We start from the raw sequence: 72,089 nt of genomic DNA on the forward strand, positions 1-72,089 counted from the left end.
CGTCTCCCAGGTTATGTTCTGACTGTACCCTGACTGTGAATGTGTCCCAAGGGATGTTCTGACTGTGAACATTTCCCAGGTGTTGTTTAGGCTGTACCCTGACTGTGAACATCTCCCAGGGGATGTTCTAACTCTACCTTGGCTGTGAATGTCTCCAGGTGTCATTTTGATTGACTGTGAACCTCCCAAGGGATGTTCTGACTGTACTTTGGCTGTGAATGTCTCCAGGTGTTGTTCTGACTGTACCCTGACTGAACGTCTCCCAGGTGGTGTTCTGACTGTGAACATTTCCCAGGTAATGTCCAGACTGCACCCTGACTATTAACATCTCCCAGGGGATGTTCTGACTATAATCTGACTGTGATCATCTGCTAAGTGATCTTCTGACTGTGACCATTTCCTAGGTGATGTTCTAACTATAGTTTAATTGTGAATGTCTCCCAGGTGTTGTTCTGACTGTGAACATCTTCCAGGTGTTGTTCTGATTGTGACTATCTCCCAGGTGATATTCTGACTGTGAACACGCCCAGGTGTTGTTCTGACTGTACTCTGACTGTGAACACCTTCCAGGTGTTGTTCTGATTGTGACTATCTCCCAGGTGATATTCTGACTGTGAACACGCCCAGGTGTTGTTCTGACTGTACCTTGACTGTGAACTTCTTCCAGGGGATGTTCTGATTTTGACTATCTCCCAGGTGATATTCTGACTGTGAACACGCCCAGGTGTTGTTCTGACTGTACCTTGACTGTGAACTTGTTCCAGGGGATGTTCTGACTGTATTCTAGCAAATGTCTCCCAGGTGTTGTTCTGACTGTACTGTGACTGAATATCTCCCACGTGATGCTCTAACTGTACCTTAACTGTTAACGTCTCCCAGGGGATGTTCTGACTGTGACCATGTCCTAGATGATGTTGTAACTATAATCTGACTGTGACCATCTCCTAGGTGATGTTTTGTCTGTACCCTGACTGTGAACGTCTCCCAGATGTTGTTATCCTAGTCTCCTGATCTCTCTGAACCCTTCCAGCCCAACACCCCTCTCGATCTCTGTGAAACCCTCAGGCCCCTACAACACCTCCCCTGTCTTGATCATCACTTCCTTCCCCGACACTGAGTGAGTCATCTCCGATCCCTACTAGCCGTTGTCTCTGATATCACCCAGGGCTTTGCTGACACAGGGTTCCACCTGTCGTTTGGGATCGGAGCGTTCCCATTTGGGTTCTTCACCACAGTCTTCAACTCCACCCACAGCCCACACAACGCAGGTGTGTGAGTGGCCAGAGGGAAGATAGGGAGGGGGTTTGGGGAGGCAATTGCAGATGGGAAGGGGGTTTGGGGAGGGATTGTTGACAAGGAAGGGGGTTTGGGGGGGATTGTGGATGGGGAAGGGGGTTTGGGAAGGGATTGAAAACAGGGAAGGTGGTTTTGGGAGGGGATTGTGGATGAGGAAGGGTGTTTGGGGAGGGTATTGTGGACGGGGAATGGGGTTTGGGGAGGGGAAGGGAGTTTGGGGAGGGGATTGTGGATGGGGAAGTGGGTATGGGGAGGGGATTGTGGACGAGGAAGGGGGTTTGGGGAGGGGATTAGGGGAGGTGAAGGGGGTTTGGGGAGGGGATTGAAAACAGGGAAGGTGGTTTTGGGAGGGGATTGTGGACAGGATAGAGATTTGGAATGGGGATTTAGGAGGGTGTGATTTATGGTGGAGAGGGGGTTTGTGAAGGGGATGTGGTTTTGGGTCTGGCATTTGTGGGGGAGTGTTTTTTGGTGGACGGGGGTTTGTAAAATGGGATGTGGATATGAGATGGGCGTTCGGTAGGAGAAGGTTTAATGGTGGACGGGTTTGTGAGAGGGTTTAGGATGGGCATTCGGGGGAGACTGTTTTATGGTGGAGAGGGGGTCTGTGGAAGGGAATTTGGATTTGGGATGGGCATTAGGGTAGTCGGGAGCAAGCGTTCTCTGGGGCAGAGGTGGATTGTGGACGGGAGACAGATTTGGGCGGTCGTTCTGGGAATGGAGAGCGGAGTTTGTAGAAGGGAATGCAGATTTGGGACAAACATTTGGGGGATTGTTTTAAAATGGAGAGCGTTATTTCTGGAGGTGATGTGGATTTGGGACAGGTGTTTGGTAAAAATGTTTTGTAGTAGAGTGGGGGGATTGTGGAGGGGGAGGGAGATTTGGGACAGGTGTTCAGCGGAAGTGTTTTGTAGTAGAGAGGAGGGATTGTGGAGGGGGAGGGAGATTTGGGATGGGTGTTCAGGGGAAGTGTTTTCTAGTGGGGAGGGGGATTGTGGAGGGGGAGGGAGATTTGGGACGGGTGTTCAGGGGAAGTGTTTTGTAGTGGGGAGGGGGATTGTGGAGGGGAGGGAGATTTGGGATGGGTGTTCAGCGGAAGTGTTTTGTAGTGGGGAGGAGGGATTGTGGAGGGGGAGGGAGATTTGGGATGGGTGTTCAGGGGAAGTGTTTTCTAGTGGGGAGGAGGATTGTGGAGGGAGAGGGAGATTTGGGACGGGTGTTCAGGGGAAGTGTTTTGTAGTGGGGAGGGGGATTGTGGAGGGGGAGGGAGATTTGGGATGGGTGTTCAGCGGAAGTGTTTTGTAGTGGGGAGGGGGATTGTGGAGGGGGAGGGAGATTTGGGACGGGTGTTCAGGGGAAGTGTTTTGTAGTGGGGAGGGGGATTGTGGAGCGGGAGGGAGATTTGGGACGGGTGTTCAGGGGAAGTGTTTTGTAGTAGAGAGGGGGGATTGTAGAGGGGGAGGGAGATTTGGGACGGGTGTTCAGGGGAAGTGTTTTGTAGTGGAGAGTGGGGGATTGTGGAGGGGGAGGGAGATTTGGGACGGGTGTTCAGGGGAAGTGTTTTGTAGTAGAGAGGAGGGATTGTGGAGGGGGAGGGAGATTTGGGACGGGTGTTCAGGGGAAGTGTTTTGTAGAGAGGAGGGATTGTGGAGGGGGAGGGAGATTTGGGACGGGTGTTCAGGGGAAGTGTTTTGTAGTGGAGAGTGGGGGATTGTGGAGGGGGAGGGAGATTTGGGACGGGTGTTCAGGGTAAGTGTTTTGTAGTGGAGAGTGGGGGATTGTGGAGGGGGAGGGAGATTTGGGACGGGTGTTCAGGGGAAGTGTTTTGTAGTAGAGAGGGGGGATTGTAGAGGGGGAGGGAGATTTGGGACGGGTGTTCAGGGGAAGTGTTTTGTAGTGGAGAGTGGGGGATTGTGGAGGGGGAGGGAGATTTGGGACGGGTGTTCAGGGGAAGTGTTTTGTAGTGGAGAGTGGGGGATTGTGGAGGGGGAGGGAGATTTGGGACGGGTGTTCAGGGGAAGTGTTTTGTAGTAGAGAGGGGGGATTGTAGAGGGGGAGGGAGATTTGGGACGGGTGTTCAGGGGAAGTGTTTTGTAGTGGAGAGTGGGGGATTGTGGAGGGGGAGGGAGATTTGGGACGGGTGTTCAGGGGAAGTGTTTTGTAGTGGAGAGTGGGGGATTGTGGAGGGGGAGGGAGATTTGGGACGGGTGTTCAGGGGAAGTGTTTTGTAGTGGAGAGTGGGGGATTGTGGAGGGGGAGGGAGATTTGGGACGGGTGTTCAGGGTAAGTGTTTTGTAGTGGAGAGTGGGGGATTGTGGAGGGGGAGGGAGATTTGGGACGGGTGTTCAGGGGAAGTGTTTTGTAGTAGAGAGGGGGGATTGTAGAGGGGGAGGGAGATTTGGGACGGGTGTTCAGGGGAAGTGTTTTGTAGTGGAGAGTGGGGGATTGTGGAGGGGGAGGGAGATTTGGGACGGGTGTTCAGGGTAAGTGTTTTGTAGTGGAGAGTGGGGGATTGTGGAGGGGGAGGGAGATTTGGGACGGGTGTTCAGGGGAAGTGTTTTGTAGTAGAGAGGAGGGATTGTGGAGGGGGAGGGAGATTTGGGACGGGTGTTCAAGGGAATTGTTTTGTAGTGGGGAGGGGGATTGTGAAGGGGGAGGGAGATTTGGGATGGGTGTTCAGGCGAAGTGTTTTGTAGTAGAGGGGGATTGTGGAGGGGGAGGGAGAATTGGGATGGGTGTTCAGGGGAAGTGTTTTGTAGTAGAGTGGGGGGATTGTAGAGGGGGAGGGAGATTTGGGACGGGTGTTCAGGCGAAGTGTTTTGTAGTAGAGAGAGGGGGGATTGTGGAGGGGGAGGGAGATTTGGGACAGGTGTTCAGGCGAAGTATTTTGTAGTAGAGGGGGATTGTGGAGGGGGAGGGAGAATTGGGACGGGTGTTCAGGGGAAGTGTTTTGTAGTAGAGTGGGGGGATTGTAGAGGGGGAGGGAGATTTGGGACGGGTGTTCAGGGGAAGTGTTTTGTAGTAGAGTGGGGGGATTGTAGAGGGGGAGGGAGATTTGGGACGGGTGTTCAGGCGAAGTGTTTTGTAGTAGAGGGGGATTGTGGAGGGGGAGGGAGAATTGGGACAGGTGTTCAGGCGAAGTGTTTTGTAGTAGAGGGGGATTGTGGAGGGGGAGGGAGAATTGGGACAGGTGTTCAGGCGAAGTATTTTGTAGTAGAGGGGGAGGGAGAATTGGGACGGGTGTTCAGGGGAAGTGTTTTGTAGTAGAGTGGGGGGATTGTAGAGGGGGAGGGAGATTTGGGACGGGTGTTCAGGGGAAGTGTTTTGTAGTAGAGTGGGGGGATTGTAGAGGGGGAGGGAGATTTGGGACGGGTGTTCAGGGTAAGTGTTTTGTAGTGGAGAGTGGGGGATTGTAGAGGGGGAGGGAGATTTGGGACGGGTGTTCAGGGGAAGTGTTTTGTAGTAGAGTGGGGGGATTGTAGAGGGGGAGGGAGATTTGGGACGGGTGTTCAGGGGAAGTGTTTTGTAGTAGAGAGAGGGGATGTGGAGGGGGAGGGAGATTTGGGACGGGTGTTCAGGCGAAGTGTTTTGTAGTAGAGAGAGGGGGGATTGTGGAGGGGGAGGGAGATTTGGGACAGGTGTTCAGGCGAAGTGTTTTGTCGTTGAGAGGGGGGATTGAGAAGGGGGAGGGAGATTTGGGACAAGCATTCATGATATTTTTTTAGTGGTAGTTTGGGGTTTGTGGAGGTGGATGGCTTTTTGAAGTGGAGCAGTGTTTAGGTAAAATGGAGGAGTTCTGGGACAGGCTGTTTGGATGTTTTGCGACGGGCGTTGGTTACTGTGGGTGTGGGATTGGGGTTGCCTGATGCGGAGGGTTTGCGAAGTGAGTGGTTTTCAAGGTGCTTGGGGGATGGGATGGTTTTATAAGAGGGAGAGTGTTGGGAGGGGGAGTGGAGTTGTGTATGAGGGCAGGATGATTGGGGAGATGGTGGATCTTGTGGGTGTTTGGAGTTTTGGGAAAGGTTTGAGGAGGGTAATGGTGTGGGGAGTGGTTTGCTGTGGGATGTTTTGGGACAGATTTAGTGCGGGCTGGGAACGGACCCATGCCCGGCTGCTGACTCTGTGTTACCCTCACTGCCCCCGCAGAGCGTGGATATGATCACCCTGCCAATGACTGGGACTCCTTCCTCGGGGCCAATCGCGGAGCTGCCAGCAGCAATAACTGGGACTCCCTCTTCCTCTTCATTGCTATCTTCTTCTTCTTTTGGCTGCTCAGCGTCTGAGCCGCTTCCCCTGTTGCATTTGCCCCTGCTGTGGATCAATAAAGACTAGGCTTGTTCCTCAGCCTCCACCCACAGAGGTGGGAGATTCCACGTGCTGTCTTTCCTTCTGGTTCTTCCTGCCAAGACCGGGTCCTCTTGCCCCCCTCTCTCAGCTGCTGTCCTCGGGGTCAGTTTCCCCTCTGGTGGTCCGAGACCACCTTGGTTATAACTGCGATTTCTGTGCCCGGTCAGGGGGTGCAGACCCACCTTCAGGGCTGTTGGATCGCATTTGCCCAGTCTGTCAGAGTTGGCACGTCCCTCTCTCACCGAGGTATGTAAGAGGCCCTCCATCTGCCCTGGCCTGGTTTAACCCACCTGTCAAGGTGGTGTAGCGGGACAGGTGGGAGCTGAGTGCCCGGTCAGGGAGCTGGACATGAGAAGCCCTTCACCAGAGGAGCTGAAAGCCCTCCCTACAGCGCCACAGGAATTAGGCAATGTTCAGGCAGGAGCCGATAATCAGTAACGTCACACAAAAGAAAAGCCACCTATGACAAGCAAAAGTCAAACCAGCACATTGAATTTGGTAGGGATTCCCCTTCACAGTCCCTCCACCTGCATGTCCAGTGGCCTTCAGGATCTCAGCTCTGTCCCTTGGTTCTGGGATCTGCATTCACAGGTTATGAGGGGCACGTCCCCTCCGCAAGACCACTCTGAGCGGGCTGGGCTTTCCCAGCCAGGCCCTTCTCCCGTGATATCTGTGCTCAGATGTACCATCCTTGGGTGAGTTTTCCCGCTGCTGCCCCTCCCTCTCCCGTTCCCTGGCCACTGTCTCTCCGCTTCCACCCCAGATAACTGCAGCCCCCACCCCACCCCATCCTCAGCTCACCCGGTTCCCAGCCACTGCTCCCCTGCCCCCCTCTCCTCCCGCCTCCATTTTCCACCCTCTGTTTCCAACACCCATCCCTTCCCCCATTAACTACCCTCATATCATCCCCCCCACCACCATCCCTGGCCACTGTCTCACTCCTCTGCCCCCCTCTCCAGTTCCCAACTGTTGTATCCCCTTTTCCTCCCTGTTTTCTACCTTCCCCTGGACCCAGCCACTGTTTCCCACATCTCCACGTGTCAAAGGTTTCTGCAGCCTCTCCCCTAGGCATGCAGTGTCTGTGGAGCACTCCCCCGCCCCCACCCCAGACCCGTTTGAGGGGAGGCTGTTTCCTCCTGTCCGTCGGCAGGTGATGAAATCCCTGTGCCGTCCTGCATTTTGTCCCTTCACCCTCGCTGTAAAATAGGGCTTCAGACTTTGCCAAATCAGAGATGTGTACAAATGAAGGCCTGTGAACTGCCGTGTGACCCTGGGCCGACTGCCTGCGCTCGGTGTGCGAAGCACACTCTGCTGGCGATTGCGAATGGACTGACGGGCGTCTGTGGAAATCGTCTTCCTCCTGCCCGACCATCGGCACTGTTGCCCGCACGCTGTGTAACCTGGAGAACAGGCTTTAATGTTGTGTGTGCGTGTGTGTGAGTTATGACCATAAAACATAAAGAGTACATTTCGCCATTCAGCCCGTTGAGTATTCTCTGCCATTCCATCATGGCTGATTTATTATCCCTCTTAACCTCATTCACCTGCTTTAACCACTTAGTATTGTCCACAAACTTGGCCACAAAGTTAACGATTCCTTCGTCCAAATCATTGACACAGAACATGAAAAGAAGTGGTCCCAACTCCGACCCTTTGGATCACAACTAGTCACTGGCAGGCAACCCCTTTGCTCCCGCTCTTTGCCTCCTGTCAATCAGCCACGGTTCTGTCCATGCCATTAATACCCCCTGCTCTTACAGTGTTAATCAGCCTCTTGTACGGCACCTTGTCAAAGACCTTCTGAAAACCCAAGTAAACAACGTCCACTGAATTTGAAAAGCAAACACCAGGAAATCTGCAGATGCTGAAAATTCAAGCAACACACACAAAATGCTGGTGGAACGCAGCAGGCCAGGCAGCATCTATAGGGAGAAGAACTGTCAGGATGAAGGGTCTCAGCCCGAAATGTCGACAGTACTTCTCCCTATAGATGATGCCTGGCCTGCTGCGTTCCACCAGCATTTGTGTGTGCAGCGTCCACTGACTCTCCTTTGTTTATCCTGATTCCTATTTCCTCAAAGAATTCCAACAGATTTGTCAGGCTAAATTTCCCCCTAAGGAAACCATGCTGACTTCGACTTATTTTATCGTGTGCCTCCAAATACGCCAAACTCCCATCCTTAATAATGGACTCTCAGCATCTTCCCAACCACTGAGGTCAGGTTAACTGACCTATAATTTCCTTTCTTCTGCCTCCCTCCCTTCTTAAAGAGTGGAGTGACATTTGCAATTTACTAGTCCTCGAGAACCAAGTGATTCTTGAAAGATAGTTATTAATACCTCCACAATCTCTTTCAGAACCCTGGTGTGTTGTCCACCCAGTCCAAGCACACCTTTCAGCTTCTGAAGCACCACCTCCTTAACAAGACACTTCTACCCCCCGGCATTCTGCTAGTGTCTTCCACAGTGAAGACTGACACAAAAGACTTGTTCCTCTGCCATTTCGTTTCCCCCCCTCCCCCAATTACCTCTCTAGCAGTCCAATATCCACTCTTGTCTCTTTTATTCCTTATCTACTGTGCCTATAAAAACTATTCAGCTCCCCCCCCCCCAGAAGCTGTTATGTTTTATTGTTTTACAACATTGAATTGCAATGGATTTATTTTGGTTTTATCGTTACTGATCAGCAGAAAATGACTCTTTTGTATCAAAGTGAACTTTGTAGAGACCTGTTTTCACTTAGTCATGAAAGAGCCTTTTTCTGTTGATCAATGTCAAATAAGCCAACTTAAATCCACCGTGATTCAGTGTTGTAAAAATAAAACATAAAAACTTCCAAGGGGGTGGGGGTGAATACTTTTTGTAGGCACTGTATCTGGGGGGGGAAAAAATCTTCCGGTAGCCTTGACTAGCTTACCATCATATTTTATCTTTTCTTTCCTTGTGGCTTTTTAGTTGCCTGCTGTTGGTTTTTAAAGCTTCCCAGTCCTCTAACTTCCTGCTAATTTGTGTTATATTGTATACCCTGACTTTCCTTGTCGGCCACGGTTGTGTCATCCTCCCTTTCGAATATTTCTTTATTGGGATGTACCTATACTGTGACTTCTGACTTCCCCCATGAACTCCAACCATTGCTGGTGTCCCCTTCTAATCAATCTTGGCCAGCTCGTCTCGTGCCTCTGTAACACTGATAAATCAGATTTTATCATCTCCCTCTCAAACTGTAGGGTGAATTCTTTAATATAATGGCCTTGGGGGCATGGCATTGGGGGCAGGGTTTCAACATGGATAGAAAACTGGTTGGCAGATAGAAAGCAAAGGGTAGCAGTGAATGGGTGTTTCTCGGACTGGCTGGAGGTGACTAGTGGGGTACCACAGGGCTCTGTATTGGGACCACAGCTCTTTACAATTTATGTCAATGATTTAGATGAGGGCATTGAAAACTATATCAGCAAGTTTGCTGACGATACTAAACTGGGTGGCAGTGTGGCATGCGAAGAGGACGTTAGAAGAATACAGGGAGACTTGGATAGGCTGGGTGAGTGGGCAGATACTTGGCAGATGTCATTCAATGTGAATAAATGTGAAGTTATCCACTTTGGAAGCAGGAACGAGAGGGCAGAGTATTGTCTGAACGGTGTAGAGTTAGGTAAGGGAGAAATGCAAAGAGACCTAGGAGTCCTAGTTCACCAGTCAATGAAGGTGAATGAGCAAGTGCAACAGGCAGTGAAGAGGGCAAATGGAATGTTGGCCTTTGTTACAAGGGGAATTGAATACAAGAGCAAGGATGTCCTTTTGCATTTGTACAGGGCCCTGGTGAGACCACACCTGGAATATTGTGTACAGTTTTGGTCTCCAGGTTTAAGGAAGGACATTCTGGCAATTGAGGAAGTGCAGCGTAGATTCACAAGGTTGATTCCTGGGATGGCAGGGCTGTCTTACGCAGAGAGATTGGAGAGATTGGGCTTGTACACGCTGGAATTGAGGAGATTGAAAGGGGATCTGATTGAAACGTTTAAGATAATTAAAGGATTTGATAGGATTGAGGCAGGAAATATGTTCCAGATGTTGGGAGAGTCCAGTACCAGAGGGCATGGATTGAGAATAAGAGGTCAGTTATTTAAAACAGAGTTGAGGAAGAGCTTCTTCTCCCAGAGAGTTGTGCAGGTGTGGAATGCACTACCCCGGAAGACGGTGGAGGCCAATTCTCTGGATGCTTTCAAGAAGGAGCTAGATAGATATCTGATGGATAGGGGAATCAAGGGATATGGGGACAAGGCAGGGACTGGGTATTGATAGTGAATGATCAGCCATGATCTCAGAATGGCGGTGCAGACTCAAGGGGCCGAATGGTCTACTTCTGCACCTATTGTCTATTGTCTATTGGCCACTGCATCCCAAGAGTTCTTTTACAAAGCATCCATTACAGAATTGCCATTCCGTGAGTGGACTCAACCACAAGCTGTCTCGTACAAATGGGATCCAGCACCAACCTAATTTTCTCAATGCACTATGTCTGCATATTGAAATCCCCCATGACTTTGTAACATTGCCCTTTTGACACGCCCTTTCTTTCTCCTGTTGTAATTTGTAGCCCACATGCTGGCTACTGTTTGGAGGCCTGTATATAACTTCCGTCAGAGTCCTTTTTTACCCCTGCAGTTTCTTAACTCTACCCACTAGGATCCTTCACCTTCCAGTCCAATGTCACCTCTTTCCAAGTATTTGATTTCATGTTTTACCAATGGAGCCTCGCTACCGCCCCCGCCCACCTGTATATCATTTTGTCATAATGTGTATTCTTGAACGTTAAGCTCCCAAGTATAATCTTCTTTCAGCCACGACTCAGAGATGCCCACAACGTCTCTAACTGCTCTACAAAGTCGTCTATTCCGTTTGCAAGGTGCATTCAGAATTTTGCCCTGTCACCTACCTGTGCTTGCATCTAGTTGTATGCCAACTGCCCCATCCTCAGCCCTACCATGCTGGTTCCCACCCCCGTGCCGAATCCGTTTAAACCCACCCCAACAGCTCCAGTAAACCTCCTAAGGTGCCCTTTTTGAGCAGGTTTTACCTTGCCCAGCAGAATCAGGTTTATTATCACCAAAGTGGAATTTGTTGATTTGGCGGCAGCAGTTCAGTGCGATACATAATATAGAAAATAAAATAATAATAATAATAAGTAAATCAATTACAGAATATGAATATTGAATAGATTTAAAACATGCAATAAATACATACTGTATTTTTTTTAAAAGAGGTAGTGTCCAAGGATTCAATGTCCATTTAGGAATCGGATGGCAGAGGGGAAGAAGCTGTTCCTGAATCACTGAGTGTGTGCCTTCGGGCTTCTGTACCTCCTACCTGATGGTAACAGTGAGAAAAGGGCATGCCCTGGGTGCTGGAGGCCCTTAATAATGGACGCTGCCTTTCTGAGACACCACTCCCTGAAGATGTCCTGGGTACTTTGTAGGCTAGTACCCAAGATGGAACTGACTACATTTACAACCCTCTGCAGCTTCTTTCAGTCCTGTGCAGTAGCCCCAACCAGACAGATTCCAATGATCCAGAAATCTGAAACCCTGTTCCTTGGACTGATTCGTTCCCCCGCCACATAGCACAGGCAACAATCGAGAGATTACTACTCTGCTTTTCAGCTCTTAAATCTTCATATTCTCTCTTCAGGGTCTCCTCCTTTTCCCACCCTATGCCATTATTACCTCTGTGTACCACAGCTTCTGGCTGTTCAGTCTCCTGCCCTGGACACAGTCCGAGACATTTCTGACTCGGGCAACATGCCTCCAGGGTTCCTCGTTCACATCCACACCATTGATTTCTGCCCATCCAATGGTGGAATCCTGTACCACCGCTGAACTCTTCTCCCACCTTCCCTTCTGAGCCATAGAACAGAGGCCCAGTTGTTGCGCCCCCCATCCCCAAAAAGTTCAAAGTGGTATTATTGAGGGGAATGGTCAGAGGGGCACTCTGAATGGAGTATCCAACGTATAATTCTCCACCTCCAACAGGATCCCACCACCAAGCAAATCTCCCCCCCCCCCTTCTGCTTTCCACAGGGATCGCTCCCTACGCGACTCCCTTGTCCACTCGTCCCCCCCCCCCCCATCCCTTCCCACCGATTTCCCTCCTGGCACTTATCCTTGTAAGTGGAACCAGTGCTACACCTGCCCTTACACTTCCTCCCTCACCACCATTTAGGCCCCAGACAGTCCTTCCAGGTGAGGTGACACTTCACCTGTGAGTCGGCTGGTGTGGTACACTGCGTCCTGTGCTCCTGGTGTGGCCTTTTATATATTGGTGAGACCCGACGCAGACTGGGAGACCCTTTCGCTGAACACCTACGCTCGGTCCGCCAGAAAAAGCAGGATCTCCAAGTGGCCACATATTTTAATTCCACGTCCCATTCCCATTCTGATATGTCTATCCATGGCCTCCTCTACTGTCAAGATGAATCCACACTCAGGTTGGAGGAACAACACCTTATATACCGGCTGGGTAGCCTCCAACCTGATGGCATGAACATTGACTTCTCTAACTTCTGTTAATGCCCCTCCTCCCCTTCTTACCCCATCCCTGACATATTTTGTTGGTTTTTTTCCTCTCTCTCTGCCCATCACTCTGCCTGTTCTCCCCCCTCCCCCTTTCTTTCTCCTGAGGCCTCCCGTCCCATGATCCTTTCCCTTCTCCAGCTCTGTATCACTTTCACCAATCACCTTTCCAGCTCTCAGCTTCATCCCACCCCCTCCGGTCTTCTCCTATCATTTCGCGTTTCCCCCTCCCCACACTACTTTCAAATCTCTTACTATCTTTCCTTTTGGTTAGTCTTGACGAAGGGTCTCGGCCTGAAACGTCGACAGTGTTTCTCCCTATAGATGCTGCCTGGCCTGCTGTGTTCCACCAGCATTTTCTGTGTGTTGTTTGAATTTCCAGCATCTGCAGATTTCCTTGTGTTTGAACTGAGTATCTATTCCCTTTCCCTCTCCTGGCCATCAGTACCTGCCTCCTGCAACTTAGGACAACTACCTCCCTGTCCTTCTCCCGAGCTCCAGTTCCTTAATACGGTCTCTAAAAAGCTGCAGCTCAGTGCACTTCATGCAGATGTAGTTATCCGGGATTTCCCACATCTCACATATGGAACATACCACCATTTCCGGATCCTTTGTGTGTCTGCATGGTGCTGGCCGTTAAGTGTGTGTTTTGTGTGTGTCGATATGTGCGCACACCTGCATTACCGTCCTCAACAAGTAAACCTTTGGTTTCCGTGCTTAGACGCCCCATGCCCTCCTCTCCATTGTCAACGGGCACAAGCTTAGACCTCAACTGGAATATTCTGTTCATGTCTAATCGCCTCATTCTAGGAAGATGTTACCAGGATGCTGCGCGGTCGAGCGAGCTGGGGCGAAGGAGTATGTGGGGGCGTGATATATAATAGAACAGCAAGAAAATTTTTCTCAGGGCAGCAATTAGTTTTACGTGATTGGAGGAAAGGGGGGTGTCTGGGGCACATAACAGCTAGGATGCCTATGACTTTGGGACATCCTGTCAGCATGGAGCGGAGAGCGGGTTTGTAAATCTGATGGGAGCAAAGTAAGTTGGGAATGGCGAGGGTGGAGCGTAGCAGAGGGGTATGGGACAGGTGGTGTGGGTGCCGACGTACCCAGCCCTCCAGCACCACAAACAACTGGTTTATTGATCATTACAGAATGTCTGTCATGCCCTCCCCCTCCCCTTATCCATCATTCCCCTCTCCCTGCCCCTCAGTCCACAATAGAGACCCACATCAGAATCAGGTTTAGAGACACTCACACCTGTCATCAGATTTGTTTTTTGCAGCCGCAGTTCAGCGCAATACACAAAATTACTACAGTACTGTGCAGAACTTTTAGACACCACAGCCATACGTGCGCCTAGATTTTTGCGTAGTATGTTACTTTACTGGATGCCTGGAATTGTGGTAGAGGCAGATACATTAGGGACATTTAAAAGGCTCTTAAGGCAGATGGATGTGCAGAGGGGAAGGATTAGATTCTGACAGAGTAGGTTGGGATGACACTGTGGGTCAAAGGGCCTGTTTGGTGATGTACTGTACCATGCCGTAAGGCAGATCTAATCGTTGAGAGAGCAACAGGACAGGCAGATACAATTCCAATGTTTGCACAGGGACTGGGGTAGGAGAGGTGCCAGGGGAGTCCATTCAGCACAGGAGTGAGGAAAGAGGGTCAAATTTTGTACTAGATCATGCAGAGTGCCCCCGACCCCCTTCCAGTGAGGGTGGAAACAGGATGATTTGGCAGATGAATGCGTGCTGAGAAGCTGGTGCAGGGGCAGGGCCAAGTTCTTGGATCATCAGGATCTCTTATGACCTGTTCAGAAGTGATGGTTTCCACCTGACCCCGAGGGGGACCAGTATTCTCGCGGGCAGGTTTGTTAGAGCTGTTGGGAGAGGGTTGAAACTAATTTGTCAGAGGGGTGGGAATCAGAGTGAAGGGACTCAGGATAGGACAGATGGTAAAAAAGTACAGATAGCCTGCAGTCAGACTGTCAGGAAGGGACTTAGTTGCAGCCAACAGGCTGAGTATCAAATTATTAGGGGTGCAGAGTCAGAAAGGACAGCAAATACAGTACTCAAGGTGTTGTATCTCATTGTGCAGAGTACAAGAAGTAAGGTGGATGATCTTGTTGCACTATTACAGATTGCCAGGTATGCTGTTGTGGCCATCGCTGAGTCGTGGCTGAAGGATGGTTGTAGTTGGGAGCTGAATGTCCAAGGTTACACGTTATAACAGAGGGATAGGAAGGGAGGCAGAGGGGGTGGTGTGGCTCTACTGGTAAAGAATGGCATCAAATGGGTAGAAAGATGTGACATAGGATTGGAAGATGTTGAATCCTTGTGGGTTGAGATAAGAAACTGCAAGGGTAAAAGAACCCTATTGGCAGTTATATACAGGCCTCCCAACAGTAGCTGGGATGTGGACCACAGATTACAACAGGTGTGTCAAAAGGGCAATGTTATGGTAATCATTGGAGATTGGGAAAGTCAGGTGTTTCTCAAGAGAGAGAGTTTGTTGAATGCCTAAGAGATGGCTTTTTAGAGCAGTTTGTCAGTGAGCCTACCAGGGGATCAGCTATACTGGATTGGCTGTTACGTAATGAACTGGAGGCGATTAGAGAGCTTAAGGTAAAAGAACCCCTAAGAACCAATGATCACAATATGATTGAGTTCAACTTGAAATTTGATAGGGAGAAAGTAAAGACTGATGTAGCAGTATTTCAGTGGAGTAAGGGAAATTACAGTGGTAGGAGAGAGGAGCTGGCCAAAGTAAACTGGAAGGAGCTGCTGGCAGGGACGTCAGCAGAGCAGCAATGGTGTGTGTTTCTGGGGAAAACGAGGAAGCTGCAGGATGTGTAAACCAAAAATGAAGAAATACTCAAATGGTAATATAGTACAGCCATGGCTGACAAGAGAAGTCAAAGCTGCTCTAAAAGCAAAAGAGAGGGCATACAATAAAGCAAAAATTAGCGGGAAGATAGAAGATTGGGAAGTTTTAAAAACCTACAGAGAGCAACTAAAAAATCATGAGAAGGAAAAAGATGAAATATGAAAGCAAACTAGCAAATAACATCAAAGTGGATAGTAAAAGTTTTTTTCAAATATGTTAAAAATAAAAAAAAATGAGAGTGGATATAGGATCGTTAGAACTAAATGATGAACTAAATGAGTATTTTGCGTCGGTCTTCATTGTGGCAGACACTAGCAGTGTGCCTGATGTTGTAGTGTGTGAAGGAAGAGAAGTGGGTGCAGTTACTGTTACAAGAGAGAAGGTGCTCAAAAAGCTGAAAGACCTAAAGGTACATCAGTCACCTGGACCAGATGGACTGCACCCTATGGTTCTGAAAGAGGTAGTGTTAGAGATTGTGGTGGCATTAGAAATGATCTTCCAAAAATCATTGAGCTCTGGCATAGTGCCAGACTGGAAAATTGCAAATGTCACTCCACTTTTTCAAGAAAGGAGGAAGGCATTAGAAAGGAAATTATAGACCAGTTAGCCTGACCTCAGTGGTTATAACTATATAACAAGTACAGCACGGAAACAGGACATCTCGGCCCTTCTAGTCGATGCCGAACGCTTACTCTCACCTAGTCCCACCGACTTGCACTCAGCTCATAACCTTGTCCATATACCTATCCAATTTTTTTTTTAATGACAGTATCGAACCTGCCTCTAACACTTCTACTGGAAGCTCGTTCCACACAGCTACCACTCTCTGGTTGGAAAGATGTTGGAGTCAATTGTTAAGGATGAGGTGATGGAGTATTTGGTGACACAGAACAAAATAGGACAAAGTCAGCATGGTTTCCTTTAGGGAAAATCATGACTGACGAACCTATTGGAATTATTTTAGGAGATTACGTGTAGGATAGACAAAGGGGATGCAGTGGATGTTGTATATTTGGACTTCCAGAAGGCCTTTGACAAGGTGCCATGCATGAGGCTGCTTAGCAAGTTAAGAGCCCATGGTTTTACAGAAAGTTACTAACATGGTTCGAGCACTGCCTGATTGGTAAGAGGCAGTGAGTGGAAATCAAAGAATCCTTTTCTGGTTGGCAACCAGGTAACTAGTGGTGTTCGGCAGGGGTTATTGTTGGGACCACTTCTTTTTATGCTGTAAATAAATGATGAAATAGATGGCTTTGTGCCAAGACTGCAGATGATATGAAGATTGGTGGAGGGGCAGGTAAAGTTGAGGAAACGGGTAGGATGTAGAATGATTTAGACAGATTAGGAAAGTGGGCAAAAAAGTGCCAAGTAGAATACAATGTTGGAAAGTGCATGGTCATGCACTTTGGTAGTAGAAATAAATGTGTGGACTATTTTCTAAATGGGGAGAAATTACAGGAATCTGAAATACAAAGGGACCTTGGGAGTCTTTGTGCAGAATTTGCAGATTGAGTCAGTGGTGAGGAATGCAAATGCCATGTTAGTATTTATTTCAAGAGGTCTAGAATACAAGAGCAAGGATGTGATGCTGAGGCTTTATAAGGCACGGGTAATCATACAAGGAATGTGTGTTGGCTCTGGGTCTGTATTTGCTGGAATTTAGAAGGATGAGGTGGGATCTCATTTCGAATCGCCATTCAAGATGGTGGTGTGACGCAGCTTGCAGTGGCCACTCCAGAGCTGATATGTTGTTTGTTAAACGGGGGTGCCGTGCACAATCCTAATCGCTGATATGTTATTTGTTAAACGGGGGTGCCGTGCACAATCCTAATCTGATGAAAAACGGTCGTGGGAGCACGGAGGAATATCTGGAAATCTCCAGGAAGGCCCTCTTCATTACTGCTGTGAGATCCGTGTCTCTGCGGAGAAGAACAGGCCCCCAGTTCTCGGGGTGGCCGTTGGCGGGGGCGTCTTAATCCGCTCGGTAGAGGATGGTGCTCGGAGAAGCTGTGCCAGAGGGGATGGTCGTCGGCTCGGAGGTTCGATGGAGTCTGCTGCGGTCGGAGCACTTTCATCGTGTGCTGAGTCAGGTGGCGCCGTGGAAGTCCATAGCGGGGGTATTCCCTTCTGCCGCTGACGTGGGATGACAAGTCTATCGGGACCCTGAGGACTTGTGGAAACTGTGTGGTGGTTTCTTCTGAACTTATAGTCTTTTAACATTTTTGGACTATTTTTACCGTGCCCGTGGTCTGTTTTTTTTTAAATCAATTATGGTATTGTTTGCACTGTTGTAACTATGTGGTTTTGTGCAGGTCTTGTAGCTTTAGTTTTTGGTTTGTTGGGTGGGAGAGTTGGTCTCCTGACTTGGTGTGTCTGGGTAGTCTTGTTTTGTCTGGTGAGTTTGGAGCTCCTTTCCGGGGAACGCGCTAAGGCGGTAGCGCGATATTAATACGCAGCAGCCTCTCCGGACTCTGGATTGGGGATTGCCAAACGTTATGTGGATTTTCTGGTGTAGTCTGTTTTGTCATGTGCTTTTGTGATATCATTCTAGAGGAATGTTGTCTCATTTTTTAACTGCTTTGCATTTGTGGTTTTTAAATGACAATCTGAATATGATTGTTAAAAGGCCTAGACAGATTAGATGTGGAAAGGATGTTTCCCAAGGTGGGAGAGTCTAGGACAAGAGGGCACAGCCTCAGGATAGAGGGGCACCCTTTCAAAACAGGGATGCAGGGAAATTTTTTTAGCCAGAGGGTGGAGAATGTGGAATTTCCTGCCACAGGCAACTATTGAGGCCAGGTCGTTGGGTTAATTTAAGGCAGAAACTGATAGGTTCTTAATTGGACATGGTATCAGAGGTTATGGGGAGAAGGCCAGGGACTGGCATTGAGGAGGAGGAAAAGAAAAAAGGATCAGCCATGATTAAATGGCAGAGCTGACTTGATGGGGCAAATGGCCTAATTCTGTTCCTATGTCTTATGGTTTCTCACAAACTGTTTTGCGGGATACTCTCTACAAACCTGGAGTAGGAGCACTGTTCGGTTGTCAGGAAATGTAGAGGAAACGTGACCCAAACCCTGAATAGCAGAAATTTAACAGTAAACGATAACTTCAGCAACAATGCAAAATAACAAGCCACTAAACGAGAGAACAGACACTAAACACAACAAGGTAAGGCTCAGCATGACAGTGGGTTCAGTTTGTTCTCCCGTCCAGTCTGGAGCATTTCCTTCTCCCTTTCCCCTTTCCTAGTGTTCCAGAGGGTGCAGGCGAGCTTTACCAGGGTGCTGGCTGGATTTCAGGGCATTTCCAGCAAAGCTGGAGTGACGGAGGTGAAGGGGGGATCCGATAGGATTAAGAGAGGCGTAGATGGAGTGGACAGACAGTATCGTTTTCCCAGGGTTGAAATGTCTAATCCAGAGGGCATGCATTGTAGGTGAGAGGGGTTAGTGCTTTTTAAACGGTGCAAAATCTCGCCTGGGGTGCTGGTAGAGGCGTTTAGACAGACACACAAATGTGAGGAAAGTGGAAGGCTGTGGACGTTGTGAGGCAGAAGGGATTAGTTTAGCCAACCATTTGATTACTAATTGGTTTGGCAGAACATTGTGGGTTCCTGTGCTGTACTGTTCTGTGTTCTGAGGGAGGCTCTCTGCAAACTGGGCCAGCGGCAGCATTGCTCCCAGTACATTGTTGAGGAAACAGCAGATGTAACGGGGTGAGGGTGAAGTCCCCCACCTCCCTGGCTCCAAACACCACAGACCCAGATCTAGTCCAATCAAGCGATTCCCAACAAGAGCCGTGGCATTGAGGAATCGGTCTTGTCCGCATTCACAATTACATAACCCAGTTCCATTAGACCCCAAGAGAAATGAGCAGAATTAGGCCGTTGGGCCCATTGAGTCTACTCTGCCACTCAATCTTGCGTCAGGATGCTGTTCATCGGCTATAGCTCAGCATTTAACACCATCATTCCCACATTCCTGATTGAGAAGTTGCAGAACCCAGGCCTCTGTAACTAGATCCTCGACTTCCGAACCAGAAGACCACAATCTATGTGGATTGGTGATGACATATCCTCTTCACTGGCGTACCTCAGGGTTTTGTTCCTGGCCCACTGCTCTACTCTCTGTATACTGTGAGGCTAGGAATAGCTCAAATACCATCTACAAGTTTGCTGACGATACAACCATTGTTGGTAGAATCTCAGGTGGTGACAAGAGGGTGCACAGGAGTGAGATATGCCAACTAGCGGAGTGGTGCCACAGCAACAACCTGGCATTCAATGTCAGTAAGATGAAAGAGCTGATTGTGGACTTCAGGAAGGGTAAGACGAAGGAACACATACCAATCCTCACAGAGGGATCCAAAGTGGACAGAGTGAGCAGCTTCAAGTTCCTGGGAGTCATGATCTCTGAGAATCTAACCTGGTCCCAACATCAATGTAGTTATAAAGAAGGCAAGACCATGGCTATACTTCATTAGGAGTTTGAAGCAATTTGGCATGTCAACAAATACACTCAAAAACTTCTATAGTTGTACCGTGGAGAGCATTCTGACAGGTTGCATCACTGTCTGGCATGGAGGGGCTACTGCACAGGACTGAAAGAAGCTGCTGAGGGTTGTAAATCTAGTCAGCTCCATCTTGGGCACTGGTCTACAAAATACCCAGGACATCTTTAGAGAGCGGTGTCTCAGAAAGGCAGCGTCCATTCTTAAAGACCTTCAGCACCCAGGGCTTATATTCAATATATGTAATTGATTTACTTGTTTATTTATTACTATGTTTTATTTTATTTCTTATCATTTTTCTCTCTTTCTGCTAGATTATGAATTGCATTGAACTGCTGCTGCTAAGTCAACAAATTTCACGTCACAATCCGGTGATCATAAACCTGATGCTGAATCTGACTCCCTGACTTTTCAAAAACCTGTCAATCTCTGCTTTAAATATACTGGATGATTTGGCCTCCACAGTTGTCCGTGGCGATGAATTCCACAGATTCACCACTGCCTGCCGAAGAAATTCCTCTTCATACCTGTTCTAAATGGGGATCCTTCTATTCTGAGGTTGTGTCCTCTGGTCCTATACTCCCCAACTACATGAAACCTCTCCACATCCACTCTATCTAGGACTTTCAATAGGTTTCAAATCAATTCTCCCCTCATTCTTCTACACTCCTGTGAGTGCAGACCCAGGGCCACCAATGATCTGCATAGGTTACCATTTTTGTGGATCATCTCCAATGCCAACACATTTTTTCTTAGACAGGGGACCCAAAACTGCCCACCATGCCCCAAATGCAGTCTGACCAATGTCTTATAAAGCCTCAACATTATATCTTTGCTTGTATTGTAGTCCTGCTGAAATGAATGTTAACATTGCATTTGCTTTCCTTATCGCCAACTCAGCATGCAAGACCCCGCCCAAAGCCATCAAATCCATGTACTTAGAGTGCCCAAGCGACCCTCCCAACACTGGGCAGTGAGGCTAGGGTTACCCTTCCCTGAGAGCTGTATGGTTGCACAGTAACTGATGTGCTCCCATGCACACAGCTGAAATGTTTTTGTTAATACAATTTTGAAATCTATTTTAATATAATTGTGAAATTCCCTATATTAATATAAGTATCACAACCTTTACTTTGAAACATTGTTTCACATATTTACATTGTCAGTGTTTCAAGTTACAACTCTTACAAATTGTAACAGTCAACACAGAATGGATGTCAGTAGCTCGTTGTTAAGGTGCTGAACATTTTACTTTTGCTATTGTGCCTGTCAGTTGTTTTAACTGCCTGGCAACATTTACTTATGTGGTGGGTTGTGGTTGTTTAATGTGCGTATAGTACAAAAAAAAACATTTGAAGTGTGGCCCAGTTTTCAGACCGTGTAAAACTGTCCAGAGCAGTAGCAACTGTAAAAAGCTGAGGGATCGTTAACTGTGTAAGGGCAGAAAAAAATACCAGGATGTTGTCTGGACTCGAGGAAATTGAGTCACAATGAGAGACTGAGTGGACCATGGTATAGAGTCAGGAAACGGGCCTCTCAGTCGATGTTGAACCATTTAAACTACCTACTCCCATCAACCTGAACCCAGGCCATAGCCCTAACATCCATGCATCTATCAAATTTGGCTCAAGTGTTGAAATCAAGATTGCATGCATCACTAGTGCTGGCAGTTCCCTCCACACTCCAATGACCCCCAAGTGAAATTTCCCTTCATCTTCACCTTAAGCTTTTCACCTTTCACCCTTAATCCATAACCCATGACCTCTAGTTATAGCTGCATTTATCCTCTCTATACACTTCATAATTTTGTATATCTCCATCATCTCCCCCCAATCTTTTATGTTTCAAGGAATAAAGTCCTAACCTAGTCAACCTTTCCTTATAACTCAGATCCTCCAATCTGGGCAACATCCTTGTAAATTTTCACTGTACTCTTTCAACCTTATTTACATTTTTCCTATATATAGTTGACGAAAACGGCACACTGTACTCCAGAGTAGATTTCACTGATGTCTTATACAACTTCAACATGACATGTCATCGCCTGTACTCAATACAATGATTTATGAAGGCCAGTGTGCCAAAAGCTTTCTCTATGTCCCTATCTACCTGTGACACCACTTTCAATGAATTATGGACCTGTAGTCTCCGATCCCTTTCTTCTACCACACTCTTCAGTGCCCTACTGTTCGCTGTGTAAGACCTAGCCTGGTTCACACGACCAAACTGCAAAATCTCGTCCTTGACTGCAGTACATTCCATTTGCCATTTTTCCAGCTGATGCAGATCCCTCTGCAAGCTGCAATAACCCTCCTCACTATCTACTACACCCCAATCTTGGTGTCATCTGCAAATTTGCTGATCTAGTTAACCACATTATCATCCAGTACTGATTCCTACAGAACACTAATCTCACAGGCCTCCAGTCAGAGACAATATTCTATACACTCCCTGGATTCTCCTAAACAATCTTATAGAGATTTTTGAGGAAGTTACCAGGGTTGTCTACAAGTCGATGTTGTCTACGTGGACTTTAAGAAGACAATTGACAAGGCTGTGCATGGGAGGTTGGTCTGGAAGGTTCAGTCGCTCGGCATTCAGGACAAGGTAGTAAATTGGATTAGGCATTGACGTTGACCTACTACGCACGAAGCCATGCTGACTATCCCTAATCAGCATTGTCAAAATCTGTCAAAATACAAGTATACCCAATCCCTTAGAATTCCTTCAAATAACTTTCCCACTATTGATGTCAAGCTCACCGGCCTATAATTTCCTGGTTTATTTTTAGAGCCTTGCTTAAACAGCTGAACAATATTCACCATCTTCAATCCTCCTGTCACTAACAATGATTTAAATATATCTCTAGGGCTGCCTCCTACGGGGTCCGAGGAAGCACTTTGTCAGGCCCTGGGGATTTATCCATTTTAATCTGCCTCAGGCCAGCAAACATAGAAACAGAGAAAACCTACAGCACAATACAGGCCCTTCGGCCCACAAAGCTGTGCCAAACATGTACCTACTTTAGAAATCACTGCCCTCTATTTTTCCATGTTCCATGTGCCTATCCAAAAGTCTCTTAAAAGACCCTATTGTATCTGCCTCCACCACCAAACTTACCCCTGACATCTCCTCGGTACCTACTCCCCAGCACCTTAAACCTGTGCCCTCTCGTATTAGCCAAAAGCCTCTGGCGATCCACACGATCAATGCCTCTTATCATCTTAAACACCTCCTCTGTAATCCATGAGACTGATGCCACTTTGTGTCCTCTCCTCCCTCAATTTATTTAAGGTCTCCCCCATTTCTTTTGGCTCCACACATAGACTACCATTTTCAATTGAATTCCATTGCCTTCACATATCTGAGGAGTAAAGATCTTCATGCTTCGCCTCCACCTGAATGTGAAATCTGCATTTTATAGTGTAGCATGCTGCAGGATTTCACTGATACTGTAATGGTTTCTCTGTAGCTGCAATGTTTGGGTTATGACTAGAGGTAACGGGGTTAGGAATGTTGTTCTTTCTTGTGAGCTGGAAGAGAGATTTTTGGGATCTTTTGCCGGGGAGAGATGAGGAGAGAAGATGCGAAAGGAGAGTGGATAGACCGCCGGATGGGTTGGACTTGGAGCGAGGGGCCGAAGGGCAACAACGATGGGAGGTGGTCGATGGTGGACGATCGACTTACCGGTGAGCTCCAACATCGCACAGACCGCTTGATGAGATTGGGCCCTTTTTTCTCATTTTGTTACTAATCATATAGAAACAGAGAAACATAGAAAACCTACAGCACAATACGGCCCTTCGGCCCACAAAGTAGTGTCGAACATGTACTTACTTTAGAAATTACTAGGCTGACCCATAGCCCTCTATTCTTCTAAGCTCCATGTAGCCGTCCAGGAGTCTCTTAAAAGACCCTGTCGTATCCGCCTCCACCACCATCACCGGCAGCCCATTCCATGCACTCACCACTCTCTGCATTAAAAACTTACCCCTGACATCTTCTCTGTACCGACTTTCAAGCACCTTAAAACTATGCCCTCTTGTGCTAGCCATTTCAGCCCTGGGGGAAAGCCTCTGACTATCCACACAATCAATGCCTTTCATCATCTTATACACCTCTATCAGGTCACCTCTCATCCTCCGTCGCTCCAAGGAGAAAAGGCCAAGTTCACTTAATCTATTCTCATAAGGCATGCTCCCCAATCCAGGCAACATTCTTGTAAATCTCTGCACCCTTTCAATGATTTCCACATCCTTCCTGTAGTGAGGCGACCAGAATTGAGCACAGTACTCCAAGTGGGGTCTAACCAAGGTCCTATATAGCTGCAAATTACCTCTCAGCTTTAAACTCAATACCAACGGTTAATGAATGCCAAAGCACCGTACGCCTTCTTAACAGCAGAGACAACCTGCTTAGCAGCTTTGAGTGTCCTATGGACTCGGACCCCAAGATCCCTCTGATCTTCCACACTGCCAAGAGTCTTGCCATTAATACTATATTCTGCCATCTTATTTGACCTACCAAAATGAACAACTTCACACTTATCTGCATTGAACTCCATCTGCTACAACTCAGCCCAGTTTTGCATCCCATCAATGTCCTGCTGTAACCTCTGACAGCCCTTCACACTATCCACAACACCCCCAACCTTTGTGTCATCAGCAAACTTACTAACCCATCCCTCCACTTTCTCATCCAGATCATTTATAAAAATCATGAAGAGTAAGGGTCCCAGAACAGATCCCTGAATCACACCACTGGTGACCGATCTCCATGCAGAATATGACCCGTCTACAACCACTCTTTGCCTTCTGTGGGCAAGCCATTTCTGGATCCTTAAAGCAATGTCCCCTTGGATCCCATGCTTCCTTACTTTCTCAATAAGCCTTGCATGGGGTACCTTATGAAATGCCTTGCTGAAACCCGCATACACTACATCCACTGCTCTCCCTTCATCAATGTGTTTAGTCACATCCTCAAAATTTCAATCAGGCTCGTAAGGCACGACCTGCCCTTCACAAAGCCATCTTGACTATCCCTAATCATATTACGCCTCTCCAAATATTGATAAACCCTGCCTTTCAGGATCTTCTCCATCAAGTTACCAACCACTGAAGTAAGACTCACTGGCCTATAATTTCCTGGGGTATCTCTATTCCCTTTCTTGAATAAGGAACAACATCTGCAACCCTCCAATCCTCCAGAACCTCTCCCGTCCCCACTGATGATGCAAAGATCATTGCCAGAGACTCAGAAATCTCCTCCCTCGCTTCCTGCCGTAGCCTGGGGTACATCTCATCTGGTCTCCGTGACTTATCCAACTTGATGCTTTTCAAAAGCTCTAGCAAATCCTCTTCCTTAATATCTACATTCTCAAGCTTTTCAGTACACTGCAAATCATCTCTATAATCGCCAAGATCCTTTTCCGTAGTGAATACTGAAGCAAAGTATTCATTAAGTACCTCTGTTATTCCTCCATTTCCATGAGCACTTTTCCAGTGTCACACTTGATTGGTCCTATTCACTTACATCTTATCCTCTTGCTCTTCACATACCTTGGGGTTTTCTTTAATCATGCTTGCCAAGGCCTTCTCATGCCCCCTTCTGGCTCTCCTAATTTCATTCTTAAGCTCCTTCCTGCTAGGCTTATAATCTTCTAGATTCCTATCATTACCTAGTTTTTTGAACCTTTCATAAGCTCTTCTTTTCTTCTTGACTAGATTTACAACAGCCTTTGTGCACCACGAATCTTGTATCGTACCATCCTTTCCCTGTCTCATTGGAACGTACCTACTCAGAACCCCACACAAATATCCCCAGAACATTTGCACATTTCTTCCACGTTTCCCTGAGAACATGTTTCCAATTTATGCTTCCAAGTTCCTGCCGATAGCCACATATTTCCCCTTACTCCAATTAAATGTTTCCCTAACTTGTCTGTTACTACCTCTCTCCAATGCTATGGTAAAGGAGATAGAATTATAATCATTATCTCCAAAATGCTCTCCCACTGAGAGATCTGACACCTGACCAAGTTCATTTCCCAATACCAGATCAAGTGCAGCCTCTTCTCTTGTAGGCTTATCTACATAGTGTGTCAGGAAACCTTCCTGAACACACCTAACAAACTCCACCCCATCTAAACCCCTCGCTCTGGGGAGATGCCGATCAATATTTGGGAGATTAAAATCTCCCACCACAACAACCCTGTTGTTATAACACTTTCTAGAATCTGACTCCCTATCTGCTCCTCAATGTCCCTGTTACTATTGGGTGGTTGATAAAAAAAAACACCCGACAGAGTTATTGACCCCTTCCTGTTCCTAACTTCCACCCACAGAGACTCCGTAGACAATCCCTCCATGACTTCCTCCTTTTCTGCAGCCGTGACACTATCTCTGATCAACAGTACCACACCCCCACCTCTTTTGCCTCCTTTCCTATCCTTTCTGAAATATATAAAGCCTGGCACTTGAAGTACCTATTCCTGCTCCTGCACCATCCGAATCTCTGTAATGGCCACCACATCATATCTCCATGTGCTGATCCACACTCTAAGCTCATCCGCTTTCTTCATGATACTCCTTGCATTAAAATAGACACATCTCAAACTGAGCGCATCCTATCCTCCCTTTCGCACTCTCAAAGCTTTCTCTATTTGTGAGCCAACCTCCGTCTCTTCAGTTCAGTTTCATCCCCCGACAATTCTAGTTTAAACTTTCCCCAGTAGCCTGAGCAAACCTTCCCTGCCAGGATATTGGTCCCCCTGGGATTCAAGTGCAACCGTTCCTTTTTGTACAGGTCACACCTGCCCCAAAAGAGGTCCCAATGATCCAGAAATCTGAATCCCTGTCCCCTGCTCAAATCCCACAGCCACAGATTTATCCTCCACCTCATTATATTCCGATACTCGCTGTCACGTGGCAGAGGCAGTAATCAGGTAGCTGCTTCTCAGCTCCCTTCCCAACTCCCTGTAGTCTGTTGCAAGGACCTCTTCCCTTTTCCTACCAACATGTACCACGATCTCTGCAAGATATAGTCAAAATAAGAATTATAAAGCTTAATCGTTTAATGGCATATTCTGTACTGTTTGTTATTGCGGGGTACTGATTTGTAACGGGACACATCGCTCAGAATCCACCCAAATGAGATTTCTTAAGTTTGGCCGGGTCAGAGACTATCACCCCCTTTATTAAGCTGCTAGCCGAAGTGAGAGTTACAATTGTGAGGGCTACTTTCGTGACTGATTCCGCTGGATGCTATGTAATTACCCCAAGTAATGAACCAATGGGGCAGACATTTGTACTCCGGATGAATTGTTAATTCCACTGTTAAGTACTGCTACAGTTGTAATTATGGGCGGAGGTCTGATAAAATGGCGGGTACAGCTCTCGTTTTAATGCAGACCAGCGCTAAGGTAGCGGTTCTGAGCGTCAGGCTCAGTTGGAAATTGGCAAGTACGATGTTTTGGGAATAACCGAGACATGGCTTCAAGCAGACAGGGCCTGGAAAATGAATATTCAAGGATATACATCTTATCGAAAGGACAGACTGACTGGCAGAGGGGGTGGGGTGGCTCTGTTAGTGAGGAATGATATTCAGTCCCTTGCGAGGGAGGGGACATAGAAACAGGGGATGTAGAGTCAGTATGGATAGAACTGAGAAATTCTAAGGGTAGAAAGACGCTAATGGGAGTTATCTACAGGCCCCCAAACAGCAGTCTGGATGTAGGGTGTAAGTTGAATGAAGAGAAATTGGCATGTCGCAAAGGTAATGATACAGTTGTCATGGGGGATTTCAACATGCAGGTAGACTAGGAGAATCAGAATGGTACTGGACCCCAAGAAAGGGAGTTTGAGGTGTGCCTCCGAGATGGATTCTTAGAACAGCTTGTACTGGAGCCTACCAGGGAGAAGGCAATTCTAGATTTAGTGTTGTGCAATGAACCGGATTTGATCAGGGACCTGGAGGTAAAGGAACCATTAGGAGGTAGTGACCATAATATGATATGTTTTAACCTACAATATGAGAAGGAGAAGGGAAAATCAGATGCGTCAGTATTACAGTTGAACAAAGGGAACTATGGAGCTATGAGGGAGGAGCTGGCCAAAGTTCAATGGAACAATACCCTAGCAGGGAAGACAGTGGAACAAAAATGGCAGGTATTTCTGGGAATAATGCAGAAGGTGCAGGATCGGTTCATTCCAAAGAGGAAGAAAGATCCTAAGGGGAGTAAGGGGCGGCCGTGGCTGACGAGGGAAGTAAAGGACAGTATAAAAATAAAAGAGAAGTATAACATAGCAAAGATGAGCAGGAAACCAGAGGACTGGGAAGCTCTTAAAGAACAACAGAAGATAACAAAAAAGGCAATACACCAAGAAAAAATGAGGTACGAAGGTAAACTAGCCAAGAATATAAAGGAGGATAGTAAAAGCTTCTTTAGGTATGTAAATAGCAAAAAAAACTAGTTAAGACTAAAATTGGGCCATTGAAGACAGAAACGGGTGAATTTATTATGGGGAACAAGGAAATGGCAGATGAGTTGAACAAGTACTTTGGATCTGTCTTCACTAGGGAAGACACAAACAATCTCCCAGATGTAATAGTGGTCAACGGAACTAGGGTAAAGGATGAACTGAAGGAAATTTATATTAGGCAAGAAACGGTGTTAGATAGACTGTTGAGTCTGAAGGCTGATAAGTCCCCGGGACATGATGGTCTGCATCCCAGGGTACTTAAAGAGGGGGCTCTAGAAATCGTGGACGCATTGGTAATCATTTTCCAATGTTCTATAGATTCAGGAACAGTTCCTGCTGATTGCAGGGTGGCTAATGTTGTCCCACTTTTCAAGAAAGGAGGGAGAGAGAAAACAGGGAATTATAGACCGGTTAGCCTGACGTCAGTGGTGGGAAAGATGCTGGAGTCAATTATAAAAGAGGAAATTACGACACATTTGGATAGCAGTAGAAGGATCAGTCCGAGTCAGCATGGATTTATGAAAGGAAAATCATGCTTGACTAATCTTATGGAGTTTTTTGAGAATGTAACTATGAAAATGGACAAGGGAGAGCCAGTGGATGTAGTGTACCTGGACTTTCAGAAAGCCTTTGATAAGGTTCCACATAGGAGGTTAGTGTGCAAAATTAGGGCACATGGTATTGGGGGCAGAGTACTGACATGGATTGAAAATTGGCTGGCTGGCAGGAAACAAAGAGTAGCGGTTAACGGGTCCCTTTCGGAATGGCAGGCTGTGACCAGTGGGGTACCGCAAGGTTCGGTGCTGGGACTGCAGCTGTTTACAATATACATTAATGATTTAGATGAAGGGATTAAAAGTAACATTAGCAAATTTTCTGATGACACAAAGCTGGGTGGCAGTGTGAAATGTCAGGAAGATGTTATGAGAATGCAGGGTGACTTGGATAGGTTGGGTGAGTGTGCAAATGTTTGGCAGATGCAGTTTAATATGGATAAATGTGAGGTTATGCACTTTGGTGGCAAGAACAGGAAGGCAGATTACTATCTAAATGGAATCAAGTTAGGAAAAGGGGAAGCACAACGAGATCTATGTGTTCTTGTACATCAGTCAATGAAAGCATGCATGCAGGTACAGCAGGCAGTGAAGAAAGCTAATGGCATGCTGTCCTTTATAACAAGAGGAATTGAGTATAGGAGTAAAGAGGTCCTTCTGCAGTTGTACAGGGCCCTGGTGAGACACCACCTGGAGTATTGTGTTCCGTTTTGGTCTCCAAATTTGAGGAAGGACATTCTTGCTATTGAGGGAGTGCAGCATAGGTTCACAAGGTTAATTCCCAGAATGGCGGGACTGTCATATGTTTAAAGATTGGAGCGAATGGGCTTGTATACACTGGAATTTAGAAGGATGAGAGGGGATCTGATTGAGACATACACGATTTTTAAGGGATTGGACACGCTGGAGGCAGGAAGCATGTTCCCGCTGATGGGTGAGTCTAGAACTAGAGGCCACAGTTTAAGAATAAGGGGTAGGCCATGTAGAAGAGAGATGCGGAAAAACTTTTTCACCCAGAGTGGTGGATATATGGAATGCTCTGCCCCAGAAGGCAGTGGAGGCCCAGTCTCTGGATGCTTTCAAGAGAGAGTTAGATAGAGCTCTTATAGATAGCGGGGTCAAGGGATACGGGGAGAGGGCAGGAACGGGGTACTGAATGGCCTACTCCTGCACCTATTGTCTATTGTAGCTGGGGGCGGAGATTTCAAAGACCGGGTTCTCTCGTTTCTGAGGAGTGAGGGGAAGGAGTGGTCGGATTCGGAAAGTCTAATTAGTCCGAGTCCCCCGGTGAAGAGTGAGAATTCTGAGCTAGTATTCGCCGTTACTTTTCTGGCGAATAAATGGAAAATTCAGATTCAAAGTCCCAGCTGTGGCAGGATCCGCCTACTCTCTGGAATTACACTCACCCCTAAAGGGGAGGAGGAGTATGAGACGTGGGCGGAGCTGACCTGCAGTTGTTAGATGAGTGGCAGAGCTCTGATGATGAAAAGCCACGGGGATTGGTGGAAAGTTTGAAGGGGCGGGCCGCCGACGTGAGAGCTGTCAGGTTGAAATCTCCCGTAGCGACAGCTGTCAGTTCTCTGCAAGCACTAGACGATGCTTTTGGCCCGACAGTAGGCCCAATGGAGCCCATGGTGCGGTTTTAGAACAGGCGTCAGGAGAAAGGGAGAAGCTTTCTGCTTTTATTTTTCGGCTAGAAAGGCAGCGAGATTGCTTTCAGCGCAGAGGCGGATCAGTTAAGAATGGTCCAGGTAGCCAGAGGTTTCCGGTCCCAGGACCTGATTGCGTGGGGTACCCGACAGTCTCGTAAGACGCACGCCTCCCTCTTTTGTTGAGCTGATCAGAGAGGTAGGGGAGGAGCGGATGGGCTCCGTCAGCAGGGTACAGTCCCCGGGAGTGGTCCCCTGCGGTGAAGTGACCACAGATGGCCTACCCCGGGGAGCGGTAGAGGAGATTGGGGCAGAGTCGAGAACGGAGATAGGTCGGCTGCTATCAGGGGGTGTGACCCATTTGATGGAGCTGATGGGGGGCGGATTCCCCAATGGGCCGAACAATGCGGAGGGCTGCTGGCAGCAGGTGTCACGCCAGAAGGGGAGCGAGCCCCCGGGTACCTCAGCAGGGAGAGTCATTGGGAAACCTAGAGACCCAGTGAGGGAAAGGCCTGGTGTCTCTGGGGAAACACGTCCCAGCGATGTACCAAGGAACTCCCAAAAGCAAAAGACCCAACTCCTGAAGGCACAGTGGGACCATGCTCCAGATTTGAATAGAGGGTATTTATGCTAAAGCCATACTCGACACCAGGTCGCAGGTCACGCTGTTGTACCGTTCGGTTTACAACCGGTATCTGAAGCAGTTACCATTGACACCATTCAGTGTACTGGAGATCTGGGGACTCAGTGCTGGTGATTATCCACACGACGGTTATTTGTCAGTGAAGCTGGAGTTCCCGGAGGCCGATGTGGGAGTGTCTTTGACACATTGGTGCTGGTTTGTCCGGACCCCGTTGAGAAGGGCGGCATTTCCATTCTGGTGGGGACCAACACGCCTCTTGTGAGGAGGCTCATGGGGTCCTGCAGGGAGAAGGCTGGCGAGAGATTTCTGAGAACATTGTCCGGGCACCCGGTGTTTCGAGCTGCTTTTGAGGAAGTGCGTGGCTGCATCAGGCCGGATACCGAGTTTCGACGAGGGACTGTGTGGTTCACCCAGTGGCAGTACGGCCCGGGGAAGTAGCGAGAGTGATGGAGAAACCAGGAGTGCCTGGGGTACTGGCGAGGCCCTCGCAGCGGATTCTCCGGAAGACCCGTAGCGAGAGTGATGGGTTCCACTGAATTTCCCGGAGTGCCTGGGGTACTGGCGAGGCCCTCGCAGCGGATGCTCCGGAAGACCACGAGGGGGGTCGGGATTTCCTGCTGGGGTACTGGCGAGGCCCTCTCAGCGGATGCTCCGGAAGACCACGAGGGGGGTCGGGATTTCCTGCTGGGGTACTGGCGAGGCCCTCTCAGCGGATGCTCCGGAAGACCACGAGGGGGGTCGGGATTTCCTGCTGGGGTACTGGCGAGGCTCTCTCAGCGGATGCTCCGGAAGACCACGAGGGGGGTCGGGATTTCCTGCTGGGGTACTGGCGAGGCTCTCTCAGCGGATGCTCCGGAAGACTACGAGGGGGGTCGGGATTTCCTGCTGGGGTACTGGCGAGGCTCTCTCAGCGGATGCTCCGGAAGACCACGAGGGGGGTCGGGATTTCCTGCTGGGGTACTGGCGAGGGCCTCTCAGCGGATGCTCCGGAAGACCACGAGGGGGGTCGGGATTTCCTGCTGGGGAACTGGTGAGGCCCGAACTGCAGAAGCCCTCGGCTGTACAGGTGAGCAGGATGGCGGTGATTGTCAGGAACACTGCGAAGAGGGGAGTCACCTTCAAGCGGGGGATGCCCCTGGTGCACCTGTTCCCGGTGACGGTAATGTCTACTGTCCCTCTGAGACAAGCCGGGGAGAAACTATCTCAAAAAAGGGGGAAAGTTGACCGCTGAGTCATTCAACTCCGGGGTCTCCCCGGTTCCTGCGGGTGGGAAGAGGAGGCTGGTAGAGAAGATGTAGAAGCTGGAAGGTGTCTTTTCCACTGACCGAGTTTGATGTGGGTTGTTCCAAGAGACTCGTCACACTATCCGAGTGACTGAGGATACCCCGTTCAGAGAGAGGTCGCGGCGGCTGGCCTCTGCAGACGTGGAGGACGTTCGGCAGCGTTCGTGCAAGTTGAAGGAAAATGCGATCATCACCGAGTCCCGAAGCCCCTATGTATCCTCAATTGAGGTGACCGGAAAGAAGAATGGGAAGGTCCGGACTACAGGACTGTGAACAGGCGCACCGGCCCTGACCAGTATACTGTCCCGAGGACTGAAGCCTCTATGTGTTCCCAGTAGTAGTGGCCGGAAGGAAGAATGGGAAGGTACGGATGTGTGTGGACTATAGGAACAGGCGCACCGGCCCTGACCAGTATACTGTCCCGAGGACTGAAGACTCTATGTGTTCCCAGTAGTAGTGGCCGGAAGGAAGAATGGAAAGGTACGGATGTGTGTGGACTATAGGAACAGGCGCACCGGCCCTGACCAGTATACTGTCCCGAGGACTGAAGACTCTATGTGTTCCCAGTAGTAGTGACCGGAAGGAAGAATGGGAAGGTACGGATGTGTGTGGACTATAGGAACAGGCGCACCGGCCCTGACCAGTATACTGTCCCGAGGACTGAAGACTCTATGTGTTCCCAGTAGTAGTGGCCGGAAGGAAGAATGGAAAGGTACGGATGTGTGTGGACTATAGGAACAGGCGCACCGGCCCTGACCAGTATACTGTCCCGAGGACTGAAGACTCTATGTGTTCCCAGTAGTAGTGACCGGAAGGAAGAATGGGAAGGTACGGACTACAGGACTGTGAACAGGCGCACCGTCCCTGACCAGTATACTGTCCCGAGGACTGAAGACCGGCCGACCTGAGCGGTGCGAAGTGGTTCCGTGTGCTGGACTTGAGGAGTGGGTATTACCAGATCCCCATGAGTGAGACCGGCAAAGGGAAAACGGTATTTATTTGTCCCCTGGGATTTTTCCAGTTCGAAAGGATGCCCCAGGGCATCTCAGGAGCCCCTGCAACCTTCCAGCGGGTCGTGGAGAAGACGGTGGGGGATACGAACTTGCTTGAGGTCTTGGTGTATCTGGGTGACCTCTTAGCATTTGGATCCGCATTGGAAGAACATGAAGCGAGGCTGCTGAAGATGCTGGGCCGCCTGACAGCTGAAGGGTTAAAACTTTCCCTGGTCAGCTGCCAGTTCTGCCAAACGCCTGTTCGTTACGTTGGGCACATAGTCTCACGGGATGGAGTAGCTACGGCCCAGCTAAGACAGAGGCGGTCACCACTTGGCCAAGACCCCGGACTGTGAGCGCCCTGCGCTCGTTCCTCGGGTTCTCTGGTTACTATCGGAGGTTCGTGAAAGGCGACGCGAAAGTGAGTCACCCGTTGAATCACCTTCTATGCAGTTACCCTCCCTTGGGGAAGAAAGGGAGAGGAGGGCGCAGAGTATCTTAGCCCGTCGGAGCCCTTTGGACCGAGGTCCGATGCAAAATGTGAGGAGGCCTTTCAGTCGCTGAAAGAGCTGCTGACCCAGGCGCCGGTGCTGACTTTCGTGGACCCCCGATTGTGATAGGTACTGCAAATGGATGCCAGTCGGGAGGGTTTAAGGGGCGTCCTCTATCAGGACCAGGTCACCGGGCTGAGGCCTGTGGCGTTTGTCAGCCGGAGTCTGTCGCCCTCCGAGAAAAACTATCCCACGCTCAGGTTGGAATTTCTGGCAGTGAAATGGGCGGTGGTGGATAAGCTGAGTGACTGCCTCTAAGGGGCAAAGTTTGAGGTGAGGACGGACAACGACCCTCTAACTGATATCATATTCTTAGCGAAAATGGATGCTACAGGCCATCGGTGGTTGACGGCGTTGTCTGCCCTGATTTCAGCCTGAAGTACCGGCCAGGAATCCGGAACGTTGATGCCGATGCTTTGTCCCGACGGGCGCATGAGGGACTGGTCAGGGGTGAGGAGTGGGAGAATGTTTCTGCCCTGGGGTGAAGGTCATGTGTCAGTTTCCCATCACTGTGAAGGCAGAGGAAAACGAGAGGCAGGATCGAGCGGTGGATCAACTGGGGGCTTCTGATGATGCCATTCCTCAAGTTTACTGTAACCTGACTGCTCTGCAGACAAGTCATCTGCCGGATTTGAGTTCTGGGGAGGTGGCAGCTGCTCAGTGAGATGACCCGGGCTTTGGTGCCATTTGGGCAGCGGTCGAAAAGGCAGACATGGCTCAGGTGGAGAAAGCGAAACACGCGTCGGTGCTTCCATTACTGCGAGAATGGCCTCGGATGGAGTTGAAGAAATAGATTTTATACCGAGTCACGTCACCCCCGGCATTGCCAGCTGGTTCTGCCCGAGAAGTGTCGGAAGATGGCGCTGCAATCACTTCATGGTGATTCTGGACATTTGGGGGCGGAAATGACCGATGGGTTACTCAGAGACCGGTTTTACTGGCCCCGAATGAAGTCGCAGGTTTAAGTCATGCATTCGCTGCATACGGCAGAAGAGACTGCCTACAGGGACATTTCCCCTTGTCCCACCTGCAGAGAGTGGGGCCCCTGGACCTGGTGTGTATGGATTTCCTGTGCAACGTGGCGAACGTTTTAGTCAACCCCGACCACTACAACAGATATGCTCAGGCTTTTCCTGCCAAGGACCAGAGGGCGACTACGGTGGCCAAAGTGTTACGGGAGAAGTATTTAGTTTATTATGGCCTTCCCAGGCAGATACACAGTGACCAGGGACGGGATTTCGAGAGCAGTCTCATCTGTGAGTTACTGGGGCGACCCCCAGCCAGGGTAGACATGCTCGGGACCCTGGAGATCAGCAAGAAGATCAAGTAGAGTCACCATATTGGGCATCTGGTTCACAGTTATAATTTATGGGAAATGAAGCTACCGGGTACTCGCCACATTATCTGATGTTTGGGCGTGGGGCGAGGTTGCCCATTGACCTTTGTTTTGGGACTGACGAGGGTGATTTACCACTTAAGACTTATCTGAAGTATGTGTCTGATGTGAGAAGGGAGCTGAAAAGGGCTTCTGAATTAGCTGGGGTCGCGGCTGCCCAGCAGAATCGAGGGAACAAGAGGAGGTATGATCAAAAGGTGAGGTTTTCCCAACTCCTGCCGGGAGACAGAGTCCTCTTAAGGAATTTGGGGCTACATGGACAACATAAGTTGGCTGAGCACGGGGTGGCTATGCCCTATGTGAAGGAGAGTCAGGTGTCAAACCTATTGGTTTTCCGGGTGAAACCGGAGGATGGGAATGGGCCTGACGAGGTTCTCCATCTGAACCACCTGTTACCCCTGGGACAAGAGGGGCAGGCAGACCCAGAGGCTGACTTGGAGCCTTCGGAGTCTTCAGAAACGCGGGCGTCTACCGGACACCCAATAGGCGAGTTAGGCCGACCCCCCACCCCAGAGAGGAATACTGATTCGGAGGATGAGGACCTGGATGTGTGGTCTATGCTGCCTTTCGCTAGCTCCCGGCCCTTCCCCCACTGAGACAGGTGAAGTGGGGGGGGGGGGTATCTGTGGGCAGCCTGGATTGCAGCGGGACTCCACAGGGGTCCTGACTCCATCAGGAAGGCCTCGCCAGGTGGACCGGAAGTATCCCCAGTAGTGTCGGAACCTGAAGAGTTCGGTGAGGGGTGAAGGGGTCTCAGAAAATTCGGAGACCACTGGATAGGCTGGCCTTCGTAGCACCAGGGGAACAGAGTGTGACCCCTACTGTGTTAGGGAGCTATATCCTTGTATACCTGGATTGGGCTTTGTGTTTTGTAGGAAGGGTTTTGTAGGAAGGGTTGAACGTCATGAGGACATGACTAAATTTGGTGGGGGAGAGTATAGCTGGTAATGTAATGGTTTCTCTGTGGCAGCAACGTTTGGGTTATGACTAGAGATAATGGGGTTAAGAATGCTGTTGTTCTTTCTTGTGAGATGGAAGAGAGATTTTCGCGGTCTTTGGTCAGCGAGAGATGAGGAGAGAAGATGCGAATGGAGAGAGTTGGTAGACCGCTGGATGGGGTGGGCTTGGAGTGAGGGTCCGAAGGGCAGCGATGACCGGAGGGGGTCGATGGTGGACGATCGGCTTATCAGCGAGCTCCAACATCGCACAAAAGACCGTTTCATAAGATTAGGCCCTTTTTTCCTTTTTTTTCATTTCTTTACTAACCACACAGTCAAAGTGAGAATTGTAAAGCTTAATCATTTAACCGCAGATTGTGAAATGTTTGTTATTTCGAGGCACTGATTTGTTATAGGGGACACATCATGCAGAATCCAACCAAACGAGATTGCTTAAGTTTGGCTGGGTTGGGGGCTACCACCCCCTATATTAAGCAGCCAGCCAAAGCGAGATTTGCAAAAGTAAGTTTTAATAAATAGTATGCATAACAGGACAGTCAATATAACATAGAAATACAGTTGTATCAGCATGAGTTAAGCAGCCTGGTGGCCTGGTGCAGAAGCTGTCCCGGAGCCTGTTGGTCCTGGCCTTTATGCTGCAGTACCGCTTTCCGGATGGCAGCAGCTGGAACGGATTGTGGTTGGGGTGACTCAGGTCCCCAGTGATCCTTTGGGCTCTTTTTACATGCCTGTCTCTGTAAATGTCCTGAATAGTGCGAAGTTCACATCCACAAATATGCTGGGTTGTCTGCATCACTCTCTGCAGAGTCCTGCGATTGAGGGAAGTACAGTTCCCATAACAGGCAGTGATGCAGCCAGTCAGGATGCTCTCAATTGTGTCCCTGTAGAAAGTTCTTGAGGTTTGGGGGCCCATACCAAACTTCTTCAACCGTCTGAGGTGAAAAAGGTGCTGTTGTGCTTTTCCACCACACGGCTGATACGTACAGACCACGTGAGATCCTCGGTGATGTGGATGTCGAGGATCTTAAAGCAATTCACCCTCTCAACCCCAGATCCACTGATGTCAATAGGAGCTCGCCCGTTTCCATTCCTCCTGTAATCCACAACCAGCTCCCTTGTTTTTGTGACATTGAGGGAGAGGTTGTTTCCTTGACAGGGTGATGACTTTTTCTCTGTAGGCTGCCTCGTTATTGTTTGAGATTAGGCCAATCAGTGTAGTATTGTCAGCAAATTTAATTAGTAGATTGTATCTGTGGGTGGTGGCAGTCATGGGAATACAGAGAGTATCAGAGGGGCTTAGGACACAGCCCTGAGGGACAACTGTGTTGAGAGTCAGAGGGGTGGAGGTGAGGGAGCCCACTCTTGCCACCTGCCGGCGATCTGATCAGCTGCACAAGGCAGGGTGAAGGCTGAGGCCTCTGAGCTTCTTGTCGAGTTTGGAGGGAATTATGGTGTTGAATGCTGAACTGTGGTCCAAGAACAGCATTCTCACATAACCATCCTTCTCCAGATGTGTAAGGATGGTTTGCAGAGCTGTGGCTATTGTGTTGCCTGTTGATTGGTTGTGTTGGTAGGCAAATTGTAAGGGGTCTAGTGTGGATGGTAGAATGTTGCAGATGTAGTCTTTAACCAGCCTCTCAAAACATTTGCTTTTTATGGAGGTGAATGTGACAGGACGCCAGTCGTTCAGACATGTTACCTTGGTCTTTTTAGGTACAGGGACAATGGTGGATGTTTTGAAGCAGGAGGGCACTCTACACTGGGAGAAGCAGAGATTTTGATCTTCCAGAGAACCAATTTTGACCCTTGCAATCCTTTTGCTCTTCATACATCAGTAGAATTCTGCAGGATTCTCCTTCACCTTGTCAGCTAAGGCAGCCAACTGCCCTCTTTTCTCCCTCCTGACTGATTTATGAAATAAGACCATAGATATGGAAATCGAAGTAGGCTATTCAGCCCAACGAGTCTCCTCTGTCATTCAATCATGAGCTGAATCAATTCTTCCAGTCATCCCCACTCCCCTGCCTTCTCCTGTCCTGGCTAATCAAGAACCTATCAAGCCACAGGGATCAGTGCTGGGTCCATTGTTATTTGTCATCTATATCAATGATCTGGATAATAACGTGGCAAATTGGATCAGCAAATTTGCTGATGATACAAAGATTGGAGGTGTAGTGGACAGTGAGGAAGGTTTTCAAAGCTTGCAGAGGGATTTGGACCAGTTGGAGGAATGGGCTGAAAAATGGCAGATGTAGTTTAATGCGGACAAGTGTGAGGTATTGCGCTTCGGAAGGTCAAACCAAGGTAGAACATACAAGGTAAATGGTGGGACACTGAGGAGTGCAGTAAAACAGAGGGATCTGGGAGTACAGATACATAATTCCCTAAAAGTGGTGCCACAAGTAGATAGGGTTGTAAAGAGAGCTTTTGGTACATTGGCCTTTATAAATCAAAGTATTGAGTATAAGAGTTGGAATGTAATGGTGAGGTTGTATAAGACATTGGTGAGGCTGAATTTGGAGTATTGTGTGCAGTTTTTGTCACCGAATTACAGGAAGGATATAAATAAGGTTAAAAGATTGCAGAGAAGGTTTACAAGGATGTTGTCGGGACTTGAGAAACTGAGTTACAGAGAAAGGTTGAATAGGTTAGGACTTTATTCCCTGGAGCATAGGAGAGTGAGGGGTGATTTGATGGAGGTGTATAAAATTATGATGGGTATAGATAGAGTGAATGCAAGCAGGCTTTTTCCACTGAGGCTAGGGGAGAAAAAAACCAGAGGTCATGGGTTAAGGGTGAAGGGGGAAAAGTTTAAAAGGAACATGGGGGGGGGGGAGGTTTCTTCACGCAGAGAGTGGTGGGAGTGTGGAATGAGCTGCCAGATGAAGTGGTGAATGCGGGCTCACTTTTGACATTTAAGAAAAACTTGGGCAGGTACATGGATGAGAGGGGTTTGGAGGGATATAACCCAGATGCAGGTCAGTGGGACTAGGCAGAAAAATGGTTCAGCACAGCCAAGAAGGGCCAAAAGGCCTGTTTCTGAGCTGTAATGTTCTATGGTTCTATCTACCTCTGCCTTAAACACACCCAATGACTCGGCCTCCACAGCTGCTCCTGGCAACAAATTCCACAGATTCACCACCTCTGACTGAAGTAATTTCTCCACATCTCTGTTCTAAAAGGATGTCCTTCAATCCTGAAGTCATGACCCTCTGTCCTAGAATCCCCTACCATGGGAAATAACTATTCCATATCTAATCTGTTTAGGCCTTTTAACATTGGGAATGTTTCTATGAGATCCCCCCCCCCCCCCCCTCATTCTCCTGAACTCCAGGGAATACAGCCCACGAGATGACAGACGTTCCTCTTTCATTCCTGGAATTATTCTCGTGAATCTTCCCTGAACCCTCTCCAATGTCAGTATATCCCTTCTAAAATAAGGAGCCCAAAACTGCACACAATACTCCAAGTATGGTCTCATGAGTGCCTTATAGAGCCTCAACATCACATCTCAGCTCTTATATTCTATACCTCTAGAAATGAATGCCAACATTGCATTCACCTTCTTTACCACCGACTCAACCTGGAGGTTAACCTTTAGGGTATCCTGCACAAGGTCTCCCAAGTCCCCTTGCATCTCTGCATTTTGAATTTTCTCCCCATCTACATAATAGTCTGCCCATTTATTTCTTCCACCAAAGTGCATGACCATACACTTTCCAACACTGCATTTCATTTGCCACTTCTTTGCCCATTCCCCTAAACTATCTAAGTCTCTCTGCAGGCTCTCTGTTTCCTCAACACTACCCACTCCTCCATCTATCTTTGTATCATTGGCAAGTTGAGCCACAAATCCATCAATCCTGTAGTCCAAATCATTGACATAATTCATAAAAAGCAGCGGTCCCAACACCGGCCCCTGTGCAACTCCACCGGTAACGGCAGCCAGCCAGAATAGGATCCCTTTCTTCCTACTCTCTGTTTTCTGCCGACCAGCCAATGCTCCACCCATGCTCGTAACTTCCCTGCAATTCCATGGGCTCTTATCTCGCTAAGAAGCCTTATGTGCGGCACCTTGTCAAAGGCCTTCTGAAAACCAAGTACACCACATTTACTGCACCTCCTTTGTCTACCCTGCTTGGAATTTCCTCAAAGAATTGCAGTATGTTTCAAGAAACCATGCTGGCTTTGGCCTATCTTGTCTTGTGCCTCCAGGTACCCCGTTATCTCATCCCTAACAATCAATTCCAACAACTTCCCAACCACTGATGTCACACTAACTGGTCAATAGTTTCCTTTCTGCTGCCTCCCACCCTTCTTAAATAGCACAGTAACATTTGCAATTTTCCAGTCATCGGATACAATGCCAGAATCTATCGATTCGTGAAAGATCATTGTTAATGCCTCCACAATCTCTGCAGCTACTTCCTTCAGAACCCGAAGGTACATTCCATCAGGTCCAGGAGATTTATCCAGCCTCAGACCATTAAGCTTCCTGAACACCTTCTCAGTTGTAATTTTCACTGCACATACTTCACTTCCCTGACACTCTTGAATATCCGGTATACTGCAGACATCTTCCACTGTGAAGAATGATACAAAATATGCATTCATTTCCTCTCCCATCTCTTCATCTCTCATTACAATATCTCCAGCATCATTTTCTATCGATCCTATATCTACCCTCAACTCTCTTTTACCCTTTATATACTTAAAAAAGCTTTTAGTTTCTTCTTTGATATTAGCTGCCAGCTTCCTTTCATAATTCATCTTTTCCTTCCTAATGACCTTCTTAGTTTCCTGCTGCAAGTTTTTAAAAACTTCCCAATCCTCTATTTTCCCACTAGCTCTGACTTCCTTGTATGCCCTCTCCTTTGCTTTTACATTGCCTCTGACTTCACTTGTCAGCCATGGTAGTGTCCTTCTTCCCTTTGAAAATTTCTTCTTATTTGGAATATATCTGTCTTGCACTTCCCTCATTTTTCACAGAAACTCCAGCCATTGCTGCTCTCCTGTCCTTCCAGCTAGTTTCCCGTTTCAGTCAACCTTGGCCAGTTCCCCTCTCATGCCACTGTAATTTCCTTCATTCCACTGAATTACCCACACATTGGATTTTATTTTCTCTCTTGCCTTTGGTACACGCCAGGGGCACCTCATCTGCCCCATCATGCCAATACTTCTTTGCTCCTCTTTTTTTCTTTCTTGACCAGGCCCTCAATATCTTTTGAAAAAACAATGTTCCCTAAACCTGATATCTTTACCTTTTTATTCTGACAAGCCCATACAAGCTCTGTATGTTCAAAATTTCACTTCCACTTACCAAGCACACGTTTGCCAGAAAACAGCTGGTGTCCGTTCACAGTTTCCAGACCCTTTCTGACACCATCAAAACCGGCCCTCCTGCAATCTAGAATTGGTCTGTCATACTGTTGTATTAACATGGTCACACCCTTGCTTATTTCACAGTTCCACCCATAACACCTCACTAGACGAGCTCTCCAGACTGAGCACTGCTGTGATGTTTACCCTGACAAGGAACACCCCCTCTTCCTTTAATCCCTCCCTCTCCGTCCTGTTTGAAATAACAGAAACCCGGAATACTGAGCTGCCAGGCCTGCCCCTCCTGTAACCACGTCTCACCAATGTCATAATCCCTGCCGTGAGCTCCCCCACCTTTCCTGCATTGAAGTAAACACAGCTCAACTAGTCACACCATGCTCAAACTTCTGATTGCTAACAGCTCAACTAGTCACACCATGCTCAAACTTCTGATTGCTAACTTTCTTCGAGGTCTGACCAACATTGCCTCCACTGGCTGTCCCGTCACTCTGGTTCCCATCCCCCAGAACTCTGCCCCACCGGAGAGCCTTAGCTAACTTCCCGCAAGGAGATTCAGGGCAAATCTGAGAGAGACCCCAGACCGAGTGAAAAAAACGTCTAACGTACTAACAACAAGAGCATACAGTTTCAAAGTCAGAGGTGCGAGATTTCATCGGGACATCGGACCGGTGCAATTTCACGCCAGGGATGAGCGAGATTTAATAAGGATATCAAACCGGGGCAGATTCACACCGGGAATGTGCAAGATTTAATCCGGACATTGGACCAGGGCAGATTCACGCTGGGGATGGTGCGAGATTTAATCAGGACATCAGACCGGGGCAGATTCACGCCGGACACGTGCGAGATTTAATCAGGACATCAGACCGGGGCAGATTCACGCCGGACAAGTGCGAGATTTAATCGGGGTATCAGACCGGGGCAGATTCACGCCGGACACGTGCGAGATTTAATCGGGGCATCAGACCGGGGCAGATTCACGCCGGACACGTGCGAGATTTAATCGGGGCATCAGACCGGGGCAGATTCACGCCGGACACGTGCGAGATTTAATCAGGACATCAGACCGGGGCAGATTCACGCCGGACACGTGCGAGATTTAATCGGGGTATCGGACCGGGGCAGATTCACCCCGGACACGTGCGAGATTTAATCGGGGTATCAGACCGGGGCAGATTCACGCCGGACACTTGCGAGATTTAATCAGGACATCAGACCGGGGCAGATTCACGCCGGACACGTGCGAGATTTAATCAGGACATCAGACCGGGGCAGATTCACGCCGGACACGTGCGAGATTTAATCGGGGTATCAGACCGGGGCAGATTCACCCCGGACACTTGCGAGATTTAATCGGGGTATCGGACCAGGGCAGATTCACGCCGGACACGTGCGAGATTTAATCGGGGTATCGGACCGGGGCAGATTCACGCCGGACACGTGCGAGATTTAATCGGGGTATCAGACCGGGGCAGATTCACGCCGGACACTTGCGAGATTTAATCAGGACATCAGACCGGGGCAGATTCACGCCGGACACTTGCGAGATTTAATCGGGGTATCAGACCGGGGCAGATTCACGCCGGACACGTGCGAGATTTAATCGGGGTATCGGACCGGGGCAGATTCACGCCGGACAAGTGCGAGATTTAATCAGGACATCAGACCGGGACAGATTCACGCCGGACACGTGCGAGATTTAATCGGGGTATCGGACCGGGGCAGATTCACCCCGGACACTTGCGAGATTTAATCGGGGTATCAGACCGGGGCAGATTCACGCCGGACACTTGCGAGATTTAATCGGGGTATCAGACCGGGGCAGATTCACGCCGGACACGTGCGAGATTTAATCGGGGTATCGGACCGGGGCAGATTCACGCCGGACACGTGCGCGATTTAATCGGGGTATCGGACCGGGGCAGATTCACGCCGGACACGTGCGCGATTTAATCGGGGTATCGGACCGGGGCAGATTCATGCCGGACACGTGCGAGATTTAATCGGGGTATCGGACAGGGGCAGATTCACGCCGGACACGTGCGAGATTTAATCGGGGTATCGGACCGGGGCAGATTCACGCCGGACACGTGCGAGATTTAATCGGGGTATCGGACCGGGGCAGATTCACGCCGGACACGTGCGAGATTTAATCGGGGTATCGGACCGGGGCAGATTCACCCCGGACACGTGCGAGATTTAATCGGGGTATCAGACCGGGGCAGATTCACGCCGGACACTTGCGAGATTTAATCAGGACATCAGACCGGGGCAGATTCACGCCGGACACGTGCGAGATTTAATCAGGACATCAGACCGGGGCAGATTCACGCCGGACACGTGCGAGATTTAATCGGGGTATCAGACCGGGGCAGATTCACCCCGGACACTTGCGAGATTTAATCGGGGTATCGGACCAGGGCAGATTCACGCCGGACACGTGCGAGATTTAATCGGGGTATCGGACCGGGGCAGATTCACGCCGGACACGTGCGAGATTTAATCGGGGTATCAGACCGGGGCAGATTCACGCCGGACACTTGCGAGATTTAATCAGGACATCAGACCGGGGCAGATTCACGCCGGACACTTGCGAGATTTAATCGGGGTATCAGACCGGGGCAGATTCACGCCGGACACGTGCGAGATTTAATCGGGGTATCGGACCGGGGCAGATTCACGCCGGACACGTGCGAGATTTAATCAGGACATCAGACCGGGGCAGATTCACGCCGGACACGTGCGAGATTTAATCGGGGTATCGGACCGGGGCAGATTCACCCCGGACACGTGCGAGATTTAATCGGGGTATCAGACCGGGGCAGATTCACGCCGGACACTTGCGAGATTTAATCAGGACATCAGACCGGGGCAGATTCACGCCGGACACGTGCGAGATTTAATCAGGACATCAGACCGGGGCAGATTCACGCCGGACACGTGCGAGATTTAATCGGGGTATCAGACCGGGGCAGATTCACCCCGGACACTTGCGAGATTTAATCGGGGTATCGGACCAGGGCAGATTCACGCCGGACACGTGCGAGATTTAATCGGGGTATCGGACCGGGGCAGATTCACGCCGGACACGTGCGAGATTTAATCGGGGTATCAGACCGGGGCAGATTCACGCCGGACACTTGCGAGATTTAATCAGGACATCAGACCGGGGCAGATTCACGCCGGACACTTGCGAGATTTAATCGGGGTATCAGACCGGGGCAGATTCACGCCGGACACGTGCGAGATTTAATCGGGGTATCGGACCGGGGCAGATTCACGCCGGACAAGTGCGAGATTTAATCAGGACATCAGACCGGGACAGATTCACGCCGGACACGTGCGAGATTTAATCGGGGTATCGGACCGGGGCAGATTCACCCCGGACACTTGCGAGATTTAATCGGGGTATCAGACCGGGGCAGATTCACGCCGGACACTTGCGAGATTTAATTGGGGTATCAGACCGGGGCAGATTCACGCCGGACACGTGCGAGATTTAATCGGGGTATCAGACCGGGGCAGATTCACGCCGGACACGTGCGAGATTTAATCGGGGTATCGGACCGGGGCAGATTCACGCCGGACACGTGCGCGATTTAATCGGGGTATCGGACCGGGGCAGATTCACGCCGGACACGTGCGCGATTTAATCGGGGTATCGGACCGGGGCAGATTCACGCCGGACACGTGCGAGATTTAATCGGGGTATCGGACCGGGGCAGATTCACGCCGGACACGTGCGAGATTTAATCGGGGTATCGGACCGGGGCAGATTCACGCCGGACACGTGCGAGATTTAATCGGGGTATCGGACCGGGGCAGATTCACGCCGGACACGTGCGAGATTTAATCGGGGTATCGGACCGGGGCAGATTCACGCCGGACACGTGCGAGATTTAATCCGGACATCAGATCGGGGCAGATTCACGCCGGACACGTGCGAGATTTAATCGGGGTATCGGACCGGGGCAGATTCACGCCGGACACGTGCGAGATTTAATCGGGGTATCGGACCGGGGCAGATTCACGCCGGACACGTGCGAGATTTAATCGGGGTATCGGACCGGGGCAGATTCACGCCGGACACGTGCGAGATTTAATCGGGGTATCGGACCGGGGCAGATTCACGCCGGACACGTGCGAGATTTAATCGGGGTATCGGACCGGGGCAGATTCACGCCGGACACGTGCGAGATTTAATCCGGACATCAGATCGGGGCAGATTCACGCCGGACACGTGCGAGATTTAATCGGGGTATCGGACCGGGGCAGATTCACGCCGGACACGTGCGAGATTTAATCGGGGTATCGGACCGGGGCAGATTCACGCCGGACACGTGCGAGATTTAATCCGGACATCAGACCGGGGCAGATTCACGCCGGACACGTGCGAGATTTAATCGGGGTATCGGACCGGGGCAGATTCACGCCGGACACGTGCGAGATTTAATCGGGGTATCGGACCGGGGCAGATTCACGCCGGACACGTGCGAGATTTAATCCGGACATCAGACAGGGGCAGATTCACGCCGGACACGTGCGAGATTTAATCGGGGTATCGGACCGGGGCAGATTCACGCCGGACACGTGCGAGATTTAATCGGGTTATCGGACCGGGGCAGATTCACGCCGGACACGTGCGAGATTTAATCCGGACATCAGACAGGGGCAGATTCACGCCGGACACGTGCGAGATTTAATCGGGGTATCGGACCGGGGCAGATTCACGCCGGACACGTGCGAGATTTAATCGGGGTATCGGACCGGGGCAGATTCACGCCGGACACGTGCGAGACTCAGCAGAAAACCGCTCGAGGCGGTTAGGTGACGAAATCGCGCCGTGGATGACGTCACGTAGGGCGGGGCTCAGGTGCTGAGGACCGGAAGTGAGGGCAACCTAGCAACCAGTGGGCGCGGCCTCTGGAGCCCTGCGGCGCATCCCAGCAAGAGGAAAGGGAAATCCGATCCCAGCAGTGAGAGACATTTCCAGCAGGGAAAGGGAGAACTAATCCCATCAGGGGAAAGGAGAACTAATCCCAGCAGGGAACGGGAGAACTAATCCCATCAGGGGAAAGGAGAACTAATCCCAACAGGGGAAAGGAGAACTAATCCCAGCAGGGAACGGGAGAACTAATCCCATCAGGGGAAAGGAGAACTAATCCCAGCAGGGAACGGGAGAACTAATCCCAGCAGGGAACGGGAGAACTAATCCCATCAGGGGAAAGGAGAACTAATCCCAGCAGGGAACGGAAGAACTAATCCCAGCAGGGAAAGGAGAACTAATCCCAGCAGGGAACGGGAGAACTAATCCCATCAGGGGAAAGGAGAACTAATCCCAGCAGGGAACGGGAGAACTAATCCCAGCAGGGGAAAGGAGAACTAATCCCAGCAGGGAACGGGAGAACTAATCCCAGCAGGGGAAAGGAGAACTAATCCCAGCAGGGGAAAGGAGATCTAATCCCAGCAGGGGAAGGGAGATTTAATCCCAGCAGGGGAAAGGAGTTCTAATCCCAGCAGGGGAAGGGAGATCTAATCCCAGCAGGGAACGGGAGAACTAATCCCAGCAGGGGAAGGGAGAACTAATCCCAGCAGGGAACGGGAGAACTAATCCCAGCAGGGGAAGGGAGAACTAATCCCAGCAGGGAACGGGAGATCTAATCCTAGCAGGGGAAGGGAGATCTAATCCCAGCAGGGAACGGGAGATCTAATCCCAGCACATAACGGGGGAATTGATTCCAGCAGGGAAAGGGAGATCTAATCCCAGCAGGGGAAGGGAGAACTAATCCCAGCAGGGAACGGGAGAACTAATCCCAGTAGGGAAAGGGAGAGGTAATCCCAGCACCTAACGGGGGAATTGAATCCAGCAGGGAAAGGGAGAATAATCCCAGCAGGGGAAGGGAGATCTTATCCCAGCAGAGAATGGGAGAACTAATCCCAGCAGGGGAAGGGAGATCTAATCCCAGCACATAACGGGGGAATTGATTACAGCAGGGAAAGGGAGATATAATCCCAGCAGGGAACGCGATAACTAATCCCAGTAGGGGAAGGGAGAACTAATCCCAGCAGGGGAAGGGAGAACTAATCCCAGCAGGGAACGGGAGAACTAATCCCAGTAGGGAAAGGGAGAGGCAATCCCAGCACCTAACGGGGGAATTGATTCCAGCAGGGAAAGGGAGATCTAGTCCCAGCAGGGAACGGGAGAACTAATCCCAGCAGGGGAAGGGAGAACTAATCCCAGCAGGGAAAGGGAGAGGCAATCCCAGTACCTAACGGGGGAATTGATTGCAGCAGGGAACGGAAGATCTAATCCCAGCACCTAACGGGGGAATTGATTCCAGCAGAGAAAGGGAGATCAAATCCTAGCAGGGAACGGGAGAACTAATCCCATCAGGGGAAGGGAGATCTAATCCCAGCAGGGAACGGGAGATCTAATTCTAGCAGGGGAAGGGAGAACTAATCCCAGCAGGGAAAGGGAGAGGCAATCCCAGCACCTAACGGGGGAATTGATTCCAGCAGGGAAAGGGAGATCTAGTCCCAGCAGGGAACGGGAGAACTAATCCCAGCAGGGGAAGGGAGAACTAATCCCAGCAGGGAAAGGGAGAGGCAATCCCAGTACCTAACGGGGGAATTGATTGCAGCAGGGAACGGAAGATCTAATCCCAGCACCTAACGGGGGAATTGATTCCAGCAGAGAAAGGGAGATCAAATCCTAGCAGGGAACGGGAGAACTAATCCCATCAGGGGAAGGGAGATCTAATCCCAGCAGGGAACGGGAGATCTAATTCCAGCAGGGGAAGGGAGAACTAATCCCAGCAGGGAAAGGGAGAGGCAATCCCAGCACCTAACGGGGGAATTGATTCCAGCAGAGAAAGGGAGATCTAATCCTAGAAGGGAACGGGAGAACTAATCCCATTAGGGGAAGGGAAATCTAATCCCAGCAGGGAAAGGAAGAGGCAAACCCAGCACCTAACGGGGGTATTGATTCCAGCAGGGAAAGGGAGAACTAATTCCAGCAGGGAACGGGATGACTAATCCCAGCAGGGAACGGAAGAACTAATCCCAGCAGGGAACGGGGTGACTAATCCCATCAGGGGAAGGGAGAACTAATCCCAGCAGGGGAAGGGAGATCTTATCCCAGCAGGGAACGGATCTAATCCCAGCAGGGAATGGGAGAACTAATCCCAGCAGGGGAAGGGAGATCTAATCCCAGCACCTAACAGAGGAATTGATTCCAGCAGGGAAAGGGGGAACTAATCCCAGCAGGGGAAATGAGATCTAATCCCAGCAGGGAACGGGAGAGGCAATCCCAGCACCTAACGGGGGAATTGAATCCAGCAGGGAAAGGGAGAATAATCCCAGCAGGGCAAAGGAGAAGCAATCCCAGCAGGAGAGGGGGAACTAATTTCAATCGGTGAGAGAGAACCCGTCCCAGCAGAAGACACCTCCCACCAGGGGAATGGAAATCTGTCCCAACAGGGCCACCAGTGCTGAACTCCCACAGTTCAGGGCCCATTCCCAGGAAGGAACCCACAACTGCAGTTGGTAAAACATGACTCCAACCCAGCTGGGGAATTGGCCCTGCGCAGCAGGGAGTCCCAGATGCCAGCTGCTGGAATGTTTTCACTTTGCCATCTCTCTCAGAAGACTAGAATGTGCATCATTTAACGTAGCTCTCTCTCTTTCCATCTACCCCACTCTCTGTTCCCTTTCTCACTTCCTGTATTTCTACCTCTCCATCTCTGTGTCTCTCTCTCCCTTTCTCTTCCCCTTCTCTATCTCCATTCCCTCCTCTCACCAACCCTCCCTCCCGTCTCTCTCACCATGCCTCCCTCTCTCTGTCTCTCTCTCTCTCCTCTCATTCCCTCCCTCTCTCTCCCCGTTTCCCTCTTCCTCCTTCTCTCCCTCCCTCCATCTCCCTGTTTCTCTTTCCCACCATCTCTCCTGCTCCCTTTCTTCCTTCCTTGCCCTCTCTCCCCCTCACCCGCTTCCTATCTCTGTCTCCGTGGCAGACACCTCGTGCTTGCAGAGTGATGGAGAGCCCTCAGCTGGTAGTGGAGTTCACCCTGGCCCTCATCAAGCCTGATGCTGTGCACAAGGAACTGGAGATCGAGGAGACCATTCTTCAGTCGGGCTTCCTCATCGTCCAGGTACAGCAGGGAAATACTCCCTTTGGCCCATCTCCATCGGCTATCTGGCTCATCGAGTCTGCTCTGCCATGTCACAGAAGACCTACAGCGCAATACAGGCCCTTCGGCCCACAAAGTTGTGCCAACCATGTCCTCACCTTTGAACTACCTAGGCTTTACCATAGCCCTCCATTTTTCTAAGCTCCATGTAGCCATCCAGGAGTCTCTTAAAAGACCCTCCACCACCACCACTGGCAGCCCATTCCATGCACTCACCACTCTCCGAGTAAAAAAACTTTCTCCTGACATCTCCTCTGTACCTACTCTCCAGCACCTTAAACCTGTGTCCTCTTGTGATGGCCATTTCAGCCCTGGGAAAAAGCCTCTGACCATCCATACAATCAGTGCCTCTCATCATCTTGTACACCTCTATCAGGTCACCTCTCATCCTTTGTCACTCTAAGGAGAAAAGGCTGAGTTCATTCAACCAATTCTCATAAGGCATGCTCCCCAATCCAGGTGACATCCTTGTAAATCTCCTCTGCACCCTTTCTATGGCTTCCACATCCTTCCTGTAGTGAGGCGACCAGAACTGAGCCCAGTACTCCAAGTGGGGTCTGACCAGGTACTATATAGCTGCAACATTACCTCTCGGCTCCTAAATTTAATTCCATGGTTAATGAAGGTCAATCCTCCGCATGGCTTCTTAACCACAAAGTCAACCTACGTAGCACCCTTGAGTGTCCTTGAGTCTCCAGCTTTAAGTGTCCTATGGACTTTGACCTCAAGATCCCTCTGATCCTCCACACTGACAAGAGTCTTCCCATTAATACTATATTCTGTCATCATATTTGACCTACCAAAATGAACCACTTCACACTTATCTGGGTTGAACTCCGTCTGCCACTTCTCAGCCCAGTTTTGCAACCTATCAATGTCCCACTGTAACCTCTGACAGCCCTCCACACTATCCACAACACCTCCAACCTTGTGTCATCAGCAAACTTACTAACCCATCCCTCCACTTCCTCATCCAGGTCATTTATAAAAATCACGAAGAGTAAGTGTCCCAGAACAGATCCCTGAGTCACACCACTGGTCACCGACCTCCATGCAGAATATGACCCATCTACAACCACTCTTTGCCTTCCGTGGGCAGCCAGTTCTGGATCCACAAAGTAATGTCCCCTTGGATCCCATGCCTCCTTACTTTCTCAATAAGCCTTGCATGGGGTACCTTATCAAATGCCTTGCTGAAAATTCATATACACTACATCCATTGCTCTACCTTCATCAATGTGTTTAGTCACATCCTCAACAAATTCATTCAGGCTTGCAAGGCACGACCTGCCCTTGACAAAGGCATGTTGACTATTCGTAATCATATTGTACCTCTCCAAATGTTCATAAATCCTGCCTCTCAGAGTCTTCCCCATCAACTTACTGACCACGGAGGTAAGACTCACTGGTCTATAATTTCCTGGGCTATCTCTACTCCCTTTCTTGAATAAAGGAACAACATCTGCAACCCTCCAATCCTCCGGAACCTCTCCCGTTCCTATTGATGGTTCAAAGATCATTGCCAGAGGCTCAGCAATCTCCTCCCTTGCCTCCCACAGTAGCCTGGGGAACATTTCATCCGGTCACGGCGACTTATCCAACTTGATGCTTTCCAAAAGCTCCAGTACATCCTCTTTCTTAATATCTACATGTTCAAGCTTTTCAGTCTGCTGCAAGTCATCACTACAATCACCAAGATCCTTTTCCATAGTGAACACTGAAGCAAAGTATTCATTAAGTACCTCTGCTATTTTCTCACCTTCCATATACACTTTCCCACTGTCACATGTGATAGGTTCTATTCTTTCATGCCTTATCCTCTTGCTCTTCACATACTTGTAGAATACCTTGAGGTTTTCTTTGATCCTGCCCACCAAGGCCTTCCCATGGTCCCTTCTGGCTCTCCTAATTTCCTTCTTAAGCTCCTTCCTGTTAGCCTTATAATCTTCTAGATCTCTAACATTACCTAGCTCTCTGAACCTTTTGTAAGCTTTTCTTTTTTTCTTGACTAGATTTATTACAGCCTTTGTACACCACAGTTCCTGTACCCTACCATAACTTCCCTGTCTCATTGGAACGTACCTATGCAGAACCCCACACAAATATCCCCTGAATATTTGCCACATTTCTTCCATACTTTTCCCTGAGAACATCTGTTCCCAATTTAAGCTTCCGATTTCCTGCCTGATAGCCTCATATTTCCCCTCACTCCAATTAAACGATTTTCTAACTTGTCTGTTCCTATCTCTCTCCAATGCTGTGGTAAAGGAGATAGAATTATGATCACTACCTCCAAAATGCTCTCCCACTGAGAGATCTGACACCTGACCAGGTTCATTTCCCAATACCAGATCAAGTACAGCCTCTCCTCTTGTAGGCTTATCTATATATTGTGTCAATTAAACTTCCTGAACACACCTAACAAACTCCACCTCATCTAAACTCCTTGCTCTAGAGAGATGCCAATCAATATTTGGGAAATTAAAATCTCCCATCACGACAACCCTGTTATTATTACACCTTTCCAGGATCTGTTCCCCCATCAGCTTCTCGATATCCCTGTTACTATTGAGCAGCCTAAAAAACACTCAGTAAAGTTATTGACCCCTTCCTGTTCCTACCCTCTACCCACAGAGACTCCATAGACAATCCCACCATGGCGTCCACGTTGTTTGCAGCCGTGACACTATCTCACATCAATAGTGCCATGCCCCCACCTCTTTTGCCTCCCTCCCTGTCCTTTCTGAAACATCTAAACCCCGGCACTTGAAGTAACTATTCCTGTCCGTGAGCCATCCAAGTCTCTGTAATGGCCACCACATCATATCTCCAAGTGTTGATCCATCCTCCCTCTCGGATGAGGACTGGATTGGTTCCTTAATCTCCCTTTCTGAATCCACAATCGATTCCTTGATCTTGTGACAGCTGATCTCTCTCATGGCTGCAGAGCTCCTCGTCACCATCTGAGTCGCGTTATCGGAATATTGCTGGGCAAGGCACTCTGCTGGCAGGCAGGGTTGCATGTGGAGAATCAGCGTTGGGCCGGGTCCCAAGGTCTGTGAATCAGGACTGACCAATCTCTCTTCTCTCCTCCAGAAGAGGAGACTGCAGCTGAGTCCGGAACAAGCCAGCGAGTTCTACGCTGACCACAGTGGTAAGATGGTGTTTCCGAGTCTGACCACTCACCTCTGCTCAGGACCACTGGTAGCCCTGCTGCTGGCCAGGGACTCGGCTGTCCGGCATTGGAAGGACCTGCTAGGGCCCACCGACCCTGAGAAGGCAAAGGAGGTGCAGCCCAGGAGGTGAGAGAGTGACAGGGACACATAAACACACACAGACCACTCACATAAACACACACAGACACACACCACTCACATAAACACACACATTACACACACCACTCACATGAACACACACACACCACTCACATGAACACACACACACGAACCACTCACATAAACACACACACACACACACTAACACACACCACTCACATAAACACACACACACACACACACACCACTCACATAAACACACACATTACACACACCACTCACATGAACACACACACGCACACTCACATGAACACACACACACACACACTAACACACACCACTCACATGAACACACACACCACTCACATGAACACACACACACCACTCACATGAACACACACACACACACACACAAACACACTAACACACACCACTCACATGAACACACACAGACCACTCACATAAACACACACACACACCACTCACATGAACACACACACACACACACACCACTCACATGAACACACACACACACACAAACACACTAACACACACCACTCACATGAACACACAAACCACTCACATGAACACACACAGACCACTCACATAAACACACACACACACCACTCACATGAACACACACACACATACACACACTACTCACATGAACACACACACACTACTCACATGAACACACACAGACCATTCACATGAACACACACAAACCACTCACATGAACACATACACACATACATACACACACTATTCACATGAACACACACACAATACTCACATGAACACACACAAACCACTCACATGAACACACACACACATACACACACTACTCACATGAACACACACACCACTCACATGAACACACACACACATACACACACTACTCACATGAACACACACACTACTCACATGAACACACACACACCACTCACATGAACACACACACACATACACACACTACTCACATGAACACACACACTACTCACATGAACACACACACCATTCACATGAACACACACACACACCACTCACATGAACACACACACACCACTCACATGAACACACACACACCACTCACATGAACACACACACACACCACTCACATGAACACACACACACTACTCACATGAACACACACAAACCACTCACATGAACACACACACCACTCACATGAACACACACACACACACCACTCACATGAACACACACACACACCACTCACATGAACACACACACACACCATTCACATGAACACACACACACACATACACACACTACTCACATGACCACACACACCACTTACATGAACACACACACCACTCACATGAACACACACACCATTCACATGAACACACACAAACCACTCACATGAACACACACACACACTACTCACATGACCACACACACCACTTACATGAACACACACACACACACACCACTCACATAAACACACACACACCACTCACATGAACACACACACACACACACCACTCACATGAACACACACACACACCACTCACATGAACACACACACACACCACTCACATGAACACACACACACACATACACACACTACTCACATGACCACACACACCACTTACATGAACACACACACCACTCACATGAACACACACACCATTCACATGAACACACACAAACCACTCACATGAACACACACACACACTACTCACATGACCACACACACCACTTACATGAACACACACACACACACACACACCACTCACATAAACACACACACACCACTCACATGAACACACACACACACACACACACCACTCACATGAACACACACACACCACTCACATGAACACACACACACACTACTCACATGACCACACACACCACTTACATGAACACACACACACACACACACACACCACTCACATAAACACACACACACACCACTCACATGAACACACACACACCACTCACATGAACACACACACACACCACTCACATGAACACACACACACATACACATGAACACACACACACCACTCACATGAACACACACACACACCATTCACATGAACACACACACACACCACTCACATGAACACACACACACATACACATGAACACACACACACACCACTCACATGAACACACACACACACCACTCACATGAACACACACACACACATACACACACTACTCACATGACCACACACACCACTTACATGAACACACACACACACACACACCACTCACATAAACACACACACACACCACTCACATAAACACACACACACACCACTCACATGAACACACACACACCACTCACATGAACACACACACACCATTCACATGAACACACACACACACCACTCACATGAACACACACACACACCACTCACATGAACACACACACACACATACACACACTACTCACATGACCACACACACCACTTACATGAACACACACACCACTCACATGAACACACACACCATTCACATGAACACACACACACCACTCACATGAACACACACACACACACCACTCACATGAACACACACACACACCACTCACATGAACACACACACACACCACTCACATGAACACACACACACACATACACACACTACTCACATGACCACACACACCACTTACATGAACACACACACACCACTCACATGAACACACACACCATTCACATGAACACACACACACACACCACTCACATGAACACACACACCACTCACAGAAACACACACCACTCACATGAACACACACACCATTCACATGAACACACACACACACACACCACTCACATGAACACACACACACACACTACTCACATGACCACACACACCACTTACATGAACACACACACCACTCACATGAACACACACACCACTCACATGAACACACACACACCACTCACATAAACACACACACAAACCACTCACATGAACACACACACGCACACACTAACACACACCACTCACATGAACACACACACACACACCACTCACATAAACACACACACCACTCACAGAAACACACACACACACCACTCACATGAACGCACACACACACCACTCACATGAACACACACACACACCACTCACATGAACACACACACCACTCACATAAACAGATACACACACCACTCACATAAACACACACACACACACACCACTCACATAAACACACACACCACTCACATGAACACACACACACACACCACTCACATAAACACACACACACACCACTCACATAAACACACACACCACTCACATAAACACACACACACACCACTCACATAAACACACACACCACTCACATGAACACACACACACACAAACACACTAACACACACCACTCACATGAACACACACACCACTCACATGAACACACACACACCACTCACATAAACACACACACACACCACTCACATGAACACACACACACATACACACACTACTCACATGAACACACACACCACTCACATAAACAGATACACACACACACCACTCACATGAACACACACAGACCACTCACATAAACACACACACACACCTCACATGAACACACACACCACTCACATGAACACACACACTCACACACACACCACTCACATGAACACACACACACATACACACTCTACTCACATGAACACACACACACACACACACACACCACTCACATGAACACACACAAACCACTCACATGAACACACACACACACTACTCACATGAACACACACACACTACTCACATGAACACACACAAACCACTCACATGAACACACACACACCACTCACATGAACACACACACCACTCACATAAACAGATACACACACCACTCACATAAACACACACACACACCATTCATATGAACACACACAGACCACTCACATAAACACACACACACATACACACTACTCACATGAACACACACACACACACCACTCACATAAACACACACACACCACTCACATGAACACACACACACACCACTCACATGAACACACACACCACTCACATGAACACACACAGACCACTCACATAAACACACACACACATACACACTACTCACATGAACACACACACACACACCACTCACATAAACACACACACACATACACACAACACTCACATGAACACACACACCACTCACATGAACACACACACACACACACCACTCACATAAACACACACACACCACTCACATGAACACACACACACACACACCACTCACATGAACACACACACACACCACTCACATGAACACACACACACACCACTCACATGAACACACACACACACATACACACACTACTCACATGACCACACACACCACTTACATGAACACACACACCACTCACATGAACACACACACCATTCACATGAACACACACAAACCACTCACATGAACACACACACACACTACTCACATGACCACACACACCACTTACATGAACACACACACACACACACACCACTCACATAAACACACACACACCACTCACATGAACACACACACACACACACACACACCACTCACATGAACACACACACACCACTCACATGAACACACACACACACTACTCACATGACCACACACACCACTTACATGAACACACACACACACACACACACACCACTCACATAAACACACACACACACCACTCACATGAACACACACACACCACTCACATGAACACACACACACACCACTCACATGAACACACACACACATACACATGAACACACACACACCACTCACATGAACACACACACACACCATTCACATGAACACACACACACACCACTCACATGAACACAAACACACATACACATGAACACACACACACACCACTCACATGAACACACACACACACCACTCACATGAACACACACACACACATACACACACTACTCACATGACCACACACACCACTTACATGAACACACACACACACACACACCACTCACATAAACACACACACACACCACTCACATAAACACACACACACACCACTCACATGAACACACACACACCACTCACATGAACACACACACACCATTCACATGAACACACACACACACCACTCACATGAACACACACACACACCACTCACATGAACACACACACACACATACACACACTACTCACATGACCACACACACCACTTACATGAACACACACACCACTCACATGAACACACACACCATTCACATGAACACACACACACCACTCACATGAACACACACACACACACCACTCACATGAACACACACACACACCACTCACATGAACACACACACACACCACTCACATGAACACACACACACACATACACACACTACTCACATGACCACACACACCACTTACATGAACACACACACACCACTCACATGAACACACACACCATTCACATGAACACACACACACACACACCACTCACATGAACACACACACCACTCACAGAAACACACACCACTCACATGAACACACACACCATTCACATGAACACACACACACACACACCATTCACATGAACACACACACACCACTCACATGAACACACACACACACACCACTCACATGAACACACACACACACCACTCACATGAACACACACACACACCACTCACATGAACACACACACACACATACACACACTACTCACATGACCACACACACCACTTACATGAACACACACACACCACTCACATGAACACACACACCATTCACATGAACACACACACACACACACCACTCACATGAACACACACACCACTCACAGAAACACACACCACTCACATGAACACACACACCATTCACATGAACACACACACACACACACCACTCACATGAACACACACACACACCACTCACATGAACACACACACCACTCACATAAACAGATACACACACCACTCACATAAACACACACACACACACACCACTCACATAAACACACACACCACTCACATGAACACACACACACACACCACTCACATAAACACACACACACACCACTCACATAAACACACACACCACTCACATAAACACACACACACACCACTCACATAAACACACACACCACTCACATGAACACACACACACACAAACACACTAACACACACCACTCACATGAACACACACACCACTCACATGAACACACACACACCACTCACATAAACACACACACACACCACTCACATGAACACACACACACATACACACACTACTCACATGAACACACACACCACTCACATAAACAGATACACACACACACCACTCACATGAACACACACAGACCACTCACATAAACACACACACACACCTCACATGAACACACACACCACTCACATGAACACACACACTCACACACACACCACTCACATGAACACACACACACATACACACTCTACTCACATGAACACACACACACACACACACACCACTCACATGAACACACACAAACCACTCACATGAACACACACACACACTACTCACATGAACACACACACACTACTCACATGAACACACACAAACCACTCACATGAACACACACACACCACTCACATGAACACACACACCACTCACATAAACAGATACACACACCACTCACATAAACACACACACACACCATTCATATGAACACACACAGACCACTCACATAAACACACACACACATACACACTACTCACATGAACACACACACACACACCACTCACATAAACACACACACACCACTCACATGAACACACACACACACCACTCACATGAACACACACACCACTCACATGAACACACACAGACCACTCACATAAACACACACACACATACACACTACTCACATGAACACACACACACACACCACTCACATAAACACACACACACATACACACAACACTCACATGAACACACACACCACTCACATGAACACACACACACACACACCACTCACATAAACACACACACACCACTCACATGAACACACACACACACACACACACCACTCACATGAACACACACACACACCACTCACATGAACACACACACACACCACTCACATGAACACACACACACACATACACACACTACTCACATGACCACACACACCACTTACATGAACACACACACCACTCACATGAACACACACACCATTCACATGAACACACACAAACCACTCACATGAACACACACACACACTACTCACATGACCACACACACCACTTACATGAACACACACACACACACACACCACTCACATAAACACACACACACCACTCACATGAACACACACACACACACACACACACACCACTCACATGAACACACACACACCACTCACATGAACACACACACACACTACTCACATGACCACACACACCACTTACATGAACACACACACACACACACACACCACTCACATAAACACACACACACACCACTCACATGAACACACACACACCACTCACATGAACACACACACACACCACTCACATGAACACACACACACATACACATGAACACACACACACCACTCACATGAACACACACACACACCATTCACATGAACACACACACACACCACTCACATGAACACACACACACATACACATGAACACACACACACACCACTCACATGAACACACACACACACCACTCACATGAACACACACACACACATACACACACTACTCACATGACCACACACACCACTTACATGAACACACACACACACACACACCACTCACATAAACACACACACACACCACTCACATAAACACACACACACACCACTCACATGAACACACACACACCACTCACATGAACACACACACACCATTCACATGAACACACACACACACCACTCACATGAACACACACACACACCACTCACATGAACACACACACACACATACACACACTACTCACATGACCACACACACCACTTACATGAACACACACACCACTCACATGAACACACACACCATTCACATGAACACACACACACCACTCACATGAACACACACACACACACCACTCACATGAACACACACACACACCACTCACATGAACACACACACACACCACTCACATGAACACACACACACACATACACACACTACTCACATGACCACACACACCACTTACATGAACACACACACACCACTCACATGAACACACACACCATTCACATGAACACACACACACACACACCACTCACATGAACACACACACCACTCACAGAAACACACACCACTCACATGAACACACACACCATTCACATGAACACACACACACACACACCATTCACATGAACACACACACACCACTCACATGAACACACACACACACACCACTCACATGAACACACACACACACCACTCACATGAACACACACACACACCACTCACATGAACACACACACACATACACACACTACTCACATGACCACACACACCACTTACATGAACACACACACACCACTCACATGAACACACACACCATTCACATGAACACACACACACACACACCACTCACATGAACACACACACCACTCACAGAAACACACACCACTCACATGAACACACACACCATTCACATGAACACACACACACACACACCACTCACATGAACACACACACACACCACTCACATGAACACACACACCACTCACATAAACAGATACACACACCACTCACATAAACACACACACACACACACCACTCACATAAACACACACACCACTCACATGAACACACACACACACACCACTCACATAAACACACACACACACCACTCACATAAACACACACACCACTCACATAAACACACACACACACCACTCACATAAACACACACACCACTCACATGAACACACACACACACAAACACACTAACACACACCACTCACATGAACACACACACCACTCACATGAACACACACACACCACTCACATAAACACACACACACACCACTCACATGAACACACACACACATACACACACTACTCACATGAACACACACACCACTCACATAAACAGATACACACACACACCACTCACATGAACACACACAGACCACTCACATAAACACACACACACACCTCACATGAACACACACACCACTCACATGAACACACACACTCACACACACACCACTCACATGAACACACACACACATACACACTCTACTCACATGAACACACACACACACACACACCACTCACATGAACACACACAAACCACTCACATGAACACACACACACACTACTCACATGAACACACACACACTACTCACATGAACACACACAAACCACTCACATGAACACACACACACCACTCACATGAACACACACACCACTCACATAAACAGATACACACACCACTCACATAAACACACACACATACCATTCATATGAACACACACAGACCACTCACATAAACACACACACACATACACACTACTCACATGAACACACACACACACACCACTCACATAAACACACACACACCACTCACATGAACACACACACACACCACTCACATGAACACACACACCACTCACATGAACACACACAGACCACTCACATAAACACACACACACATACACACTACTCACATGAACACACACACACACACCACTCACATAAACACACACACACATACACACAACACTCACATGAACACACACACCACTCACATGAACACACACACACACACACCACTCACATAAACACACACACACCACTCACATGAACACACACACACACACACCACTCACATGAACACACACACACACCACTCACATGAACACACACACACACCACTCACATGAACACACACACACACATACACACACTACTCACATGACCACACACACCACTTACATGAACACACACACCACTCACATGAACACACACACCATTCACATGAACACACACACACACCATTCACATGAACACACACAAACCACTCACATGAACACACACACACACTACTCACATGACCACACACACCACTTACATGAACACACACACACACACACACACCACTCACATAAACACACACACACCACTCACATGAACACACACACACACACACACACCACTCACATGAACACACACACCACTCACAGAAACACACACCACTCACATGAACACACACACCATTCACATGAACACACACACACACACACCATTCACATGAACACACACACACCACTCACATGAACACACACACACACACCACTCACATGAACACACACACACACCACTCACATGAACACACACACACACCACTCACATGAACACACACACACACATACACACACTACTCACATGACCACACACACCACTTACATGAACACACACACACCACTCACATGAACACACACACCATTCACATGAACACACAATGAACACACACACACCACTCACATGAACACACACACACCACTCACATGAACACACACACCATTCACATGAACACACACACACCACTTACATGAACACACACACACCACTCACATGAACACACACACCACTCACATGAACACACACACACACACACCACTCACATGAACACACACACCACTCACAGAAACACACACCACTCACATGAACACACACACCATTCACATGAACACACACACACACACACCACTCACATGAACACACACACACACCACTCACATGAACACACACACCACTCACATAAACAGATACACACACCACTCACATAAACACACACACACACACACCACTCACATAAACACACACACCACTCACATGAACACACACACACACACCACTCACATAAACACACACACACACCACTCACATAAACACACACACCACTCACATAAACACACACACACACCACTCACATAAACACACACACCACTCACATGAACACACACACACACAAACACACTAACACACACCACTCACATGAACACACACACCACTCACATGAACACACACACACCACTCACATAAACACACACACACACCACTCACATGAACACACACACACATACACACACTACTCACATGAACACACACACCACTCACATAAACAGATACACACACACACCACTCACATGAACACACACAGACCACTCACATAAACACACACACACACCTCACATGAACACACACACCACTCACATGAACACACACACTCACACACACACCACTCACATGAACACACACACACATACACACTCTACTCACATGAACACACACACACACACACACACCACTCACATGAACACACACAAACCACTCACATGAACACACACACACACTACTCACATGAACACACACACACTACTCACATGAACACACACAAACCACTCACATGAACACACACACACCACTCACATGAACACACACACCACTCACATAAACAGATACACACACCACTCACATAAACACACACACACACCATTCATATGAACACACACAGACCACTCACATAAACACACACACACATACACACTACTCACATGAACACACACACACACACCACTCACATAAACACACACACACCACTCACATGAACACACACACACACCACTCACATGAACACACACACCACTCACATGAACACACACAGACCACTCACATAAACACACACACACATACACACTACTCACATGAACACACACACACACACCACTCACATAAACACACACACACATACACACAACACTCACATGAACACACACACCACTCACATGAACACACACACACACACACCACTCACATGAACACACACACACACACACCACTCACATGAACACACACACACACCACTCACATGAACACACACACACACCACTCACATGAACACACACACACACATACACACACTACTCACATGACCACACACACCACTTACATGAACACACACACCACTCACATGAACACACACACCATTCACATGAACACACACAAACCACTCACATGAACACACACACACACTACTCACATGACCACACACACCACTTACATGAACACACACACACACACACACACCACTCACATAAACACACACACACCACTCACATGAACACACACACACACACACACACCACTCACATGAACACACACACACCACTCACATGAACACACACACACACTACTCACATGACCACACACACCACTTACATGAACACACACACACACACACACACCACTCACATAAACACACACACACACCACTCACATGAACACACACACACCACTCACATGAACACACACACACACCACTCACATGAACACACACACACATACACATGAACACACACACACCACTCACATGAACACACACACACACCATTCACATGAACACACACACACACCACTCACATGAACACACACACACATACACATGAACACACACACACACCACTCACATGAACACACACACACACCACTCACATGAACACACACACACACATACACACACTACTCACATGACCACACACACCACTTACATGAACACACACACACACACACACCACTCACATAAACACACACACACACCACTCACATAAACACACACACACACCACTCACATGAACACACACACACCACTCACATGAACACACACACACCATTCACATGAACACACACACACACCACTCACATGAACACACACACACACCACTCACATGAACACACACACACACATACACACACTACTCACATGACCACACACACCACTTACATGAACACACACACCACTCACATGAACACACACACCATTCACATGAACACACACACACCACTCACATGAACACACACACACACACCACTCACATGAACACACACACACACCACTCACATGAACACACACACACACCACTCACATGAACACACACACACACATACACACACTACTCACATGACCACACACACCACTTACATGAACACACACACACCACTCACATGAACACACACACCATTCACATGAACACACACACACACACACCACTCACATGAACACACACACCACTCACAGAAACACACACCACTCACATGAACACACACACCATTCACATGAACACACACACACACACACCATTCACATGAACACACACACACCACTCACATGAACACACACACACACACCACTCACATGAACACACACACACACCACTCACATGAACACACACACACACCACTCACATGAACACACACACACACATACACACACTACTCACATGACCACACACACCACTTACATGAACACACACACACCACTCACATGAACACACACACCATTCACATGAACACACACACACACACACCACTCACATGAACACACACACCACTCACAGAAACACACACCACTCACATGAACACACACACCATTCACATGAACACACACACACACACACCACTCACATGAACACACACACACACACTACTCACATGACCACACACACCACTTACATGAACACACACACCACTCACATGAACACACACACCACTCACATGAACACACACACACCACTCACATAAACACACACACAAACCACTCACATGAACACACACACGCACACACTAACACACACCACTCACATGAACACACACACACACACCACTCACATAAACACACACACCACTCACAGAAACACACACACACACCACTCACATGAACGCACACACACACCACTCACATGAACACACACACACACCACTCACATGAACACACACACCACTCACATAAACAGATACACACACCACTCACATAAACACACACACACACACACCACTCACATAAACACACACACCACTCACATGAACACACACACACACACCACTCACATAAACACACACACACACCACTCACATAAACACACACACCACTCACATAAACACACACACACACCACTCACATAAACACACACACCACTCACATGAACACACACACACACAAACACACTAACACACACCACTCACATGAACACACACACCACTCACATGAACACACACACACCACTCACATAAACACACACACACACCACTCACATGAACACACACACACATACACACACTACTCACATGAACACACACACCACTCACATAAACAGATACACACACACACCACTCACATGAACACACACAGACCACTCACATAAACACACACACACACCTCACATGAACACACACACCACTCACATGAACACACACACTCACACACACACCACTCACATGAACACACACACACATACACACTCTACTCACATGAACACACACACACACACACACACCACTCACATGAACACACACAAACCACTCACATGAACACACACACACACTACTCACATGAACACACACACACTACTCACATGAACACACACAAACCACTCACATGAACACACACACACCACTCACATGAACACACACACCACTCACATAAACAGATACACACACCACTCACATAAACACACACACACACCATTCATATGAACACACACAGACCACTCACATAAACACACACACACATACACACTACTCACATGAACACACACACACACACCACTCACATAAACACACACACACCACTCACATGAACACACACACACACCACTCACATGAACACACACACCACTCACATGAACACACACAGACCACTCACATAAACACACACACACATACACACTACTCACATGAACACACACACACACACCACTCACATAAACACACACACACATACACACAACACTCACATGAACACACACACCACTCACATGAACACACACACACACACACACATGAACACACACACACTACTCACATGAACACTCACACCACTCACATGAACACACACACACTACTCACATGAACACACACACTACTCACATGAACACACACACCACTCACATGAACACACACACACATACACACATGAACACACACACTACTCACATGAACACACACACCACTCACATAAACACACACACACATACACACTACTCACATGAACACACACACACACACACCACTCACATAAACACACACACACATACACACACCACTCACATGAACACACACACACACACACACATGAACACACACACTACTCACATGAACACACACACCACTCACATGAACACACACACACATACACACACTACTCACATGAACACACACACCACTCACATAAACACACACACACACACACATACACACACTACTCACATGAACACACACACCACTCACATGAACACACACACACCACTCACATGAACACACACACACACACATACACACATGAACACACACACACACACACCACTCACATGAACACACACACCACTCACATGAACACACACACCACTCACATGAACACACACACACACATACACACATGAACACACACACACACACCACTCACATGAACACACACACCACTCACATGAACACACACACCACTCACATGAACACACACACACACACCACTCACATGAACACACACACCACTCACATGAACACACACACACACATACACACATGAACACACACACACACACCACTCACATGAACACACACACACACACACACCACTCACATGAACACACACACCACTCACATGAACACACACACACACACTACTCACATGAACACACACACCACTCACATGAACACACACACACACACACACCACTCACATGAACACACACACCACTCACATGAACACACACACACACACACTACTCACATGAACACACACACACCACTCACATGAACACACACACACCACTCACATGAACACACACACACACACACACACACTACTCACATGAACACACACACCACTCACATAAACACACACAGACCAGTCACATGAACACACACACACACACACCACTCACATGAACACACACACACACACACACACACACTACTCACATGAACACACACACTACTCACATGAACACACACACCACTCACATGAACACACACACCACTCACATGAACACACACACACACACACACATGAACACACACACACTACTCACATGAACACACACACCACTCACATGAACACACACACACATACACACACTACTCACATGAACACACACACACTACTCACATGAACACACACACCACTCACATGAACACACACACACATACACACACTACTCACATGAACACACACACTACTCACATGAACACACACACACTACTCACATGAACACACACACCACTCACATGAACACACACACACATACACACACACCACTCACATGAACACACACACACATACACACACCACTCACATGAACACACACACACATACACACACCACTCACATGAACACACACAAACCACTCACATGAACACACACACACACACCACTCACATGAACACACACACACCACTCACATGAACACACACACAAACCACTCACATGAACACACACACATACACACACTACTCACATGAACACACACACCACTCACATGAACTCACGAACACACACACACCACTCACATGAACACACACACCATTCACATGAACACACACACACACCACTCACATAAACACACACACACCACTCACATGAACACACACACCACTCACATAAACACACACACAAACCACTCACATAAACACACACACACACCACTCACATGAACACACACACATACACACACTACTCACATGAACACACACACACATACACACACTACTCACACGAACACACACACCACTCACATGAACACACACGCCACTCACATGAACACACACACACACCACTCACATAAACACACACACACACCACTCACATGAACACACACACACACCACTCACATAAACACACACACACACCACTCACATGAACACACACACACACACACACCATTCACATGAACACACACACACACCACTCACATAAACACACACACCACTCACATAAACACACACACAAACCACTCACATGAACACACACACACACACACCATTCACATGAACACAAACACACACCACTCACATAAACACACACACACACCACTCACATGAACACACACACACACCACTCACATAAACACACACACACCACTCACATGAACACACACACACACACACACCATTCACATGAACACACACACACACCACTCACATAAACACACACACCACTCACATAAACACACACACAAACCACTCACATGAACACACACACGCACACACTAACACACACCACTCACATGAACACACACACCACTCACATGAACACACACACCACTCACATGAACACACACACCACTCACATGAACACACACACACACCACTCACATAAACACACACACACACCACTCACATGAACACACACACACACACACCATTCACATGAACACACACACACACCACTCACATGAACACACACACACACCACTCACATAAACACACACACACACCACTCACATGAACACACACACACACACACCATTCACATGAACACACACACACACCACTCACATAAACACACACACCACTCACATAAACACACACACAAACCACTCACATGAACACACACACGCACACACTAACACACACCACTCACATGAACACACACACCACTCACATGAACACACACACCACTCACATGAACACACACACCACTCACATGAACACACACACTACTCACATGAACACACACACACATACACACACCACTCACATGAACACACACACACACACCACTCACATGAACACACACACCACTCACATGAACACACACACACACACACTACTCACATGAACACACACACCACTCACATGAACACACACACACACACTACTCACATGAACACACACACCACTCACATGAACACACACACACATACACACACTACTCACACGAACACACACACCACTCACATGAACACACACGCCACTCACATGAACACACACACACACCACTCACATAAACACACACACACACCACTCACATGAACACACACACACACCACTCACATAAACACACACACACACCACTCACATGAACACACACACACACACACACACCATTCACATGAACACACACACACACCACTCACATAAACACACACACCACTCACATAAACACACACACAAACCACTCACATGAACACACACACACACACACCATTCACATGAACACAAACACACACCACTCACATAAACACACACACACACCACTCACATGAACACACACACACACCACTCACATAAACACACACACACCACTCACATGAACACACACACACACACACACCATTCACATGAACACACACACACACCACTCACATAAACACACACACCACTCACATAAACACACACACAAACCACTCACATGAACACACACACGCACACACTAACACACACCACTCACATGAACACACACACCACTCACATGAACACACACACCACTCACATGAACACACACACACACCACTCACATAAACACACACACACACCACTCACATGAACACACACACACACACACCATTCACATGAACACACACACACACCACTCACATGAACACACACACACACCACTCACATAAACACACACACACACCACTCACATGAACACACACACACACACACCATTCACATGAACACACACACACACCACTCACATAAACACACACACCACTCACATAAACACACACACAAACCACTCACATGAACACACACACGCACACACTAACACACACCACTCACATGAACACACACACCACTCACATGAACACACACACCACTCACATGAACACACACACCACTCACATGAACACACACACTACTCACATGAACACACACACACATACACACACCACTCACATGAACACACACACACACACCACTCACATGAACACACACACCACTCACATGAACACACACACACACACACACTACTCACATGAACACACACACCACTCACATGAACACACACACACACACACTACTCACATGAACACACACACACACACACACCACTCACATGAACACACACACCACTCACATGAACACACACACACACACACACTACTCACATGAACACACACACACACACATACACACACCACTCACATGAACACACACACACACACACTACTCACATGAACACACACAGACCACTCACATGAACACACAC

At 48.3% G+C, this 72,089-nt stretch overlaps 2 protein-coding genes across 2 annotated transcripts in view; both read left to right on the forward strand.

The window, feature by feature from the left end:
• The window catches only part of LOC132390252 (E3 ubiquitin-protein ligase RNF5-like), a 57,824-nt gene extending 52,155 nt beyond the window's left edge, over positions 1 to 5,669 (forward strand). The window contains exons 5-6 of the mRNA XM_059962860.1: positions 1,166 to 1,268; positions 5,443 to 5,669. Of these exons, the coding sequence (XP_059818843.1) occupies positions 1,166 to 1,268; positions 5,443 to 5,579 (240 nt within the window). The 3' untranslated portion in view covers positions 5,580 to 5,669. The remainder of the gene's footprint in view (positions 1 to 1,165; positions 1,269 to 5,442) is intronic.
• A 29,047-nt stretch (positions 5,670 to 34,716) lies between these two features.
• LOC132390254 (nucleoside diphosphate kinase homolog 5-like) lies at positions 34,717 to 52,948 on the forward strand (the record flags this gene model as incomplete). The annotated part of the gene is made up of 3 exons (XM_059962863.1): positions 34,717 to 34,816; positions 49,470 to 49,607; positions 52,743 to 52,948. Coding segments are annotated over exons 2-3 (323 nt in total), but the record flags the coding sequence as incomplete, so codon positions are not given.
• Positions 52,949 to 72,089: the final 19,141 nt, after the last annotated feature.

Source organism: Hypanus sabinus, unplaced genomic scaffold, assembly GCF_030144855.1.
Source record: "Hypanus sabinus isolate sHypSab1 unplaced genomic scaffold, sHypSab1.hap1 scaffold_820, whole genome shotgun sequence".
Taxonomy (NCBI): domain Eukaryota; kingdom Metazoa; phylum Chordata; class Chondrichthyes; order Myliobatiformes; family Dasyatidae; genus Hypanus; species Hypanus sabinus.